A 72,089-nucleotide genomic window follows, 5' to 3' on the forward strand; every position below is an offset into this window, starting at 1 on the left:
TATGCATGAACATTTACCGCATGCGTAAAATTTTACGCATTAATTACCCGCATGCGTAAAAAATGCAGTAAAAGTCCGCAAAAGTCGGTAGTTTCAATCAAAATTCACGGTACTTATCCGTTAGCCGGGCGCATCCGGCGGGTGGTGCTAATTACTATTCCCCCTCCAGGCTGCCATTTATAGTAGGGAAAGATGTAACTCTGGTGGAGATTTGTCGCCACCTACAGGATGTGCCCGGCTAACGGAAAATAACCAAATTCGGTGCTTATCCGTTAGCCGGGCGCATCCGGCAGGTGGCGCTAATTACTATTCCCCCTCCAGGCCGACATGGATAGTAGGGAAAGATGTAACTCTGGTGGAGTTTTGTCGCCACCTAGAGGATGCGCCCGGCTAACAGATAAGTACCCCAAATTCACAAAAAAAGAGGCGCCTTATTTCTGACTTAACTACCGAATTTTTATCACCTACTAGTACTTGGTGATAAATTTCGCTTCCCCTTGACTTAGAGTCTGGAGCCTTGAGTGCCGTGTTTGCTGAACTTTAATTTTTTTTTGGTTCTTTTCCGTTAGCCGGGCGCATCCTGTAGGTGGCGACAAATCTCCACCAGAAATATATGCAGCTGTTGGGGGGGTTCACATATAGCATACCGTGAAAATGCAGCGTTTTCCACTGGTGTGTTTGCGGTTTTGTATTGCGTTGCAGCTCAGATGCGTTTTTCAAGCGTTTTGTATGCGTTTGTGGTTTGCTAATAGAAAACGCGTTTACTATGCATTTTTTTTATGCGTTTTTACATGTAAATATATGCAAATAATTAGAAAGACTTAAGGCTAGGTTCACAGATAGCGTGAAAATCCAGCATTGTCCACAGGTGCGTTTGCTTTTGTATTGTGTTTTCGGTGCGTTTGTATTTTTTAGTAGCGCAGCTGCGTTTTTTCAAGTGTTTTGCGTGCATCTGTGGTTTGCTAATAGAAAACTATGCAATTTTATGCGTTTTTACATTTAAATATATGCAAATAATAAGGAAGACAACAGGAAGCGGAAATATGTCAGAGAACTTTAACTTTTAAAGAAAAATGCATCAAAAAACGCATTTACAATGCAATGCATATGCGTTTCCATAGACTTTCCTTATGTGTGACTTGGCAGCCAGCCTGCATATTATGCAACTCTGCAAGCGTCTGCAAAATGCTTACTGTAAATCGCAGGTGAAACGCTGGTCCTTCTGCGTCACACAGACTAACATCGCTGCATAAAACGCATTGTTTGATTGTTGATTCTGATTGTGGCTGGTGGGCTGATAATGGATAGCCTCTCTGTCACGGCAGGGAACGCGCCCTCATGCATGCACGCATTTCTTGCTGATCCCGGTCTCCAGGACCTGAAGCCAATCGGAGTTAGGCAGTCCTGGGGAAGTCACTCTGCGACAGCTCATCAGCGTTAGGCAGTCGCAGAGCAGTTAATGTGCACCGCAGTGTGTGGGTCCTAATTTTTTTGTTAATCTGTAAACCACAATCACCCAGTGAACAACACCTTCAGGTTTGTAAAAGCGCATCTTGCAAATTGTAAAAATAGTGAACAGTTTTTGTTTCTCAGCCCGGTTAGGTCTTTGTTTGGCCTCGTTCAGACTATACGCGCTGCCGTGCGCATTTTGGCAGCGCGTATAGTGTGCGACACGCAAGAACGGTAGAAGGGCATAGACAGCCCTTCTACCGTTCCCATCATATGCGCTGCGTGGCAGCGCGATTGCGCTATCGCGTACTGCACACATTTTTGGGAATCGCAGCGCAGATCCCATTCATTGTAATGAGTGGGATCTGCAGCGCATAGGAGCGCAGATGGCGTGCGATTGGACGCGTTGCGTTCCGATCGCACAGCCATCTGCGCTAAATGAGGCCTTTGTTGTTTTGTCCAGCAACTTTTTCTAACCTTGACCCTCAGTGACTCAATGACCAAGTTTATAAGCTTTTGAGTTTCTCGACATCAATAATTTAAATTTTTCCATAGAAATGAAACAAATCTGATGGGCTGTTTGTGGCTCTGCCCCTTATTCTGAATCTGAAGACACTCAATGAACGACTGTACAAAGTTTGAAGCCTCTGCTATTAACAGTGTAAGAATGGCAACAATTGCAATATACCCCTTGAAATTCAAGAGGTGAATTTTGATTGGCTGTTGTATTCTCCACCCACTTTATTGAATATTAATCCTAGTCATGCAGTGACTATCTGTGCAAAGTTTATGAACCCTGCCATTAAAAGTGTGAGAATGGCTGCAGTTTACATTTTCCCAGTGAAATGTGTTTTGGCTCCGCCTACTTTTTGTAACTTTGATACACAGTCACTCAATGACCAAGTTTGTGAGCTTTCAGGTTCCTGGCATCACAAATGTGTGAATGGAAGCAGTTTATCCACCAAGGAAATCTGATTGGCTGTTTGTGGCCCGCCACTTTAGTGAATGTGAACCCCAGTTACCCAATGAACGACTGTAGCAGGTTTCAGGCCAAGAATGGCATCAGTTTAAATAATCCCCTTGAAAATTAATAGGTGAATCTTGATTGACTGTTGTAAGCTCCACCCACTTTCCAGAATATTAATCCCAGTCACCAAGTGACCAAGTGTGCAAAGTTTAAAAACCCTGCGATTTACAGTCTAAGAATGGCTGCAGTTTACATTTTCCCATTTAAAATGAACGGCTGAAATTTGATTGGCTGTTTTATGCTCCGCCCACTTTTCCTGGATTTGTAACCTCGGTCACCAAGCGACCAACTGTGCCAAGTGTGGGGACTCTGGCTTGATTACTGTGAGAATGGCAGCCTTTTACATTTTTCCCATTGACTTGAATGGGTGAAATCTGATTTGCTGTCTGTAGCTCCGCCCACATGTGCAGGGGGGGCACGAGACCCCCAGAACATATCATCCCAAGTAGTAAGGGATCTGTATACCAAGTTTAGTACAAAACGGTCAATGCGTTTTCGCGTGATCGCGGCACATCCACACACGCATACAGTGGCTTGCAAAAGTATTCGGCCCCCTTGAAGTTTTCCACATTTTGTCATTACTGCCACAAACATGAATCAATTTTATTGGAATTCCATGTGAAATACCAATACAAAGTGGTGTACACATGAGAAGTGGAATGAAAATCATACATGATTCCAAACATTTGTTTACAAATAAATAATTGCAAAGTGGGGTGTGCATAATTATTCAGCCCCCTTCGGTCTGAGTGCAGTCAGTTGTCCATAGACATTGCCTGATGAGTGCTAATGACTAAATAGAGTGCACCTGTGTGTAATCTAATGTCAGTACAAATACAGCTGCTCTGTGACGGCCTCAGAGGTTGTCTAAGGGAATATTGGGAGCAACAACACCGTGAAGTGCAAAGAACACACCAGACAGGTCAGGGACAAAGTTATTGAGAAATTTAAAGCAGGCTTAGGCTACACAAAGATTTCCAAAACCTTGAACATCCCACGGAGCACTGTTCAAGCGATCAATCAGAAATGGAAGGCGTATGGCACAACTGTAAACCTACCAAGACAAGGCCGTCCACCTAAACTCACAGGCCAAACAAGGAAAGCGCTGATCAGAAATGCAATCAAGAGGCCCATGGTGACTCTGGACGAGCTGTAGAGATCTACAGCTCAAGTGGGGGAATCTGTCCATAGGATAACAATTAGTCGTGCACTGTACAAAGTTGGCCTTTATGGCAGAGTAGCAAGAAGAAAGCAATTGTGAACAGAAAGCATAAGAAGTCCCGTTTGCAGTTTGCCACAAGCCATGTGGGGGACACAGCAAACATGCGGAAGAAGGTGCTCTGGTCAGATGAGACCAAAATGGAACTTTTTGCCAAAATGCAAAACGCTATGTGTGGCAGAAAACTAACACTGCACATCACTCTGAACACACCATCCCCACTGTCAAATATGGTGGTGGCAGCATCATGCTCTGGGGGTGCTTCTCTTCAGCAGGGACAGGGAAGCTGGTCAGAGTTGATGGGAAGATGGATGGAGCCAAATACAGGGCAATCTTGGAAGAAAACCACTTGGAGTCTTCAAAAGACGAGACTGGGGCGGAGGTTCACCTTCCAGCTGGACAATGACCCTAAACATAAAGCCAGGGCAACAATGGAATGGGTTAAAACAAAACATATCTGTGTTAGAATGGCCCAGTCAAAGTCCAGATCTAAATCCAATCGAGAATCTGTGGCAAGATCTGAAAACTGCTGTTCACAAACGCTGCCCATCTAATCTGACTGAGCTGTTTTGCAAAGAAGAATGGGCAAGGATTTCAGTCTGTAGATGTGCAAAGCTGGTAGAGACATACCCTAAAAGACTGGCAGCTGTAATTGCAGCAAAAGGTGGTTCTACAAAGTATTGACTAGGGGCCGAATAATTATGCACACCCCACTTTGCAGTTATTTATTTGTAAAAAATGTTTGGAATGATGTATGATTTTCGTTCCACTTCTCTCATGTACACCACTTTGTATTGGTCTTTCATGTGGAATTCCAATAAAATTGATGCATGTTTGTGGCAGTAATGTGACAAAATGTGGGAAACTTCAAGGGGGCCGAATAGTTTTGCAAGCCACTGTACCAACATACATCTGATTATTTATTTATATATTATTTTTGATGACTATTATCTGAGAATTGGAACATTTTATATTTTCTATTTTAATAACAGTTTAAATTCATTAGGAGTCGGAGTCCGTGCATTTACTCCCGCCTCTGACTCCAGGTACCCAAAAGTTACTGCGACTCCATAGCCCTGCTTGTGATCCCATTCATTTATAATGAATGGAATTGCAGCTCTAATTGCATGCAACCATACATTGTGAATCCGCAGTGAATTGCTACGCATGCATGTAAACATCTGACCATGCAGAGTATGCACTGTCTAATGTCCCTGCAATCATTTATTGCCAAGGGCAAGCTGCTATGGAGCCCTCAGCCCTGGAGCATAGGGGCCCAGGAGGTAGTTAATGTACAGGTCCTTCTCAAAAAATTAGCATATTGTTATAAAGTTCATTATTTTCTGTAATGTACTGATAAACATTAGACTTTCATATATTTTAGATTCATTACACACAGCTGAAGTAGTTCAAGCCTTTTATTGTTTTAACCATTTCAGCCGCCCAGACGTTTAGCTTACGTCCAGTCGGCTGCTCACTTGCGCTCCCGCGCTTCGGCGCTATCGCGGGCACGCCCCCGTGGTATCCCCTGGTAGCCATGGGGTCAGTGAAAGGGAACATGGTTCCCGATCACCGATCCCTGTCTCCTGCAGAAAAACCGAAACGCTTCAGTTCTTCTGCCCGGAAAAATTTCCGCATCCCCCTTGTACTTCCGCTTAGCGAGAAGTACAAGGAGGGAAAACAAAAACTAAGGTGGCCATCTTGTGGCCAAATAGTAAAACTACATCTACATATTTTTTACCTTACACTCTACACATTTAACAACATTAAAAATTAACTGTTTATGTCCCACACCAAAATATTACCCAAATAAAATGTTTAATGGTAAAAAAAAAAAATTACAATTAAAAAAAAAAGAAAAAAAGACATAAATAGTTACCTAAGGGTCTGAACTTTTTAAATATGCATTTGAAGGGGGTATACTACAAACATTTTTTAAATTATAAGCTTGTAAATAGTGATGGACGCAAAACGGAAAAAATACACCTTTATTTCCAAATAAAATATTGGTGCCATACATTGTGATAGGGACAAAATTTAAATGGTATAATAATCGAGACATACGGGCAAATAAAATACATAGGTTTTAATTATGGTAGCGTGGATTATTTTAAAGCTATAATGGCCGAAAACTGAGAAATAATGATTTCTTATTAATCCTGTTAAAATGCATTTATAAATAAATAATTCTTAGCAAAATGTACCACCCAAAGAAAGCCTAATTAGTGGAGGAAAAAACAAGATATAGATCAATAAAATGTGATAAGTAGTGATAAAGTTATTAGCGAATGAATGGGAGGTGAAAATTGCTCTGATGCATAAGGTGAAAAATCCCCGTGGGCTGAAATGGGTAATATTGATGATTTTGGCAAACAGCTCATGAAAACCCAAAATTCCTATCTCAAAAAATTAGCATATTTCATCTGACCAATAAAATAAAAGTGTTTTAAATCAAAAAAAGTCAACCTTCAAATAATTATGTTCAGTTATGCACTCAATACTTGGTCGGGAATCCTTTTGCAGAAATGACTGCTTCAATGCGGCGTGGCATGGAGGCAATCAGCCTGTGGCACTGCTTGGGTGTTATGGAGGGCCAGGATGCTTCAATAGCAGCCTTAACCTCATCCAGAGTGTTGGGTCTTGCGTCTCTCAACTTTCTCTTCACAATATCCCACAGATTCTCTATGGGGTTCAGGTCAGGAGAGTTGACAGGCCAATTGAGCACAGTAATACCATGGTCAGTAAACCATTTACCAGTGGTTTTGGCACTGTGAGCAGGTGCCAGGTCATGCTGAAAAATGAAATCTTCATCTCCATAAAGCTTTTCAGCAGATGGAAGCATGAAGTGCTCCAAAATCTCCTGATAGCTAGCTGCATTGACCCTGCCCTTGATAAAACACAGTGTACCAACACCAGCAGCTGACATGGCACCCCAGACCATTACTGACTGTGGGTACTTAACACTGGACTTCAGGCATTTTGGCATTTCCCTCTCCCCAGTCTTCCTACAGACTCTGGCACCTTGATTTCCGAATGACATGCAAAAGATGCTTTCATCCGAAAAAAAGTACTTTGGACCACTGAGCAACAGTCCAGTGCTGCTTCTCTGTAGCCCAGGTCAGGCGCTTCTGTCGCTGTTTCTGGTTCAAAAGTGGCTTGACCTGGGGAATGCGGCACCTGTAGCCCATTTCCTGCACACGCCTGTACATGGAGGCTCTGGATGTTTCTACTCCAGACTCAGTCCACTTCTTCCGCAGGTCCCCCAAGGTCTGGAATCGGTCCTTCTCCACAATCTTCCTCAGGGTCCGGTCACCTCTTCTCGTGCAGCGTTTTCTACCACACTTTTTCCTTCCCACAGACTTACCACTGAGGTGCCTTGATACAGCACTCTGGGAACAGCCTATTCGTTCAGAAATGTCTTTCTGTATCTTACCCTCTTGCTTGAGGGTGTCAATGATGGCCTTCTGGACAGCAGTCAGGTCGTCAGTCTTACCCATAATCGAGGTTTTGAGTAATGAACCAGGCTGGGAGTTTTTAAAAGCCTCAGGAATCTTTTGCAGGTGTTTAGAGTTAATTCATTGATTCAGATGATTAGGTTAATAGCTCGTTTAGAGAACCTTTTCATGATATACTAATTTTTTAAGATAGGAATTTGGGGTTTTCATGAGCTGTATGCCAAAATCATCAATATTAAAACAATAAACGGCTTGAAGTACTTCAGTTGTGTGTAATGAATCTAAAATATATGTAAGTCTAATGTTTATCAGTACATTACAGAAAATAACGAACTTTATCACAATATGCTAATTTTTTTAGAAAGACCTGTATTTCCCATTAACTTTCTTGAGTTTCTCCACCCTCTAACTTTGGCTATCATTCATAAAAGTGTTTTCAGTAAAAAAAAAATCTGTGCGGGAAAATACAGCATTCGGTATTTTAGACTTCTGTGTGCTCATTCATAAAAATGTTTACAGTTGCGATGCGGATAGCAGTGATCTCCCGAACTGGGCTGGCGGAACGAGAGAAGCTGCCTGAGTTGTTACATTTTCTCCGTGCAGAGACAGCCTTACAATAAAAGAGGCATCACCAGCTTCCCTTTAGATGTGCATTTTTTTTTAAATTGCCTCTGTTTGCGCTGAATCTGTCTATTAGTCTTTCTAAACAATCTATTTAATTGCCACAGCTTAGAAGAATTTCAAGAAATGTTACACATGCAGACTTTCTGATGTGAAATATATCTGAAAACAGGTACCCAAGAGGTTAAAAAACACAGCCTGGGGTATTCTGGAAAGCCTTTTTTGTTCTGCTCTAACTGCTGCCTGGGAGGTCTGTCTCCATTAACTTTGCTCTTATCAGAACCTTTATCATCTCTTCCAAGGGAGCGGTATTCTCTGTCCTGATACCGCCTGCTCTAATCTTTATGAATTGACATTTAGTGACATGTGTTGAGATAATCACCACACAAGACGGTAATTTATTGCTCTGCTCGGGAATGTCATCTTTTCGGTAACAACTTTTATGAATGAACATTTTGTTAAATGCTCGGTAAAGTCAGCTGTTTTCAGCGTTACCGCATGCGGTTATGAATGATAGCCTTTGTCTCAGTGCCCATGTACTACACTCACCTAAAGGATTATTAGGAACACCTGTTCAATTTCTCATTAATGCAGTTATCTAATCAACCAATCACTTGGCAGGTGCTTCAATGCATTTAGGGGTGTGGTCTAACCAATCTCCTGAACTCCAAACTGAATGTCAGAATGGGAAAGAAAGGTGATTTAAGCAATTTTGAGCGTGGCATGGTTGTTGGTGCCAGACGGGCCAGTCTGAGTAGTTCACAATCTGCTCAGTTACTGGGATTTTCACGCACAACCATTTCTAGGGTTTACAAAGAATGGTGTGAAAAGGGAAAAACATCCAGTATGCGGCAGTCCTGTGGGCAAAAATGCCTTGTTGATGCTAGAGGTCAGAGGAGAATAGGCCGACTGATTCAAGCTGACTGAAATAACCACTCGTTACAACCAAGGTATGCAGCAAAGCATTTGTGAAGCCACAACACGCACAACCTTGAGGTGGATGGGCTACAACAGCAGAAGACCCCACCGGGTACCACTCATCTCCACTACAAATAGGAAAAAGAGGCTACAATTTGCACAAGCTCACAAAAATTGGAAAGTTGAAGACTGGAAAAATGTTGTCTGGTCTGATGAGTCTCGATAGAGTCAGAATTAGTCATAAACAGAATGAGAACATGGATCCATTATTCATTGTTACCATTGTGCAGGCTAGTGGTGTATTGGTGTGCTGGATGTTTTCTTGGCACACTTTAGGCCGTGCCAATTGGGCATTGTTTAAATGCCATGGGCTACCTGAGCATTGTTTCTGACCATGTCCTTCCCTTTATGACCACTATGTACCCATCCTCTGATGGCTACTTCCAGCAGGATAATGCACCATGTCACAAAGATCCAAACATTTCAAATTGGTTTCTTGAACATGACAATGAGTTCACTGTACTAAAATGGCCCCCACAGTCCTCAGATCTCAACCCAATAGAGCATCTTTGGGATGTGATGGAACGGGAGCTTCGTGCCCTGGATGTGCATCCCACAAATCTCCATCAACTGCAAGATGCTATCCTATCAATATGGGCCAACATTTCTAAAGAATGCTTTCAGCACCTTGTTGAATCAATGCCACGTAGAATAAAGGCAGTTCTGAAGGCGAAAGGGGGTCAAACACCGTATTAGTATGGTTTTCCTAATAAACCTGTAGGTGAGTGTACATGCAGTGTTAATTGCATGCGAATGTAAATTGCCCAAATAACTCATAAGGTAGATAATGGCATTGCTTAACCCTCCTGGCGGTTTATTAAAATCCGCCAGGGGGCAGCAAAGCCATTTAAAAAAAAAAAAGAATTTATGTAGCGAGACAAGGTCTCGCTACATGATAGCCGCTGCTCAGCGGCATCCCCCCAGCCCCTCCGATCGCCTCAGAGATCAGGAGATCCCGTTCAAAGAACGGGATCTCCTGGAGGGCTTCCCCCGTTGCAATGGCGACGGGCGGGATGACGTCACCGACGTCAAAGGGGACTCCTAACCAACCCCACAGCGCTGCCTGCCACTGATTGGCCAGGCAGCGCACGGGGTCTGGGGGGGCGGCTGCGGCGCGATGGATGGCGGCGATCGGATTGCACACGCAGCTAGCAAAGTTCTAGCTGCGTATAGCAAAAAAAAAATTATGCAAATCAGCCCAGCGGGGCCTGAGCGGTGCCTTCCGGCGGCATAGCCCGTGCCTACATCTGAGTGCCCCATTAAAGTTTTGCTATGGGGCCCATGATCTCTAGCTGCGCCACTGTTTATTGCATGGCTAAAATCATGCACATAAAAACAAGCCACTTTCTTTTTTTCATCTTCGATTCCCGTTAACATTGCACAGGCTATAGTTTCATAGCTCCCAACTGTCCCTCTTTTAGAGGGAAGTCCCTCTTTGGGAGCTCTGTCCCTCTTTCCTCCTCAATTGTCCCTCTTTTAGGGCTTTGTCCCTCTTTCTATGTAAAAAAATATATATATATATATATATATATATATATATATATATATATATATATATATATATATATATATATATATATATATATATATATATATATATATATATATATATATATATATTTTTTTTTTTCTCTACTAAAAAATGGGTTTGATTGACTCTTTTCACACCCTTTAAATGTATATATTACTAATTTTATAATGTTAATGTGAAGGAAAATGAACCAGGATAGAAAGGACCAGTGTGTTTTGAATTATAAAACAACACATTTTTCTTATGAAATCTTTATGGTATGCCTGACCAGTGGTGTGGCTTAACCTCCCTAGCGTTCTGGACAAGCTGAGCTCGTCCAGACACACTGGAGGTAACCGCTCAGGCCCCACTGGGTCGATTTGAATCATTTTTTTTTTAACCACTTCAGCCTTCAGTCGTTTTCACTTTATGCATCTGAGCAATTTTCACCTCCCATTCATTAGCCTATAACTTTATCACTACTTATCTCAATGAACTGATCTATATCTTATTTTTTCCGCCACCAATTAGGCTTTCTTTGGGGGGTACATTTTGCTAAGAGCCACTTTACTGTAAATGCATTTTAACTGGAAGAATAAGAAAAAAACGGAAAAAATTCATTATTTCTCAGTTTTCAGCCTTTATAGTTTTAAAATAATACATGCCTCCATAATTAAAACTCACGTATTGTATTTGCCCATATGTCCCCGTTATTACACCGTTAAAATTATGTCCCTATCACAATGTATGGCAACAATATTTTATTTGGAAATAAAGGTGCATTTTTTCTGTTTTGCATCTATCACTATTTACAAGTTTAAAATAAAAGAAAAATATAAATATTTCATCTTTACATTGATATTTAAAAAGTTTAGACCCTTAGGTAAATATTTACATTTTATGTTTTTTATTGTAATGTTTTTTGTTTTTTTGTATTAAAGGAATACTATCGATGTATACATTTATTTTTAAATGCTGTATGTTGTAGCACACATTAGGACAAGTACTAGGAGCAATTTGATTCTTCACACAGCTGTTCCTGTCAGCTGTAAAATCCTTCTCAGTTTTGGATACAAAATGTATCTAAATACTGACGCTCCCAGAGATCTAGACCACGGGCTCGATTCACAAAGCGGTGCTAACCCAGTTAGAGACTTTAGGCATGATAACCATTGCACCACGCTGGTGAAAAGCCGGTTTAGGCGTGATAAGTTTAGGTGTGATAAGTTTAGGCGTGATAAGTTTAGATAAGTTTAGATCGCTTGCAAAGTCCCGCACGCAAAGCAGCGCCATTAAACTTTATGCAAAGTGCACCAGACTTTGCTAGCGCAAAACTTTTGATCAGCGAAACCGGAAGTGGTCGCCGGCGAGGACGGGAGGATCTCCGAGACACGGTGAGGGCACCGATCAGCTGCAGGGGGCTGAGGGAAGCCCCCGGTGAGTAAATCTCATTTTTTTTGGCTGACTTAAGTTCCTCTTTAACCACTTAAGGACTGCAGTCATAAAATCCCTTAAGGACCAGAGCCTTTTTTTCCATTCAGACCACTGCAGCTTTAACGGTTTATTGCTCGCTCATACAACCTACCACCTAAATGAATTTTACCTCCTTTTCTTGTCACTAATACAGCTTTCTTTTGGTGCTATTTGATTGCTGCTGCGATTTTTAGTTTTTATTATATTCATCAAAAATGACATGAATTTTGTCAAAAAAATGACTAACTTTCTGCGCTGACATTTTTCAAATAAAGTAAAATTTACTATACATTTGAGCGCGAAAGTTATTCTGCTACATGTCTTTGATTAAAAAAAAAAAAACATTCAGTGTATATTTATTGGTTTGGGTAAAAGTTATAGCGTTTACAAACTATGGTGCAAAAAGTGAATTTTTCCCATTTTGAAGCATCTCTGACTTTTCTGAGCACCTGTCATGTTTCATGAGGTGCTAAAATTCCAGGATAGTATAAATACCCCCCAAATGACCCCATTTTGGAAAGAATACATCCCCCAGTATTCACTGAGAGGCATAGTGAGTTCATAGAAGATTTTATTTTTTGTCACAAGTTAGCGGAAAATGACACTTTGAGGCTAAGTTCACAGTGGGACGTTAAAGTCGCGCGTTAAAACAGCATTTAACGCAGAATAACTCACTGCAATGAAAAATCAATGCCCCGTTTACAGTGCACACGTTACGTTAGTGACTAACGCTGCACGTTAAGTAAAAGTACTGCATGCAGTGCGTTATACACGTTATTAGCTGCGTTGGACTGTTTGCACATGCTCAGTAATGACTTGGATGCATACTTTTCATTGCCTGTATTTTTTACTGTATCTGCTGTATGCGACGGTAACGCTGCGTTGCCACTTTTTGGGCGCGTTGCGTTGTAAGCTTGCGGTGCGACTTTAACGTGGCATCAAAACGCAACGTCCCACTGTGAATCTAGCCTGAGACAAAAAAAAAAAAGTTTCCATTTCTGCTAACTTGTGACAAAAAAAATGAAATCTGCCACGGACTCACCATGCCCCTCTTTGAATACCTTGAAGAGTCTACTTTCCAAAATGGGGTCATTTGTGGGATGTGTTTACTGTCCTGGCATTTTGGGGGGTGCTAAATTGTAAGCACCCCTGTAAAGCCTAAAGGTGCTCATTGGACTTAGGGCCCATTAGCGCACCTAGACTGCAAAAAAGTGCCACACATGTGGTATTGCCGTACTCAGGAGAAGTAGTATAATGTGTTTTGGGGTGTATTTTTACACATACCCATGCTGGGTGGGATAAATATCACTGTAAATGACAATTGTTTGATTTTTTTTTTACACACAATTGTCCATTTACAGAGAGATTTCTCCCACCCAGCATGGGTATGTGTAAAAATACACCCCAAAACACATTATACTACTTCTCCTGAGTACAGCGATACCACATGTGTGGCACTTTTTTGCACCCTAACTGCGCTAAGGGGCCCAAAGTCCAATGAGTACCTTTAGGATTTCACAGGTCATTTTGAGACATTCGGTTTCAAGACTACGCCTCACGGTTTAGGGCCCCTAAAATGCCAAATGCCATCTGTGGTGAATCAGAGGGGGGGGGGGGTGATCAGGAGCCCCCAGGGTGCAGTTAGGGACCTAATTAAAAAAATAGCGTTGACAGATAGTGACAGGGATTGATTAATTAGTGATTAGGGGAGTGATTGGGTGCAAACAATGGTCTGGGAGGTGGGCAGGGGGGGGGGTCTGAGGGGTGCTGTGGGCGATCAGAGGGAAGGGGGGGGGGAGATCAGTGTGCTTGGGTGCAAACTAGGGTGGCTGCAGCCTGCCCTGGTGGTCCCTCGGACACTGGGACCACCAGGGCTGGAGGCAGCCTGTATAATACGCTTTGTATACAATACAAAGCGTATTATACGCATTGTATGCGGCAGATCGAGGGTTAACATCCCGCCGGCACTTCCGTATGGCCGGCGGGATGTCGTCACGGGTGGGCGGAGCCTAATGCCGACGGATGCGCGCGCATCAATGCGTGCTATCCCCGGCCCGGAAGAGTCCCAGGACCCGACACCAATGTGCGTTACGTGGTCCTGGGACTGCCACTTTGCCGCCGCCAATCTACAGTGGACGGTCGGCAAGTGGTTAAAGGGGGTATCAGCTACTGATTGGGATAAAGTTCAATTCTTGGTCGGAGTTTCTCTTTAAGTGTCCCTCTTTCTCATCTCCAAAAGTTGGGAGGTATGTAAGGGCTTATTTCCACTATGCGGCTACATAGCCGCATTGCACCACGGCCGAACTGAAACCAAAGCATGGCAATGGAACAGTTTCCATTGCGTGCTTGTTTTCCGTAGCGGTGCGATCTGAGAATCTGCAGCATGCTGCAGTTTCTCACACGCTCGCATTCCACCCACACCCGCCCCCATCTCCTCCGTTTGGGGGATAGGGAAGTGACGCGAATGGGAGCGGAAGTGATGCATAGCCACATTGCATTCCCTTCGGCTCCCTTTCGGAAATGGGTCCTAAATTGCCCAAATAACTTACATTCACAGTGTAGAGAGGTGGCATCACTTAAGAGTGCCTACATACATCTGAGGGCCCCAGGAAAGTTTTGCTATGGGGCCCCATGATCACTGTTTATTGCACTGTATTTTCAAAAGCCTGGCTAAAATTGTGCAGATGGAATCAAGTCACTTTTTTATCATTTCACCTTAGGTTCCCGTTAACTTTACATAGGCTACAGTTTTCTTTACCAAGGAGGCAACAGGTGCTTCCGCGGGGCACATAAATGACCAGAAATAGCCTGAATCAGCTGATTTCGGCTGGCGGCTCCGAGAGCCGAGCACCGATACTGGGCGCCCCATAGCAGCAATGCTATGATGCGCGCCCCGCGTATCGGTAATTCAGGGCTCTGGCGGCTGCCTGATCCCAAATTACATCTCTCTCCGAGTTGCGACCACTCGGCGGGGGCATAGTAGCCCTCATTCGTCTCTCACCGCGCCGAACTAATATGCACCCGAAATAGCCCTCCCCTGTAGTCTAACTTCTCCTGCAGGTTTATGAACTCTTGCAATGAATATACATTAAAAAAAAAAAAAATCTGACTGTGGCTTATTTTCTGCTAGTCTTCAAACAACTTTTCACATAGATTTTAGCAGGATTTGATCACCAGCAGTCTACAATACATTACATGAATGCTGTACCACCTCCTGTCATGTCACTACTGTAAAGTAGTGTTGTCCGGATCATGAACGATTCGGATCTTTGATCCGAATCTATTTAATGAGTCGATCATCCGAATCATCAAAATGAACGATTCGGATCGCAAAAGGGGCGGGGCCAGGAGCGACACGCCCCCTCTCAGCGGGCAGCGGGGTCCTGGAAGCAGAGCTGAGATGGATCGCTCTGTTGGATGGGAGGCAGCCTTGCAGGGACAGCAGGTAGATAAGAGAGAGGGGACATCGGTGCCACTGCCAGATATGTGTAGAGCACACATACTGGCTGCAATGTGCTGCCCATTATAGGCTGGCTGTTCCGTAGTGCTGCACAGTGATCACATTGGAAGCTTTTGGCTCAGCACAGCTCAGTAACTTTGCAGGCACTGTGATTGCAGGGCAAAATGATCCTCCTCCACTCGGCACTAAACAGCTGCACTTATCTTCTGGGAATGCTTTCCTTCACTGTGTGACGTTTGCATGGAAAGTACACAGATGAGCATATAGGTGAAATAAATACATGTAAAGCATATGATTGCAGCATGTGGGTATTGTGTGCACAAACATTTCTGCTCTCTGCTCGTCCCTACTCCCATCTCTGTCCACTCCCTGCCCTCTGTCCATCTTCTCCCCTTCTCTCTGTGTGTCCACCCCCCTCCCCTTCTCCTGTCCACAGCAGGGAAAGACCTGTCCTGCTAGTCATCTCACCCCGAATGCTTCGGTAGTAAAATGATCCGAGATTCGGATCAAAGATCCGGATCTTTTCAATGATCCGATTCGAATCATCCGGATCATTGAAAAGATCCGAACTTCCCATCTGTACTGTAAAGTGCCTCCAGCAGCCACGCCCCTCATGTTTCCCGCCCAGCGCGCGCGCGTTATCTCTCAGTCACCACACAGCGGCAGCAGCCACGCCCCCACTGGCAGTCGCAGCGAGATCACCCCTATTCAATCCCCAGCGGAAGCGGCTGTGTGTGTAATAAGGCGCGCGCGCTGGGCGGGGATCCCTTTCCGCGTCTCAGTCACCGGAAGTGCTGTGCGGCTACAGGCCGGGCGAAGACGAGGCGTGTGTGAGAGATTCCGAGGGTCACGTGACCTCGGGAGGGCGGCGAAGCAATGAAGAGAACCTACCCAGGTGACCAGCACACGCCTCCTTAGTGAAATGCTGCTGTGTGACTGCTCAAGCGCTGCGCCTGTCATCGTGTAATGTCCTAACGAGCTGTCCTGAGGCGTCAGTGGGAGGAGCATAGCCTGCAGTGTGGTGGAGCTGCTGTCATGTACATCCATCTGACCCTATCATAGTGTGTCAGGGCTGTGGCTGCTGAGGCACATCAAATACTTCAGAAGTTCCCTACTGTACTGTGTCACCTCACCTATTACCTATCCTCATCCCTTCTCTTTGTCTCCACCTGACCTCCTTATTCCATAAACTAAGTTGTGCTGAACCGTATCCCCTTCTCTGTGTTGTGTTTAAACTTTTCTCTGCCTTCCACCTCAGGTCTATCTTCCTCCCTGCCCCCACCTGGTTCCTGGACGTACTTTCCTCTGCCCCTGGTGCTTAACCATTACCTTCTTCCACCTTTTGCCTATTCCTATCCCCTCTTCTTGGTACCCATTCTTATCCCTTCCCTCACCTTTAGCCTATTCGTATCCCCTCTTCTTGGTACCCATCCTTATCCCTTCCCTCACCTTTAGCCTATTCGTATCCCCTCTTCTTGGTACCCATCCTTATCCCTTCCCTCACCTTTAGCCTATTCGTATCCCCTCTTCTTGGTACCCATCCTTATCTCTTCCCTCACCTTTAGCCTATTCGTATCCCCTCTTCTTGGTACCCATCCTTATCCCTTCCCCCACCTTTAGCCTATTCGTATCCCCTCTTCTTGGTACCCATCCTTATCCCTTCCCTCACCTTTAGCCTATTCGTATCCCCTCTTCTTGGTACCTATCCTTATGCGTTCCCTCACCTTTTGCCTATTTTTGTCAGCTTCCTGGTGCATATCCTTATCCCTTCCCAGACTTTGTGCCTCTTATTATTTCCGCCTGATGCTTAACCTTATCCCTACCACCACTTTGTGCCTATTATATTATATCCAGGTGCCTAACCTTATCCTTTCCCCTACCTTGTGCTTATTATTATTCCCTCCTGATGTCTAACCTTATCCCTTCCACCCGTCTGGTGCTTATTCTTGACCCCTCCCAGTGCCTAACCTTTTCCTTCCCCTACCTTACGCCTTTTGTTATCCCCTCCTTGTGCCTAAACGTATCCCCTTCGCCCACCTTCTGCCTATTTTTCTCTCCCGGAAACGTATCCCTCCCCCCCCCCCCCCCCCTTTGTGCCTATTATTTCCTCCAGGTGCCTAACCTTATTCCTTTCCCCACCTTGTGCCTATTATTATTCCATCCCGATTCCTACCCTTATCCCTTCCCCCAACTTTTGCCTATTATCCTCTTCCTGGTGCCTATCCCTATTACTTTCTCCAACCAGGTGCTTATTCTTATCCCCTCCCAATGCCTAACCATATGTTTTCCCCTAATCTGGTGCATATTCTTATCTCCTTTCGGTGCCTAACTATCCATTCCCTTAACCTGGTGCCTATTCTTATCGCCTCCCGGTGCCTAACTATCCATTCCCTTAACCTGGTGCCTATTCTTATCACCTCCCGGTGCCTAACTATCCATTCTGGTGCCTATTATTATCGCCTCCCGGTGCATAACTATCCCTTACCCATCTGGTGTCTATTCTTACCGCCAACCAGTGCCTAACTTTATCCCCCCAACCTGGTGCCTATTCTTATCGCCTCCCGGTGCATAACTATCCCTTACCCATCTGGTGTCTATTCTTACCGCCCCTGGGTGCCTAACTTTATCCCCCCAACCTGGTGCCTATTTTTATCCCCTCTCAGTGCCTATCTTTAACCCTCTCCTCCACTTTGTGACTATTCTTATCCCCTCCCAGTACATAACCTTATCCATTCACCCAACTGGTGCCTGTTCTTATGCCTTCTCTGTGCCTAACCTTATCCCTTCCCCCAATGTGGTGTTTATTCTTCTGCCCAACCTGGTGCCTATCATTATCCCCCTCCCACATCATAGTTGTCACTAAAGGTGGCCACACACCATACCATTTTTTAAATATCTGTTCAATTCAAGAATTGCAATAATTACCACACACACATGTTCAATTTTTCCCCAATAAAAAAAATTATTGGAAACTGAGAAAATTGCTACGGTGTGTATATTAAAGTGAACCTCCGGACTAAAAATCGACTCAGCAGCACTGAAAAGGCTTTGTGTTTCTTTAAGTTTCACAGCATCAAAACTTTGTTTCTCTTATACAAGCCTCATTTTTAGCTGCACAGAAGAAAACTGCCCGGGCTTTTTTCCCCTGTTGCTGTGCAAAGCATGATGGGATTTCTGATTTTGTTGTTCTCGTTCTGCTGTTTTGGTGCAAAATTTTTTTTTTTTTACATTTTGAATTTGACATTTGAAGCCTAGCGTGTGCAGCTGGGAGGGGACATCAGGACACAGGACAGTTGGAACTGTGTCTCCTGCTCCTTGTCACCTCCTTTCAACCAAAAAGATGGCTGCCCCCATGACAAAGATGGCAGCCCCCATGAATCACAAACATTTGCTTGTTATTTTAAAACAGTGTGGGTAAGAGATTATATTACCTATCTATTCTAATTAACATAACTAATGTAACTTGATGACAGTATGTTTGTTTAGGCTGAAGTTCCCCTTTAATAAATTGACAATCTAACACACACCATACAATCTTTAGAAAAATTGAAATATTTCCAGCATTCCGGATCAATAAAAATTGAAAAAAGGGAAATCTGATCAGATTTTTCAGTCTAATAAAAAAAAAGCATTCAATTTTTTCAGGAGATCCGATCATATTTATCGAAGTGCCGTAAAATCGGATCATTTTATTGTATTGTGTGTGGCCACCTTATCAGTTCAGTGTTGAACTCTTTTATGATAGAACCAAGGTTCTTGTGTTGTGTCAGTTATTATTGCCCACAAAAGTTCTTAAATTGCAAAAAGGTGTCCGTTCTTAAAGAGGAACGGTAATAAAAAAATAAATTAACTTGAATAAAATTCCTTTTTATTTTTTTGCAATATTCATTTATACATTTTTGCCTTTTGTAAAATCTTTCCTCTCCCTGATTTACATTCTGAAATCTATCACAGGGGAGTGGCATCTTGGGTCCTGTCAGGTGATCTGTACAGAATGTTTACTGAGAGTTCTACAGTGGTTTGCAAAAGTATTTGGCCCCCTTGAAGTTTTCCACATTTTAAAAACTAAATAAGGAGCGCAAGATATAGGTTAAAAGTTTCCTATTTTATGATCAGTAAAAAAGTATATATATATACCAATATATTCGCCGTTACATATGCTCCCACAGGTCTGCAAGCAAATAAACATATGCGTTACACACATATATAACATTCCACCATGCATTCATTGGGACTCATACACATCTATTACACACTCTCTGGTGACCCTTTTGGGGGAAAAAAAGGTGCATATATAAGTATAAAAAATCTCCTTAAAAAACCTTAAAAAAGGAATTGGTTGTATTGTGGTTCTTGTTTTGGAAGTGCAACTACAAATCTATGCATTTATCCTTTTTTAAGGTTTTTTAAGGAGATTTTTTATACTTATATATGCACCTTTTTTCCCCCCCAAAAGGGTCACCAGAGAGTGTGTAATAGATGTGTATGAGTCCCAATGAATGCATGGTGGAATGTTATATATGTGTGTAACGCATATGTTTATTTGCTTGCAGACCTGTGGGAGCATATGTAACGGCGAATATATTGGTATATATATATACTTTTTTACTGATAATAAAATAGGAAACTTTTAACCTATATCTTGCGCTCCTTATTTAGTTTTTAGATTGATTCATTTTGTTTAGTGGGGGAAGGAGGTACCCCCACAATATAAGGCAGCAGCAGGAAATAATCTGTATCTCTCTATCCCGCTACTTGGGTATTTTTTCACATATAGCGCCCCTTAATCTGTTTTTTTCCACATTTTGTCATATTACTGCCACAAACATGAATCTTTTTTTATTGGATTTCCACGTGATAGACCAATACAAAGTGGTGTACATATGAGAAGTGGAACGAAAATCATACATGATTCCAAACATTTTTTACAAATAAATAACTGCAAAGTAGGGTGTGCGTAATTATTCAGTCAGTCAGTTGCCCATAGACATTGCCTGATGAGTGCTAATGACTAAATAGAGTGCACCTGTGTGTAATCTAATGTCAGTACAAATACAGCTGCTCTGTGAAGGCCTCCGAGGTTGTCTTAAGAGAATATTGGGAGCAACAACACCATGAAGTCCAAAGAACACACCAGACAGGTCAGGGAAAAAAGTTATTGATAAATTTAAAGCAGGCTTAGGCTACAAAAAGATTTCCAAAGCCTTGACATCCCACGGAGCACTAGTTAAGCGATCATTTAGAAATGGAAGGAGTATGGCACAACTGTAAACCTACCAAGACAAGGCCGTCCACCTAAACTCAGGCCGAACAAGGAGAGCTCTGATCAGAAATGCAGTCAAGAAGCCAATGGTGACTCTGGACGAGCTGCAGAGATCTACAGCTCGGGTGGGAGAGACTGTCCATAGGACAACTATTAGCCGTGCACTGCACAAAGTTGGTCTTTATGGAAGAGTGGCAAGAAGAAAGCCATTGTTAACAGAAAAGCATAAGAAGTCCCGTTTGCAGTTTGCCACAAGCCATGTCGGGGACACAGCAACCATGTGGAAGAAGGTGCTCTGTTCAGATGGGACCAAAATGGAACTTTTTGGCCAAAATGCAAAACGCTATGTGTGGCGGAAAACTAACACTGCACATCACTCTGAACACACTATCCCCACTGTCAAGTGTGGTGGTAGCATCATGCTCTTGGGGTGCTTCTCTTCAGCAGGGACAGGGAAGCTGGTCAGAGTTGATGGGAAGATGGATGGAGCCAAATACAGGGCAATCTTGGAAGAAAACCTCTTGGAGTCTGCAAAAGACTTGAGACTGGGGCGGAGGTTCACCTTCCAGCAGGACAATGACCCTAAACATAAAGCCAGGGCAACAATGGAATGGTTTAAAACAAAACATATCCATATGTTAGAATGGCCCAGTCAAAGTCCAGATCTAAATCCAATTAAGAATCTGTGGCAAGATCTGAAAACTGCTGTTCACAAACGCTGTCCATCTAATCTGACTGAGCTGGAGCTGTTTTTCAAAAAGAATGGGCAAGGATTTCAGTCTCTAGATGTGCAAAGCTGGTAGAGACATACCCTAAAAGACTGGCAGCTGTAATTGCAGCAAAAGGTGGTTCTACAAAGTATTGACTCAGGGGCTGAATACGCACACCCTACATTGCAGTTTTTTTTTTTTAATGTTTGGAATCATGTATGATTTTCGTTCCAGTTCTCATGTGTACACCACTTTGTATTGGTCATTCACGTGGAATTCCAAGAAAATTCATGTTTGTAGCAGTAATGTGACAAAATGTGGAAAACTTCACGGGCGCCGAATACTTTTGTAAACCACTGTATGCTCAGGGGGAGAAACTGGTTGCTTGGCAGTTTGAATCAGCTGTTTACCACAATGCAGCAAATTTCACAGACAGCAAACTGTCAGGACCATGGACATGACATCACTCTGTGGGAGCAGTTTCAACACAATATCAGCCATACAGACGTCCCTGATTATCTGTTTGAGACAGTAAAGATTCCTGGTGGGAAAGGGGGTATCAGCTACTGATTGGAGTGAAGTTCAATCCTGGGTTAAAGTTCCTCTTAAAGTGAAGGTTCAGGGAGGGTGGGTAAAAAATAAAAATCAATTTCCACTTACCCGGGGCTTCCTCCAGCCCGTGGCAGGCAGGAGGTGCCCTCGCCGCCGCTCCGCAGGCTCCCGGTGGCCGACCCGACCTGGCATGCGCAGTAGAGCCCGGAGGACGTCCGATGACGTCAGAGCGCCGGCGTGGGACGCAGAAGTTCCGGGCCTTGGAGCGCAGAAGAGCCCGACCTGGCAGCTGGCCAGGTCGGGTCGGCCACCGGAGACCACCGGGAGCCTGCGGAGCGGCGGCGAGGGCACCTCCTGCCTGCCACGGGCTGGAGGAAGCCCCAGGTAAGTGGAAATTGATTTTTATTTTTTACCCACCCTCCCTGAACCTTCCCTTTAAGAAAGAGCGGTCCAATCCGTAGGTCTGGATGGGCCCCAGACCTATTATGTGCTTGGACAGCCGTGCAAAATCAGCTACGATTAAAGGGATACTTAAGTGATCTAAAAAAAAGGCTGTTTTACTTACCTGGGGCTTCTACCGGCCCCCTGCAGTTACCCTGCCTTTCTTTTTTTTAGATCACTTATGGGAAACCTGAGGTGAGAGGGATATTGAAGCTGCCATATTTATTTCCTTTCAAACAATACCAGTTGCTGGCAGTCCTCCTGATCCTGTGTCTCTAATGGCCCGTACTCACGGGCAACTTTTTGGGCCTGTCACCAGCACACGTGGGCGACAGGCCGGCGACAGCTCCTCGGCAGGTCCCTCCGCGTACACGCGGAAGAGGGACCAGCGGCGCGCCGACGTTCCTCCTCCCGCCGCGGAAGCTCCGTATACCTCAATGGAGGTTGCTGTCGCTAGTCCGCGTACTCACGCGGACTAGCGACAGTTGCGGCGGAGTTGAGCAGTTCAATCGCCTGGCGACATCAGCGACGGGCGACAGTTCGGGGTGCGCGCCCGTGCAACGGCGCATACTCACGGGCGACCTGTCCCACAACATGCGCGCGCCGCGTGTTGCGGCGACAATTGTAGCCCGTGAGTATGGGCCATAATATTTTTAGCCATAGACCCTGAACAAGCATGCAGCAGATCAGCACTCTGACTCAGCTGACTCAGGTTTTTCTGGATTAGCCACATGCTTGTTCAAGGGCTTTGACTTAGACTCTACTTATTCCAGAAGATCAACAGGACTGCCAGGCAACTAGCATTGTTTACAAGGAAATAAATATGGCAGCCTCCATATCACTCTCACCATCCCTTTAAAGCTAATGGGAACCCGATATAAAAAAAAAAGTCAGATACTCACCTAAGGAGAGGGAAGGCTCGGTCCTAATGAGCCTTTCCTCTCCCGGTGCCCAGTCCCGCGCAGGATCCCCCGTAGCAGTATTTGACCGTTTCGGTCAAATACTGCCACTTCCGCCGCAGAAGGGAGGTTTGGGAAGTCTTCGGGAGCACTTGGGTTCCCGAAGATGGGCCGCTGCATACTGCGCATGCTCGAGTGCCCTCTATGACGTACTCGGCCGCATCTCTGACGCACTCGCGCGTGCGCAGTATGGAGCCGCCGGCCTTCGGGAGCCCAAGTGCTCCCAAAGACTTCCGAAGTCCCCGCGGCGGATTTGCACGGAGGATTCACCGGGAGAGGAGAGGGTAGGCTCATTAGGACTCAGAGCCTTCCCTCTCCTTAGGTGAGTATCTGTCTTTTTTTTGTTTGACATGGGGTTACATTCGCTTTAAGGACTAGACTGTCCGAAACATGTCAGCTGTGTGACTCGTGTGACTCATGTGGATACGTCCAGAAATAAACGAGTCTTTGTGGACACGTGCAACCACTCTTTCTAATGTCCCTGAGTAGCTCTAAAAACAAGCGCATACACCCTGCCCATGCATGAGCCAAGACTTGCTCATCTTTGCAACTATTTTGGACATGAGTAGTTCCGAAGGCTTTCCCAGGAGTACTAAAGAGCTACAGTGGTTTGCAAAAGTATTCGGCCCCCTTGAAGTTTTCCACATTTTGTCACATTACTGCCACAAACATGAATCAATTTTATTGGAATTCCACGTGAAAGACTAAAACAAAGTGGTGTACACGTGAGAAGTGGAACGAAAATCATACAGGATTCCAAACATTTAAAAAAAAAAAAAATAACTGCAAAGTGGGGTGTGCGTAATTATTCAGCCCCCTGAGTCAATACTTTGTGGAACCACCTTTTGCTGCAATTACAGCTGCCAGTCTTTTAGGGTATGTCTCTACCAGCTTTGCACATCTAGAGACTGAAATCCTTGCCCGTTCTTCTTTGCAAAACAGCTCCAGCTCAGTCAGATTAGATGGACAGCGTTTGTGAACAGCAGTTTTCAGATCTTGCCACAGATTCTTGATAGGATTTAGATCTGGACTTTGACTGGGCCATTCTAACACATGGATATGTTTTGTTTTAATCCATTCCATTGTTGCCCTGGCTTTATGTTTAGGGTCTTTGTCCTGCTGGAAGGTGAACCTCTGCCCCAGTCTCTTGTGTTTTGCAGACTCCAAGAGGTTTTCTTCCAAGATTGCCCTGTATTTGGCTCCATCCATCTTCCCATCAACTCTGACCAGCTTCCCTGTCCCTGCTGAAGAGAAGTGCCCCCAGAGCATGATGCTGCCACCACCATATTTGACAGTGGGGATGGTGTGTTCAGAGTGATGTGCAGTGTTAGTTTTCCGCCACACATAGCGTTTTGCATTTTGGCCAAAAAGTTCAATTTTGGTCTCATCTGATCAGAGCACCTTCTTCCACGTTTGCTGTGTCCCCCACATGGCTTGTGGCAAACTGCAAACGGGACATTGTTTTCTGTTAACAATGGCTTTCTTCTTGCCACTCTTCCATAAAGGCCAACTTTGTGCAGTGCATGAGTAATAGTTTCCTATGGACAGATTCCCCCACCTGAGCTGTAGATCTCTGCAGCTCGTCCAGAGTCACCATGGGCCTCTTGACTGCATTTCTGATCAGAGCTCTCCTTGTGAGTTTAGGTGGATGGCCTTGTCTTGGTAGGTTTACAGTTGTGCCATACTCCTTCCATTTCTGAATGATCGCTTGAACAGTGCTCCGTGGGATGTTCAAGGCTTTGGAAATCTTTTTGTAGCCTAGGCCTGTTTTATATTTCTTAATAACTTTATCCCTGACCTGTCTGGTGTGTTCTTTGGACTTCATGGTGGTGTTGCTCCCAATATTGTCTTAGACAACCTCTGAGGCCGTCACAGAACAGCTGTATTTGTACTGACATTAGATTACACACAGGTGCACTCTAATTAGTCATTAGCACTCATCAGGCAATGTCTATGGGCAACTGACTGCACTCAGACCAAAGGGGGCTGAATAATTACGCACACCCCACTTTGCAGTTATTTTTTTACTTTTGCAAACCACTGTATTTGAATTTTCAGGACCAAGAAGAGTCTATGGTATCCAGAGCTTTCCCTCTACTTGAGTATGCATGAAACCTGACATGAGTTTCCTCACTTCAGATTCCATTTAACCCCTTGCATACTAGCAGTATCTGACCCCTTAAGGATCAGAGACTGCTGGTACAACAAAACAGAGCTTATTGACAAATCGCTGCACATACCTGTAGCTCTCGCCGGTCACGACACTTTCCCATCGTCACAAGCCCTTCTCTTTGCTGTTGCTATGATGGTAGAGCTCTGTGCACCGGTCAGGAGCCGCTTTAATTGGCTCCTGACCCTGTCCATCAATGTGAGCCAATGTCATTGGCTCACAGTGATCACGCGGTCAGGAACCAATGAAGGCGGCTCCTGACCCGCTCACAGAGCTCTGCCATCATATAGACAGCACAGCAGGACGGGTGCAGAACGTCAAGATCAGCAGGAGTGCGCGGTGGGGAAGGTGAAATCTACATTCTGTCAGAGCCGCACAGCCAACTGCAGGTCGTAGATTTCAACCGACGTGGTCTGGAAGCGGTTAACATGGCAGCTTGTTTTTGGGTCCATTTTGACACACATCATGTGATGATTTCTTAGCATGGACCTATAAATAATATTTCATTTTCTTCATTAGTCCCTTTTCAAACTGACACTGTTTTGCTTAACAGCCTATCTTCCAGTACCCATCTTCAACCAGAAGAAAATAAATCGGCAGCCCTTAACCTCAGCTCCTCAAACAGAAGAAGGTGCCGGATTTGTTTCTCAAAAATATACATTTTCTCCAATATCTACTAGGAATTCAGGTTTGTAAAAAAAAAAAAACATTTTTTGGGATATATTTGTGGTTTTGTGTCAGGGACATAGCTGCAACTCGCTGGGCCTCATAGTAAACTTTTTGGCCGGGCTCCTTCCCCAGCCCAAACTAACCCCTCCCTGCCAGTGGTTACCCTGCGCCCTATAGCATTCTCCCTGGCCCTGCAGCGGTAATGGTAACCTAGTGCAACCTCTGTTTGGCATTGTAGTTCATCCCTCCCAACTTTTGCATTAAGAAAGGAAGACGGTGGGAGGGAGGTATGGGGGTGTCACTGGGGGCAGAGCTTCTTGGGGAGGGGTTGAAGCTACTTGTGACTGGAGACAGAGCTTACTGTGCACAGCGAAGGGGCAATTCTACCAAAAATAAAAAGGTTGGTGCCTGATTACCTAGAGCTCCCCTGTCAGCAATTGCCTGAGGTAATAGCAGGCTGATAACAGCGGCCTACCCCCCAACACCCACCCGACCCCCATCATACTTACCGACAAGACAGCTTGCAGACACTAAAATCACATGACAGCACAGCTGTCACTCCTCCTAGACTGCTGACCTAGTCCTTCTGGCTGTGAAGGAGGGAGTGTCGGAAAGATGAAGAGCAGCACCCATTGCCTAGAGGCGGCGATATAGGTAAGTTAACCCTCTATGCCGCCATATATGCCTACCACGGTTTCACTGTTTGAAAAATCTCATTCCTAACAGTCAGCAATGGCAACTTTTACAGTATCTCAGAAATGTCCAGTTTAAATGCAGAAGAGCTGTAATCGTGTGATGAGATAGATAATTGATTATTGTAAGTGTCTGTCTGCTTTATTACAAGGGGAATGTGTTGCTTTAGAAAAAGGATCAGTTAGAGCTTGTCGCACGAGGGGCGTTTTTGGCCTTTTTTCAAGCGCGGGTGATTTTTAAAATCGCCCACAAAAGGCTTGTGCAATGAATCTCTATGAGAAGGTTTATATCAGCGCGGTTTGTGCTCTGTACGTTCAGCAAAGCGGTGCCTGGACCATTTTTGGGGCGTTTTTGCTATAATGGAAGGTATAGGAAGAGTGCTAAATGCTCACAAAAGCACTTTATGCAGCAATTGCGTTCGCGTTTTTTAAAATAAATACATTGGCCTCGATTCATAAAGCATTACCTCATGCGGTAATGCTGAAAACAGCAGACTTTACCGACCACTTAGCAAAATGTCAATTCATAAAGGCTGTTACCGCATGAAAAGCTGACATTACCGACGAGGGAGCTAAATTACCGACTTGGCTGCACTTACCGACAACACATGTCAGTAAATTGTCAGCAAATGTCAATTCATAAAGCCTGCAACATGCGGTAAGCCTGGCGGTAGTTACCGACACCTCTGGTGAGGTCTTAACAAGTTACTGACAGCTCTGACAGCTCTGATTAATGCAAAGTGCAGAGATCCGAAAGTCTGTTTGATTCATCTGTGGAGAGAGCCGGAGAGACGTCTGTGTGAATCATTTCAGCAGGCAGGGAAAGACTGTGTGACTCATCTGTCTGAGTCATCAGTGGAAAGAGTCGGCTGTGTGAGTAATTTCTGCAGGCAGGGAAAGACTGTGTGACTCATCTGTCTGAGTCATCAGTGGGAGAGCCAGAGAGAGCCGTCTGTGTGATTCATTTCTGCAGGGCAAAGAGGGAATCGGGACACTGCTCTACTCTACCGCTCAATGGGCTGCGGTAATTTACCGACCTCCAAGGGCAGCTGGGGAAATGTTTATGAATTAGCACACAGACCGGGAAAATACCGAGTGCGGTATTTTCCCGACAAGATTTTTGTTATCGCACTGCTGTTTATGAATCGAGGCCATAGGGGTTGATTCACTAAACCGTGCTAACTCATAGCATGGCCGTGCTAGCGTTATAACACACGTAACTGTTTTCACGTTTGCGCGCAGAAACCGTTACGCGCGTTATAACGTGCAAATCGCTATGAGTTACCATGGTTTAGTGAGTCAACCCCATTGTATTTATTCTTTTCCGGGTAAAGAGTTCACTTCCTGACTTGCATCAGGGAGTGAATTACAAAAGCGCTTAGAAAAGTGCTTTTACCAGAAACGCAGCGCGCAGTGGAGTGACGGAAGTGGGGAAAAAAAGCCTATAAAAACGCAAACCGCTTGCGTTTTCGATTTTAGGTGTGAATGAGGCCTTAAGGTTCATTAACCTATTTTGGTTCCTGGACGTAGTTTCTACGTCCAGGAACCATGCGCGCTACCGCGCGCCCCCGCGGCCGATCGTGCGCGTGCACGCGCACTCCCGGCCGCGGATTCGGTAGCCAAGGAATCAATGTATCGGGCTATGAAGCCCGATCACTGATTCCTCTCCTCCGCTGAAAAAGCGACAGCTTCTCTCGGAAGTTGAGCTTTTTCTGGCCGTCTCCTTCCCGATGCGTCACTCTAAGCGCGTGCTACGCTTAGAGTGACGTCATGTAAACAAACTCATGGCCGCCATCTTGTGGCCAAAAAGTAATACTACACCTGAAAAAAAAAAAAAAAAGAATTAACACATATTTACATTATAAATCTATTGTTTACCTCCCACCCTCCCAAAAGTACCCAAATAAAATGTTTAGTATTAAAAAAAAAAAAACATTACAATAAAAAAAAAAAAACATGCAAATATTTACCTAAGGGTCTAAACTTTTTAAATATCAATGTAAAGATGAAATATTTTTATATTTTTTTTATTTTAAACTTGTAAATAGTGATAGATGCAAAATGGAAAAAATGCACCTTTATTTCCAAATAAAATATTGTCGCCATACATTGTGATAGGGACATAATTTTAACGGTGTAATAACTGGGACATATGGACAAATACAATACGCGAGTTTTAATTATGGAGGCATGTATTATTTTAAAACTATAATGGCTGAAAACTGAGAAATAATGAATTTTTCCATTTTTTTCTTATTCTTCCTGTTAAAATGCATTTACAGTAAAGTGGCTCTTAGCAAAATGTACCCCCCAAAGAACGCCTAATTGGTGGCGGAAAAAACAAGATATAGATCAGTGCATTGTGATAAGTAGTGATAAAGTTATAGGCTAATGAATGGGAGGTGAACATTTCTCACGTGAAAACGACGGAACCTGAATGGGTTAACGTGTTCCTCTTACTTGCCTGGGTTTGGGCATTTAGTTATGGAGATTGATGACCACCACAAATAAATTGTTATCTAAAACAACCCTACAACCCAAGGAAATTTGGCCTTGGAGCGGTAAGTGCATAAATCCGGTCTTGATGTGTGGCTGAATGTTTATTACAGAACACTGCCTATTCAACTCATATCGTATATTCTGATTAAAGTTTTTTTTTTTTTTTACATCCTGTTTCTGTCAGATTCAATGTGGACAAGCGGATCCCCTGCAATAACTAATTTTACGAGAAAACCAGACTGTAGGTAAGAAAGTGAGGTGTATTATGTTTTGTGCCACAAAGTGAAATATGGGTAGTGTGTGTGAATTGAATTGGTGAGCCGGAAGTCCAGCGTACATCATATATTAAAGAAAAAACATCACTAGGCTCCAATTGGTATATAGTGACAACCGCTGCTGAGTAAGAACAATGTCCAAAGTTAAAAATCACATACATAAAGCAATCAGTGCAGAATCTTATTTTTAAAGAGAACCCGAGGTGGGTTCTGAGAATCCTATTAGCACACAGAGGCTGGATCTGCATATAATACTCAGCCTCTGTTGCTATACTGTCTCCCCCCTGCACTCTGCTGTCCCCCATAAATCCAAAGCCGTGCTAGCAACATCGACGAAATCGGCACTGTCACTCTCGTCGCTCCTCCGCCTCCTCTATGTTGCCGCTCCCAGCCTGCGTCCTTTCCCTCCCCGCTGATTGGAGGGAAGGGACGCAGGCGGGGAGTGGAGATATAGAGGAGGCGGGGGAGCGGCGAGAGTGACAGTGCAGAGGTAAACAGCCGGCTGGTGACACGCTGCACGGCATTTGATTTATGGGGGACAGTGCAGGGAGGGCCTGGATGGAAACAGTATAGCAACAGAGGCTGGGCATAGACTCTCCACTGTGTTTAATTTTTAGGCTTTATATATCTTGTGTCCACCATCACCATTTAAAGGGGCACTACAGCGAAAACCTGTAAAATTTAAAGTACTTGCAAACATATACAAATAAGAAGTACATTTCTTTCAGAGTAAAATGAGCCATAAATTACTTTTCTCTTATTTTGCTGTCACTTACAGTAGGTTATAGAAATCTGACAGAAGTGACAGGTTTTGGACTAGACCAGGCATGGGCAAACTCGGCCCTCCAACTGTTACGGAACTACAAGTCCCACAATGGATTTGCCTTTATGAGTCATGACTATGGCTGTCAGAGTCCTACAATGCATTGTGGGATTTGTAGTTCCGTAACAGCTGGAGGGCAGAGTTTGCCCATGCCTGGACTAGACCATCTCTTCATAGGGGATTCTCATGGATATATTTATTTTCAAAAGCACTTAGTGAATGGCAGTTGCTCTGTCCAACTGCCAAACAACTGTGTAGTGAGCAGGGAAGCTGGCCAGCATCATTGTTTAAATCCTTTTTAGGGAATATCTTTATAAAGAATAAAAGCATTGCTGAGAATCCCCTATGAAGAGATGGACTAGTCCAAAACCTGTCACTTCTGTCAGATTTCAACTGCCTACTGTAAGTGACAGCATTATGGGAGAAAATTAATTTATGGCTCATTTTACTCTGGAAAAAAACGTACTTCTTATTTGTTTATGTTTGCACATATTTTAAATTTTACAGTTTTTCGCCATAGTACCCCTTTAAGGGAAAAAAAGTAGGCTTACCAGCCACACACATTCATGTTATAAGGTTGTGAGTATAGCTATAGCAACCAGGGAAGTTGGATCGACCCTCCTGAATCCGAATTGTTCTCCGGTCCTCCAATCGGTTGGTGTGAGGGGTGTGCCCTGACACTGTAGAGTTGGATGTCTTATCCCTCAGCTCTCTCCCTAGCCTTTGTTTAAAGGCCCTCTTCTGGGATGTTGAAGCACTTTTTTCAAGAGGGACCTACTACTACACTTTGTTCGAGAGGGACCTTGTCCTGCAGCTCCCCCTGACCCTCCATAATAGCCAAAACGCTCCGGTTTTCCCCGCAGATCACCCCCTGCCGTACACCGTGCTGACCAGCATGATTTTTGGCCTGCGGATCTATGTGAGACCACTGCTTCACTGGCGCAACTAGGCCTCAAAATTTACAAATGTCTAGAACTGCCTCCTGGTGGTGCTGGACATCTTTGAGGGACCCTGGGAGGCTTTGAAGGCATCCAGGATTGCAAGATGTGACCCTGCTTACCCTACATCTGCATTATTGAAGGTGCTGAACTTTACCTCCAGACCCTGTTACTCTGCATGCCCTGTACTTACACTAGGTCTCCCTGACACTACAACAACAGCTTCTCACTTCACTGCTCTCTCTGCCTTCAATTGATACCTTACTGCATTTGAGATCGCCATCACGCTTTAACACAAACGTCGCCACACGTGCACCTATTATTGGTGAATCCTCTAGCGATTTCTTCCAATCACGGTTGGTGTGCCATCCGAGAATATGAATGAATAAAACTGAAAAAACAAACAACAGCTTTAAGTGCAAACTGCTTTATTGTGTAAAAAAAACCAAAATACTGTACCAAATAAGTAAAAACATAAAAAAGCGCTTACATATGGGGCCGAGAACATGGGAACCCTGGTATAAGTTTGCGCGTGTGTCTCTTCCTCACTGGTTTTGCAATCTTGCGTCATCAGGGATTCGCCTAAGTGATAGATACAGTAAATTGTTTTGGGGCAACATCTAGGCTTTTTTGGGGATATATTTGTTTCCAAGAATGTTTTCATTTTATAAGCATTTTACAGGGTGGAGGGAAAGGCATAAATGCAGAAAATACAATTTTTGTTTTCCTCATGTTTTACCCTTCTTAATTTTCATATGACTAGTGCCACAATAATAAAACACATCAATTAAAATGTTGCCACATGTACCGTATTTCATCACTAGTCTTTCACGTAGCGCACCATTCTGGCCAATTTGTGTGTCTGTAGCAACTGGAGGCGATTGCTATGATGCACAGTTTGTGGACCCCCAATGCTGTACAGATACACTGATAGGCAACAGCAAACCATTACAGGTGTACCTGAATCTTAGGGCCCTTTTCCACCAGCGCGTTTGCGCTGGCTGAATCGCAAAACCGCAAACCGCTAGCGATTTTACAATCGCTACGGTTTGCTTTTTAACATAGGAATCGCGGTAGGTCATTCCCACTACCGCGATTCGCTTTTGTCGGGAACGCGAACGCGCGGCGGAGCGATAATTGCCGCGATTTTGCTATGCAGTGCATAGCATAGCAAAATCGCGGCCGCAAACGTCGGGGGAATCGCCGGTTTTGCGATTCAGCAATCGCTAGCGTTCAGCGTGAACGCTAGCGATTGCAGGTGTAAAAGGGCCCTGTTAAAGAGACTCTGTAACAACAAAAACCTCCCCTGGGGGGTACTCGCCTCGGGTGGGGAAAGTCTCCGGATCCTAATGAGGCTTCCCACGCCGTCCTCTGTCCCACGGGGGTCTCGCTGCAGCCCTCCGAACAGCCGGCGACAGAGCCGACTGTAGCTTCAATATTTACCTTTGCTGGCTCCAGCGGGGGCGCTGTGGCGACTTTCGGCACGGAAATAGACGGAAATACCCGATCTCCGTCGGGTCCGCTCTACTGCGCAGGCGCCGGAAACTTGCGCCTGCGCAGTAGAGCAGACCCAACGGCGATCAGGTATTTCCGCCTACTTTGGCGCCGACAGCCATCAGAGCGCCTGCGCAGGAGCCAGGAAGGTAAATATTGCGTCACGGCTGTACGGAGGGCTACAGCGAGACCCCCGAGGGACGCAGGACGGCGTGGGAAGCCTCATTAGGATCCTGAGGCTTCCCCCACCCGAGGTGAGTACCCCCCAGGGGCCGTTTTGTCGTTACAGTTCCTCTTTAAAGTAAACCAGAGCTTGTAAATAATCAAGAATCAATACTTACCCAGGGCTTCCTCCAGCCCCATAAGCACTTGTGAGTCCCACGCCGTGCTTCCGCTGTCTGCCGTTCAGCCGCGATCAGCCCCGGTAACCCCTTCAGTTGGGTCTTCTGTGCATGCTCAGACCTTCCACACATGCTCAGACTGACGCAACTGAAAGAGTTACCGGGGCTGATCGCAGCTGAATAGCAGACAGCGGGAGCATGGCAAGGAACTCAGACCTGCTTCTGGGGCTGGAGGAAGCCCAAGGTAAGTATTGATTCTTGATTATTCACCAGCTCTGGATTACTTTAAGGCCAAGTATAGGTGGAATAAGGGGGTTAATTAGTTGGGTAACCACAACTGGGGGAAAAAAAACACTTTATTGATTAATGTAGCACTGTCACTTTAAACTTTTTTTTTTTTTTTTTTTTTTTTTTATAGCAGCAATCACTTGTGCACACACTTGCATGTGCATGAGCGAGAATAACATCGGTGCACACATGCACAGGTGGGAACATGCACACGAGTGCAAGTGCATGACGAGACTTTCATGTCCTAGAATCGTTAGTTGGAAAAATTAGGATGTGAGAGTCATGCTGAAGAATCTAGACTGGTAAATTAGCATTAATTTGCATAAATGACACAAGGATTGCTTTTACTGTCATTTTTCATTTCACATAGGGCCTGAGCCCACTGCTGCGTTTTAAAAAACCGCATAGGGCCCTTTTCCATTGGCGAAAGAGATGCGTTGCAGCTACGCATCACTTTCGGCGGCGCCCGCGTCACTTCCGCATCTCCTGATGCGGAAGTCAGTTGAAGGGATGGGACGCGGCTGCGGTCGGATGTGGGCGTGCGAGAATCCGTAGCATGCTGCAGATTCTCGGATCGTTCCGCACCACATGCATACAGTGGAAACTCTTCCATTGCCATGCATGTGTTTCAGCACTCTAGTGGAAATGGGCCCATAGAAACGCATGCGTTTTTAAAGCGTTTTGAAATGCATTTTAATGCGTTTTAAAACGCTTAAAAAAAGCATGCATTTCTAAAAATGCAGCAGTGGGCTCAGGCCCTTAATAATGATTGCAGGACCACTGTAATATGTTTATATGCAGCCCACAGGTTGCCCCTTCTACTCCTTGGCCTTATGCCTCTTCTGCCCAACAGCTTGAGCCCAATACAGCTGGCAAGTAAGTATAGCCGACTGTTTTATTAATTTAATATTTTATTTATTTATTTTAGTATTTATATAGCGCCAACATCTTACGCAGCACTGTACAGAGTATATTGTCTTGCCACTAACTGTCCCTCAGAGGGGCTCACAATGTAGTCCCTACCATAGTTAGTGTGGCTGGATGGTGTAATGGTTAAGGGCTCTGCCTCTGACACAGGAGACCAGGGTTCGAATCTCGGCTCTGTCTGTTCAGTAAGCCAGCACCTATTCAGTAGGAGACCTTAGGCAAGTCTCCCCAACACTGCTACTGCCTATAGAGCGCGTCCTAGTGGCTGCAGCTCTGGCGCTTTGAGTCCGCCAGGAGAAAAGCGCGATATAAATGTTATTTGTCTTGTCATAGTCGTATGTCGTGTTGTGTGTGTATCGTAGTCTAGGGCCAATTTAGGGGGAAAGCCAATTATCTTATCTGTATATTTTTGGGATGTGGAAGGAAACCGGAGTGCCTGGAGGAAACCCATGCAGACACAGGGAGAACATACAAACACCTTGCAGATGTTTACCTGGCTGGGATTCGAGCTGGGGACCCAGCGCTGCAAGGCAAGAGCACTAACTACTACACCACCGTATATTTAAAGGATTCCAGAGCCTAAAGGCTGTAGTAAAAAGGGAAGCTGTACTGGGTAGGGGGGGGGGGCATAATCAAATACTCACCATACCTCCCATCCCACACCCTTCTCCTCTGCAAATTGGGCGACTCCAAACCGAACATACTGCGCCGCACATGTGCAGTATGTCCATTCTGCTCCCCTGTGGCTGCGCAGAGTGATGTCACTGGACCCCGCATCTCCAATCAGCACACACAAAGGGACGCAGAAGCGAGTGCGCTTCTGTCCTGTGACATCACTGTGCGGCCACAGTGGAGCAGAACAGACATACAGTGCATGCACGGTGCAGTATGTCCAGGTTTGGAAACTGTGGACTGAGCAGAGTAGAACGACAAGTGACGGAGGGGAAACGGGAGGTGCGGTAAGTATTTGATTATGCCGCACTACACCTTCACTTTTTACCAGAGTGTTCCGGCTCTGGTATCCTTTAATTAAAACAGTTCCCCAACCCTGTCTTCAAGGCCCACCCACAGTACATGTTTTGCAGGAAAGCACAAACATTCACAGGTGAGGTAATTAGTGTCTCAGCAGAGATGACTAACTACCTCTGTGGGTTTCCATAAAACATGCACTGTTGGTGGGAATTGAGGACACGGTTGGGGAACACTGCTAAAATATGCAATTGATACGACCTGTGGTACATGGGTAGCGAGAGCATAGTCATGTTTATGTGAATCATACTGCAGGTCGCACTTATTGTGTAAGGCACGGTACACTGCTGGCAGTAGAAACTGCAATATTGCCATGCACTGCCTGTGCACAACAATATTCCTGGTAGTTTGTGCATCAGCTCCTTTGTTAAAGAGAAACTCAGACCAAAAATTGAACTTTATCCCAATCAGTAGCTGATACCCCCTTTTACATGAGAAATCTATTCCGTTTCACAAACAGACCATCAGGGGGCGCTGTATGACTGATATTGTGGTGAAACCCCTCCCACAAGTAATCCCTCCCACAAGAAAAGTTCGAACTTTTGTGGGAAATAGCTGTTTACAGCTGTTTCCAACTGCCAAAAACCATGCAGCAGCTACATCACCTGCCAACAGTAAAATGTTCACTGGAGTTCCTCTTTAACTAATATAGCATTCGATTTCACCTATGGAAAGATAATTGCAGGTAAATAAGGTTTCTCAAAAGTAGGCCTTATACTGTGGCTGGGTAGTGTACTGGGCTCTGCCTCTGACACAGGAGACCAGTATTTGAATCTCAGCTTTTCCTGTTCAGTAAACCAGCACCTCTTCAGAAATAGACCTTGGGCAAGACGCTGCTACAACCTAAAGAGCGTGTCCCCTAGTGGCTGCAGCTCTGGCGCTTTGAGTCCGCCAGGAGAAAAGCGCAATATAAATGTTCTGTGTCTGTCTTATATGTAGGTGGTGATCCCCAGTCAAACTTTTTAGCAATCTGACTGCTCTGGTCAATTTTCTGATTGATAATCAATTGTACAGAATTACAATTTGAAGCATGTGTGTTGTACAGTGACTCTTACATGGGATATTTTGTTACTAATGACCTCTGACAGGTTACATGCTTGTGTCATATTATTTCAGTTGGTCATTTGCATATGTACACAGCCACAGGTGATCAATGTTTATTTGTTGCCACATAGTAGCGGCCGCACTAGTGAAGTATCGCGGTGGTGATACATATCACTACCGCGTGGCTTCTGTAAGCAGCGGCCGTTGCTTAGTTACGCACCTTACACTGCTACTAGTGCTCGTAGTGTGCAGGGGTATAAAATTAAGTCGTGCTGATTTATTAGCGCAAGCAACAGGAGGTTGCTCTATATACTTTGATATATCAAGTTCAGTGAGCGATGCCCAAAATATGGACAAGTAATGCATTCAAGAACAATTTTTCCGCTCTGGAAATTGGAAACTAAAAGTCTCCCAGTCTTTATCACAGGGGCAGACTCTGAGTACCGCCCTCAAAGCAGTGTTGAGTAAAAGAAAGGGGCTGAAAATCCAGCCTCAGCTCTCAATTTTATAACGTCACTTATGGAACCTGAAGCTAGCAGAGAGCCCAAGGCTGCCTTCCATTATGAATGGACTTCTACAAACAAGGAAATCAGACTTCTTCCAAAATCTTAAAGAGAACCTGAGACGAGAAGGGTCTCAGGTTAATACTTACCTGGGGTTTCCTTAAAGCGGAACTGAAAAAAGTGTTTTTTTCAATTAACTGTTAAGGTAGGTGTGACAATAGGTGATTGGATTAGGACTGCAGACTCTAATGTACAGTACTGTATTTGTTGTCCCATAGAAAACTCACCTTCCCCCCAAGCTCTGGAGACATCAGAGATACACCTTATCAGCCTCAGGCCATTCACTATTTAGGCTGCTGAGTGGTTGGCTCTCCACAGGAGGCAGACAGCTAGGCACCTGAGAGCAGAGCTGGTTTCATGTTTGTACCTCATGGAAAGCAGTTGGATTGTGTCTGGGGAAGGGAGAGCAGCTCACTGGATCTGTTGTGAGCCAGGAGAATTCCCCATGCGGCCAGGACACAGATAGGATGTGCTGAACTAAGTGTCCTGAGGCCCTGGACTGTGGACTGGTGTATCTCACCTGCATCTGGTCGTGTAGACTTGTCGGATGTCTACTGGATATTGGGACTGATGAGAACTGCATCTATTGGGACTGTTGGGATCTGTTGTGCACCTCTTGGACACCTTCTATTGGTGGAGTTACTAGAACTTTGGGACTTATGTTGCTTTGCCTGCGAAGCTGGGAATTGTGACTGCTTGGTAGGGGAATCTGGGACACTCCCTTGTGGATTATATAGTAATATTGTGAACTTTTTGTGTGAACTGTGTGACCAATAAATGCCCCGCCAGTCGGGTTTCGTTTAATCTGCCGCTATACACTGTGTCTCTGGGCTCTGTGGTCTCGGAACCGTCACAACTGGTCGGCAGTGGTGGGGTCAGAGCACAGTAGTTGGCAGACGAAGACTTGACCATCATGGAGGATAATTGCTTATCTGAATACCAAAACTGGACAGTCGCCAGTCTACAAGAGCGAGCCAGAGAGCTGGGACTGAGCTATAGAGGACTCCCTAAGGGCCAGCTGATGGCCAGTCTGGAGAAAGCTGAACAGCAGAGATGTGAGGCTACAGAGACATCCCTAGCAGCACCATCGATCAGCAGGTCAGAGGCACCTCCACAGACTGGAAAAAGTCAGTGGGTCATATGGTATGAGGAGGAGATGGCAATTCTAGGAGATGATGCAACGCTAGAAATGAAAACTGCTGCTATCCGTAAGGCCCAACAGAGACAGGAGCTCGAGGCTACTCGGAACCATGAGCGAGCCACTGTGTCCACCCCAGCTCTCCGAGATACCCCAAAAATCTCTCGCAAAGACTTTAAGCCATTTGTTGAGGTATCAGGAGATGTTGATGGGTTTTTTCAGGACTTTGAATTGCAATGTGAGCTACTGGATGTCCCCGCTATGGACTGGCCCCGTCATGTTGTGGGGTTGCTGGAGGGGGGTGCTGCAGAGGCATACCGAATGTTGGATCAAGGAGACAAGCGCAATTATGGGGCTATCAAACAGGCAGTATTGGACTATTATGCTATAACACCTGATGCTCACAGGAGCCAATTTCGGCGCACCCCCTGCAACATGGAGAACTCTTTTAAAGTTTTTGCTCATAAGATCTCCCAAGCATGCCGCCGTTGGCTGGAAGGAGAGCAAGCCTTTACTGCAGAGCAGATAATCCAAGTGTTTCTCATGGAGCAATTCTTCATCAAGTGCCCAGCTGAAGTGCGTGAGTGGGTGCGAGAGAGGAAACCAGCTACCCTAGATGAGGCTGCAGCACTAGCGGATGAGGCCCTGACTATCAAGCCACACTGGAGAAAGACTGCAGCAGAGCTGCCCAGAACGGGTAACCCACCTTCTCAGGGAGCCCAAGTGTATTGCCCACCCCATCGTCGATCACAGCCTTCTTCAGCTTTAAACCCTGTGGCCGCTCCACCTCATTTGCCATATATGCCACGACCCAGATCTACCCAGAACCCTCCACAGCGGCACTGCTTTGGCTGCGGACAGCTAGGGCACTTCCAGGCCAAATGTCCCCTGGGAAGGAGAAATGCACCATCTAGAGCCCCAAGGACTATTCATTATGTGGACATACAGCAGAATTCAGAGGATCTGCCACCACCCCCAGCTGAATGGCTCCCGGACTCAACCCCTGGACTTTATGGGGTGCAACCTCTTGTCCCTCAGTCTACTGCAGTTCACCAAAAGTACCTTCAGGAAGTCTTTGTGGATGGTAATAGAGCTGTTGGCTTTCGAGATTCTGGGGCATTTCTTACAATTGTGGATCCTAAACTAGTGCAGCCTGAGGCCATCCAGGCTGGGAAGAACTTGGTGATTCAACTGGCTGGAGGCGCACAACAATCTATACCAAGGGCTCGGGTCACTTTGGACTATGGCTTTGGGCCCCAAAATTGTAGTGTGGGTGTGATGAGTGGCCTGCCTGCAGATGTGCTCCTGGGAAATGATATTGGTGATCTCCAATGCCACTTTGTGGGTGCAGTTACAAGAAATCAGATTATCAGCAATACAGCAAATGGAGAAGATGAGCTGGATGCGGAACAAGCCCCACTTGCGATGCAGCAGCCAACGGTGAGTGACCCTTCCGTTTCTGAGAACTATGCAGTATCATGGGATAGGGATGAGTTCAGAAGGGAATTAGAAGTGGACCCTACGCTCACAAGCTTCTGGGCACGTGCAGAATCACAAGAGGTTGGGAGGATAGGGGAGCACATAATCAAAGAAAATGGTTTGCTGTATAGAGTTGTTGATGCTAGGTCCCCTGAGCAACCCTGGACAGGTAGCCGACAGCTCATTGTCCCTCAGAGGTACAGGGCCACTTTATTGCATCTTGCACACAATATTCCCATGTCTGGTCATCAAGGAAAGAAGCGAACAGAGAAGCGGTTAGAACAAGCATTCTACTGGCCAGGGATCTCCCAGTCAGTTGCTTACTTTTGTCGTACCTGTGACACCTGCCAACGCAAAGCTAAACCCGGTGATCACCCCAAGGCACCCCTGCAACCCCTTCCTATTATCGAGGAACCCTTCCAGCGAGTAGCCATAGACATTATTGGACCCTTAGCACGCCCTAGCAAGTCTGGGAAGCGCTATATATTAACTGCTGTGGACTATGCTACGCGATACCCTGAAGCAGTCGCTTTACCCAGTATTACAGCTTCCCGTGTGGCAGAGGCCCTAGTTACCATATTCACAAGAGTTGGATTCCCAGCTGAGATTCTTTCAGACCAGGGCACACAGTTCATGTCAGACCTGGTACAATCCCTCTGGCGTTCTTGTGGGGTGAGAGCCATTAGAACCACCCCTTATCACCCTCAGACAAATGGACTGTGTGAGAGATTCAATGGGACTCTGAAAACCATGCTACGTGCCTTTGCTGACACTGAACCTGATTGGGAACGATATCTACCCCACCTTCTTTTTGCTTACCGGGAGGTACCCCAGGAGTCCACTGGATTCTCTCCTTTCGAGCTACTGTATGGTCGGAAGGTGAGGGGCCCCCTTACCCTTATAAAGGAACACTGGGAGGGATGTCTAGAAGACACTGGAACTCCTGTAGTCCCCTATGTTCTTGAGTTGCGAGAAAGAATGAGCCAGCTAGCTGGCTTTGCAAAATCACATCTCAAGGCTGCCCAAACTCGCCAAAAGACTTGGTATGATCGTAAAGCCCGCCTCCGTGACTTCGTGGAAGGGCAGCGGGTGCTTATGATCATGCCTCATCCCCAAAATAAACTGCAAACTATTTGGGAAGGGCCATTTCGAGTTTTAAAGAGACTTAATGAAACCAATTACATTATTTCCCTGGATGACCAGGGGCAAAGACAAAAGACAGTGCATGTGAACATGCTAAAGGAATATCATGATCGTTCTATCCCTATCCTTGCCCTGTGTCACCTTTCCCCTGAGGAAACTGGGGAAGACCCCTTAATTGACTTACTGGACAGCACCCGAATCCAGATGACTGCAGAACAAGTTTCCCTGGGGGATCACCTAAATTGTAAACAACAAAGAGAAATGCGTGCTGTGATTCAGTGCTATGCCTCTACCTTTTCCTCCCAGCCTGGGAGAACCACACACGGTACTCACCATGTAGAAACCCTAGGGGCACACCCCATACAACAGCCACCCTATCGAGTCCCTGAGTCTGTCCGTGACACTATGCGGAGGGAAATACAAGAAATGCTGCAGCTGGGGGTAATTCAACCCTCCAACAGCCCCTGGGCATCCCCTGTTGTACTTGTCCTTAAAAAAGATGGCAGCACCCGATTTTGTGTGGACTACAGACGTATTAATGACCAAACAGTCAATGATGCCTACCCCATGCCACACATTGATGAGCTGCTAGACCGCCTGGCAGGGGCTCGATATGTCACTACAGTAGACCTTAGCAAGGGATATTGGCAAATTCCCCTAACAACCCAAGCTCAAGAACGATCAGCCTTCATTACTCCTTTTGGCCTATATGAGTTCCTTAACATGCCCTTTGGAATGAAAAACGCTCCTGCCACCTTCCAGCGCACTGTGGACAAGCTGTTACAGAACTGTCATGACTTTGCCTGTGCCTATCTAGATGACATAGCTATATTTAGTAAAACCTGGGAGGAACATCTGCACCACATAAGCACTGTTTTAGAAAGGATTGCTAAGGCTGGACTTACCATTCGGCCAGACAAATGTCAGATGGGCATGGCTGAAGTGCAATACCTGGGACACAGAGTGGGAGGGGGAAAACTGAGACCAGAACCTGCTAAAGTAGAAGCTATCCAAAACTGGCCGCGTCCTCAAACCAAGAAACAAGTAATGGCATTTTTAGGCACTGCAAACTATTATCGCAAATTTGTTCTTCATTTCAGCACCACTGACAGATCTCACCAAGAAGAATATGCCACGTTTAGTGAATTGGACTTCATCCTGCCAACAAGCGTTTGAACAGTTAAAAGCAGCCCTCAGCAGCAACCCAGTATTGGCAGCACCAGACTACAAACGGCGGTTCATTGTCCAGACTGATGCATCTACCTATGGACTTGGAGCTGTTCTGAGCCAGGTAAACCAGGATGGGGAAGAACACCCTGTTGCATTTCTCAGCAGAAAACTGATGGATCAGGAAGTGGCATATGCCACAATAGAAAAGGAATGTCTAGCCATTGTTTGGGCCCTAAAAAAGCTCCAGCCCTACTTGTATGGACGTGAGTTTACTGTAGTAACTGATCACAATCCTTTAATCTGGCTGAACAGGATGGCAGGAGACAATGGCCGTCTACTACGCTGGAGTCTTGTCCTCCAACCTTTTAATTTTTCTATACAATACAGAAGAGGTAGACAACACCAAAATGCAGATGGGCTATCCCGTCAGGGGGACCCATAAACATTTACATATCAGGAGGGACATGTACCAGCATTAAGACCTGTGAAGGTCTTACCTGGTACATGCCTATGTGGGGAGGGGGAGAAGTTGTGACAATAGGTGATTGGATTAGGACTGCAGACTCTAATGTACAGTACTGTATTTGTTGTCCCATAGAAAACTCACCTTCCCCCCAAGCTCTGGAGACATCAGAGATACACCTTATCAGCCTCAGGCCATTCACTATTTAGGCTGCTGAGTGGTTGGCTCTCCACAGGAGGCAGACAGCTAGGCACCTGAGAGCAGAGCTGGTTTCATGTTTGTACCTCATGGAAAGCAGTTGGATTGTGTCTGGGGAAGGGAGAGCAGCTCACTGGATCTGTTGTGAGCCAGGAGAATTCCCCATGCGGCCAGGACACAGATAGGATGTGCTGAACTAAGTGTCCTGAGGCCCTGGACTGTGGACTGGTGTATCTCACCTGCATCTGGTCGTGTAGACTTGTCGGATGTCTACTGGATATTGGGACTGATGAGAACTGCATCTATTGGGACTGTTGGGATCTGTTGTGCACCTCTTGGACACCTTCTATTGGTGGAGTTACTAGAACTTTGGGACTTATGTTGCTTTGCCTGCGAAGCTGGGAATTGTGACTGCTTGGTAGGGGAATCTGGGACACTCCCTTGTGGATTATATAGTAATATTGTGAACTTTTTGTGTGAACTGTGTGACCAATAAATGCCCTGCCAGTCGGGTTTCGTTTAATCTGCCGCTATACACTGTGTCTCTGGGCTCTGTGGTCTCGGAACCGTCACAGTAGGTATGTGCCTTTAATGCTGACATACCTCAGCGCTGTGTAGTTCAGATGATGCAGGCTCTACCGGTCCCTGATTTGTCCCGTTAAAATCATAGACTTAGAAGTTGATGAGGAATAGACAGTGCTCTTCTGTCTGTCTGACTTCCGTCCCCTGCATCTTTCTCTTTTCTCCGCCCCTCTGCGTCCTCTCTGTGTTCGTTCTTTCTCTTGTTCATCAGCCTGGACAGAGCAGGAGCCGGCTCTCTGATCCTGGACGCGCAGGAGCTGGCATCGTCCGTCACTCCTGCGGTTCCTTGAGTCGGCACCGTGCAAGCAGGCTAACATTTCTGAGTGGAGAGGAGAAACTAGTGCTGGAGTCCTCTCCCGCAGGACGAAAGTGCACGTGCGCTGGTTACCAGCAATGCCCCGGAAGTACTTCTGGGCCGCGGTCATATTACAGGAGGGCGGAAGCATGAAAAAGTTAAAAAATCCGCTGATCACGGCAGCGGGGAGTGGCCAAAAACCGATGAGTGTCATCAGAGAGACATTTGGGTAATATGTTTTTTTATTATTTTAATTGAACACATTTCAGTTCCGCTTTAAGCCCCCTTGAGGCTGCTCGTCGCTCACCATCTCCCCGGGTGGCTCCTGACACCAGCAATACTGCCTGAAAGCCTGGCTGAGTTGCACTTCATCGCACATGCACGGCACATCTAGTTGCGCTACCCCGTCACGCTACTGTCCCTGGGAGTGTTCTGCACCTGCGCAATAAAACGTGCCTGGACGGGCCGCACATGTGCAACTAAATGCAACTTGGCCAGGCTTTCAGGCAATATTGCAGGTGACCGGAGCCACCCAGGGAGACAGAGAGGGACTGAGTGCCCTCAAGGGGGCTTAAGGAAGCCCCAGGTAAAAATGGTACCTGAGAGACACAGGTACACTTTAAGTATTCATTTATTAATTTTCCACTTTTTATGCTAATACTGTGGCTACCATTCTCAGAATTGCTATCTATAATACATTTTTGTAAACATTAGTAATTATATTGCATATTTTTAATAAAAGTACAAAGGCCTCAATTCACTAAGCTTATCTCCTGTCTTTAATAACTCTTCTAGAGTTGTTACCATGGTGATAAGGCATGTAGTATTCATGAAACATTTTACCTCAGGCAAACCTAAAGTTAACTCTTCTGTCTTTAAGTTAACTCTTTAATCCTTAAAATAACTCCAGAGTTAAAGACAGGCTGTTCATTAACTGCGTGTGAAAATAACTACAGAGGAGGTAACTTAACTACAGAGGAGGTAACTTAACTACAGAGGAGGTAACTTAACTACAGAAGAGGTAACGTAAGGAATGAAGAGATAAGATAACTCTCTTACTGTGTGGAAGTTTTCTCTTGCCTTATTATCTCCAGCATGATCTTAGTGAATTGAGACCATTGTCATTTATACGGCTATTCGCCTGGTTTGAGTACCGCAGAATATACCCTTGCCACCCCGGAGAGACGCTACCCAGAAAACTGTATTGTGTTAGAAAGAATAGATTGTGTTTACCCTTTCTCTCTTAGCTCAGATTGGATAGCGGGTTCCTCTCATTTCCTGAACAAAGGAGGTGGTAGCAGCCTTTTTACTGTAAAATTGTGCATGGTTGATTGTTGGTGTTTTCATGTGTTCCCTCCTGGCCTGTCTGTTTGCCCAATTCCAGCTACTCCTGCACATCAATTGCATCCATGAGATTGGGTGGTCTGTGGGCTGAAGGTAGGCACTAAGGGACGTTTTACACTTAAAGGAAACCAGAGCTCAAAAAAAGAAAAAGTTTTATTCATACCCAGGGCTTCCTCCAGCCCCATAAGCTCCCACGCCGACGTCCTCAGTCTTTTGCAGCTTTAGTACCGGGTCCTGTCGCTTCTGTCAATCGCGGCCAGTCTGACGTAAGAGAAGTGCGCTCTTTGCATATCTCTCCAGCAGCAGCTGGAGAGATACAGAGATGGCGCACTTCTCCTGCGTAGACGGGACCCGACTGGCTGAAGTGACGGGACCAGATGCCGAAGCTGCAGGCAACGGAGGACGGCGACATGGGAGCGATCAGAGCGGATGGGGCTGGAGGAAGCCCCAGGTATGTTTAAAACTTTTTCTTTTCTTGAGCTCTGGTGCACTTCAAAGAATTTTGTTGCATTGCGGTTTAATTTGGTTTTTTTTTTTTTCCTCCATAGCAGTGCATTGTGAAAAAGCTTCAGTTTTTCAGTGTATAGTGCGAAAAAGGCCATAGGGAAACATATACAGTGGACTAGACATCAGTTGGCCTTTCAGTTACAACTGACAGCAACGGAAATAGTCTAAAAGGACCCTAGGCGGTCTGGTCAGTAGGGGGCATGTGACAGTCACTTTTTGTTTTGTTTTTTCTGTTTAAAGAATAAATTAAATATCTTCGTGATTATAAGAGAGCTGGCATTGTGAATATTAGATTAAATAGTTTGGACATCTCCGATGACAAGGTCATGTCCTTTTGGTGCACGCTGAATGTATATATGTTTGTGATTGACAAGAGAATTTGTGTATTTTGATGCTATAGCTACAACACAGTTTCCTGTGGTGCACATTAAAAAAAATGGTCTGTTTGGTTGATAGATGTCGGTATGTACCGTAAATAATATGTACCACACTTACAGGTCCACAGACAAGAAAAACAGAGTGCGATTTGGAGATACAAATGTTTTACACTCCTATGCTGAAAATTCGAGCTCTACAAGCTACTACAGCCCGATGCAGAAGTCAGGCAATGTAAAAGGGCAGGCCGTTCATCAAATCTACTCTCCACAAGTTCATTCTTCACAACATCCTACAAAGCAAACACCCGGGTCATCTAATAGGTGGTACACCGTCGCTGCACCATCAGGATCAAAGACCGCTACAACACCCTATGCCTATAAAACCGCTAAAATGAGCAAAGATGATGCGTTTGCTGACATGCCAGAGGAGGAATTGGTGCAGGTACTATGATTGTGTATTTCTATAGAACTGGTAGCTTCCACAGCGCTTTACCTACCAATCTTCTGCCTAAGTTTGCACTATCGGCATGATCTAGTATGGAAAGCTTACAAATTACACCAAAGTTAGCTTTATTAGCATGACCAAGATTCATAAAGGCATTGCCAAAGCAGGGGGGTGGGGGTGTTCATGGGGTAGGGGTAAAGTGGGTTAGCAGTTTGTGGACATTTTTAGGTTTACAGTTCATTTATGCTCCTTTCAGTATGTGGCACACTGTGACATAGTGTGCAACGATTGTCACTGTGGGAGTAACTGAAAATGATTATACATTCCACATACAGTAATATGCATAAAACACACCATAATCCAGAGCTAGGGCTTTAAAGTATTGTGATGTAGTAATGCTTTCTTTCCTTCATTTTTAAGGCTGTATCCCGTAGTCAGGTTAAAGTAAAAGAGACACTTAAAAAACGCAAAACCTTGCGCATCATAACTGCGTCCATTGAAAGCATGAAGCATTGGAGTCAGCACAGCGACAAAGTCCCCCTGTTATTTGAACTAATAGGTATGCAATTTGGTAGAGTATGCTTGCAAACTATACTTGGAAAATTAAAGAAATGAAAGCCTAAAGTACACATGAGAGGGATATGGAGGCTGACATATTTACTGTATTTACTGTATTTCCTTTTAAAGTGAACCAGAGACGGGATAATGAAAAAGATTTATACATACCTGCTGGGGCTTCCTCCAGCCCCATGCGCCTGGATCACTCCCACACCGCCATCCTCCGATGTCTGCAACTACGGGAACCGGATACCCGCACTGCCGCCAGTCTAAGCATAAGTGAAGTGCGCTGTTTACGTATCTCTCCGGTAGCTGGCTCCGATGACTTCAGTGACGGGAGCCGGTTCTCGTAGTTGCAGACATCGGAGGATGGCGGAGTGGGAGTGATCCAGGCGCATGGGGCTGAAGGAAGCCCCAGGTATGTATAAATATTTTTCATTATCCCGTCTCTGGTTTCCTTTAAAGGAATTGTAACAAGGGATATGGAGGCTGACATGTATTTCCTTTTAAACAATACCAGTTGCCTGGCTGTCGTGCTTATCCTCTGCCTCTTGTACTTCCAACCATAGACCCTGAACAAGCATTTGCATGGTCATTTACATGGCAGTGACTGCAAGCCAGATAGCTAGAGATTAAGGTGTTGGGGCCCTGTGCCGCTTCTTAAGCTAAATGTCCCCCGTTGCATGTGTGCACGTGAACAGGGAGCGAAAGCTCCCTGCCAGCGACAGCTGTCCACACGTCTCGCCAGAAAGGCAGAGACGCGGCGTAAGCTGTTTGTGAATGGAGCATCCCCCGGCCGGATGCTCCATTCACTTGCGTAGGTCTCCTGTCGCTATCCCGCGTACACATGCGGGAGTAGCGACAATTCCGGCGAGGTTGCGGCGACAGCTGTAGCCGGCGATTGAACATGTCAATCACCTGGCGACAGCTCCGACGGGCGACGGTTCGGGGCGCGCGCGTAATACACACGGAACTGTCGCCGCAACACGCGCGTGCCACGTGGTTGCGGCGACGGCCGTCCCCCGTGAGTATGGACCTTTAGTCTAATAGCAATCAGTGTGTGATGGTGGGGTGGGAGGGAGGGGCGCACTTTGGTGTCTCAGCCTTGGGTGCTGGAGGACATTGTCCATGTGTACCATTACCATAAATGTCCAAAGAACAACATTACTCACCACTGTTGTAAGAAACGTACCACTCTTCTTGTGTGCAATGCAATCTTCAGGATCACAACATACAAAAGAGCTGGTAAAATATGTAAAATAAAGCGGATGATCACCACAATAGTGCATTGGTATTTGCTGATGGCAGAGGATTTAAAGGACAATGGAAGTTAGAAGAGACTGCCATATTCATTTCTATTTAAACAATGCCCTGCTGATCTGTTTGGCTGCAGTAGTGTTTGAATAACACCAGAAACAAGCATGCAGCTAATCTTGTCAGATCTGCCAGTAATGGAAATACAGTAAATATGGCAGCCTCCATATCTCTCTCTCTCGCTTCAGTTTTCCTTTAAAAGATGCTGCTGCTAACATTTTGGTATTAAAGGACACCTTAGTGGGTCAGATATTTTGGTGGCAAAATTGGGACTTATGCATCCTCAGTAAGAATGCAAGCAAGTTAACCACTCTGCGACCGCCTAACGCCGATGGCGGCCACAGATTGGCTCCCACAGGACCGCCTAATGCCTCCTGGCCGCAATAGCAGCATAGGGGGCGATATACAGACTGGGAACGCGAACAATCACTCGCGTTCCCATGCCTGTCGGCCGTTGACAGCCAAACCGGAAGTGTTCGCCGGCGGGTCCTGGACCATTGGAGCGGGGCTGCGAGGGCACCGATCGGCTGCAGGGGGCTGAGGGAAGCCCCAGGTGAGTTAATCTCATTTTTTTACTTGCCTTTAGGTTCACTTTAAGTCTCCTAAAAAAATGAGTTTTACTCACCTGGGGCTTCCCTCAGTCCCTGCAGCCGATCGGTGCCCTCGCCGTGTCTCTGCGATGCTCCCGTCCCCGCCGGCGACCACTTCCGGTTTCGCTGTCGGGACCCGACAGGCATGGGAACGCGAGTGATTCTTCGCGTTCACAGCCACAATATCGCCCCCTATGCTGCTATTGCGGCCTCCTAGCCGCAATAGCAGCATGGTTTTTAATATGTATTGTACTGTACATACACATGTTTATGTCATCATATCACATGAGGCCTTGGGTACACTTTAAATTACATTCAGTAAAGTTCCTGTTTAACCACTTAAGTACCAGCAGCCTCTGCCCCCTCAAGGACCAGAGACTGCTGGTACAATACCGACGGAATCCAGACGAATCGCTGCGCATACCCGCCACAACCGCCGCACGCTGGGATCCTCCTCACATAGACTCTGTCGTCTCTATGACGGCAGTCATGTGAGCTGGTCAGGAGCCGCTTTCATTGGCTCCTGGCCGTGTCTATCAATGTAAGCCAATGGGAGCGGCTGACTGACTCACATGGCTCTGCCGTCATAGAGACAGACAGAGCTAGTAAACTGCAGCGAGACGTCAGGTTTGAGCGGCACGATTGACGGGGAGAGACGGAAACGGCGGATGCGCTCTGCAGCGGTGATTGAAAACTACGCCCTGCCAGCAAGGAGCCCACCAAACCAGGGCGTAGATTTCAATCACCGCGGTCCTAAAGTAGTTAAGAAGGTTGGCTGCCTCCACTTCTTTATGCAAAAAAACAAAACAAAAGGGTTGGAGCACATCAGCAAACACAAGCAAATATAGCGGAACATTTGAGCAATCCCTGCCCTATGTCGAGACTCGAGCTGAAACGTTGCTCAGGCTACATTTTGTTCTGAAGCTGAGTTCTTTATATCCCTTTATAGATGCAGCATCAATAACAGTATAAATGCATCATTGACCACTGGCTACTTGTAAAGCCTTCTGTGCGGAGAGGTTTCAGAGTACAGATATTCCTTAATTAGTGCTCAATGCTTGGTGAGAATAGACATCATTAGGCACGGCTGTACCATGCTTAGTGACGCCCGAGACATTCAAATGAACAAGGGTTCATCTCATAATGGCCGTACACATACTTGTGTCCATCTTACTAGCAAATAAAAGCCTGTTGAGCATGGTACAGCTCTTATGTAAGCAATATGGGGGAAGATAGCTGTATGAATGATGTTTGGGGAGGGGGTGGGGAGTTTGCAGTGACAGTGGTGACATCCTATGGAAGACCCAAAAGGGCAAGGAGGGCTGGAACAGAGATGTGGTTCATAATGTTGGTGTACCTGTGCAGATGGATGCAGTGCAGCGGGTATAGACAGCCACGTAATGAGAGAAGTATAGCAATAGCGGTGGCCTCATTCTGTTGAGGTATTAGGGTCCATGGCTTCAATTCACCAAGCATCTCCGCATGCGGTAAAGCAAAAAACAACTGAATGTTCTGTAAAATGTCAATTCACTAATGCTGCCTGGATAACTGTAATTACCGACTAGTGAGGTAAATTACGCACTAAATTCTTCATAAATGTAAATTTACAAAGAATAGAGCAAGGCCTCCATTCACTAAGGGACATTCAGTCAATCAAATCCATTCAAGAAAATACTGCATTCGGTATTTCTGATTCTTGTTTTTTTATTTTGCTTAAGATTTTACAAATGGGGGGGTGATGTTTGGTAAAATAGGTCTAAATCCATTAGGTAAGGTAGTAACTCTAAAGTATTCTGTAAATACTGATCCATGTGGTATTTGTTCCTAGATTCGGCTGCGTGTTGCATAAACCTGCAGCATGCCGTCCAGGTTCACACCGAAGTACGATCTTGACGGCAGTCCATGAAATAGATAGGCAGCGTTTCCCCGCCCCTCTTGGTTGCCTGGAAACACTGCAGATTCAGGCATAGTGGAAATAGGCCCTTATGTGCAAAAATGTGCTCACTATGCACATTTCTAGAATCCTCTGGAACTAGAAATGCTCTCTGTGGATAATCAGCATTGGGAATTGCCAGTTAGTTGATCTGTATTTCCGAAACCCGATTCCTGCACATTAGTGGTTCCACTGGGAAAATATTTATTTTAATTAAGGGCCGGTTCACTGCAACGGGTGAAAAACTGATCCGTCAAACAGATCCATTTCTATTGGGCGCAAGGTTTTCATCCGTGACCTTCCATTACGTTACCGATCGGTCAATGTGATGCATCCGTCCATTTGTAAAAATTGCTTCCTCCACCAAACTTGCCGTCCATTTGGCAGAACGGGCCAAATGGATCCTATTCAGGGGCGTAACTAGAAGTCAATAGGCCCCCCCGCAAGAATTTGAGTGCCCACTCAGGGCTGTTTTGGGGGGGGGGGGCAGGTAGGGGCGCAAGATGAGGAGAGCTTTGCACATCGGCGGGGTGGGGGGACAGTCCTCCCCCCCCCCCCCCCCCCTCACCTCGGGCTCTCCCCTCTGCGCTCCCCTCCTGCATCTCTTACTAGCATTATGAAGGTAAAAAGAGAAAGAAGAGGTGCTGGCACAGCAAGCCGTCTACCATCCAGGGAGGAGGGGGGTATGAGAAGGGTATGAGTCAAGCGCCATGCATTCTTAGCGTGCTCAGGCCAAAGTGATTTGCAAACATGGAGGAAGGAGGAAACAAAGCGCCGGCACTGCTGTCAAACACATTTATTCATGGCAAGATGGATAAAAACGCATATGTCCATGCAAGGATTTGTATAAAAAACACATACCGTTAGTATCAATTGGAAGGAGCGGTGGGTGCAAAAGGTGGTGGTGGTGCAGTGCCTGACGGCCGTTTCGCGCTATTTGCGCTTCTACGGAGGCTGCATATAGGTGCTGGCGCGGGCAGGCTTATATAATAACCTTAAGTCTGCCTGCGGTGATTCGCCGCCATTCGCGCCGCCCCCCTGAGCATCACTACAAGCCTCCGCATTGGCTGCATTAGCCGCTCATGTAAGCGGAAGCAGCTGGAGGCTTAGTGACGTCGGATATTCTCCTGCTACGGTGGCCTGCATGGGAGACACTCTATTAGGTCTCCCAGGCAACGTTTGCGAAGCCAGGCCAATAATGTAGTCAAGGAGATTATACTGCCATCTTGTGGCCAAAATAAGTAATGCAGCTGAAAGACGTCGAGAGTCTCTACAGCCGCATCCCCCATGAATTGGGGGTACAGGCTGTGAGAGCTTTCCTTGACAGAACAAATAAAAGTGAGGATTGTAAAAACTTCATATGCAACTGCTTGATGTTTGTCCTTTCCCATAATGCTTTTTTATTCGACGGGTCGTGGTATTGGCAGGTGTCTGGGACCGCCATGGGCACTGCGGTCTCATGCACCTATGCCAATATTTTTCTTGCATGGTTTGAGGAACAATATGTTCATTCTAAAACCAACCCGTTTCGCGGCCAGCTCAGGATGTGGTCCAGGTATGTGGACGACGTCCTTATTTTCTGGTCTGGGACTTGTGCAACCTTTGATGAATTTTTAGTGTACCTTAACAACAATACCATGAATATGGCTTTCACTGCCACAATTAACCAGAGTAGGGTTGCCTTCCTAGACCTGGAGCTGGTGATACAAGGTAACAACTTGATTCCTAGGGGCTTCCGGAAACCAACTGCCTCCAATGCACTTTTGCACAGATCGAGTTTCCACCCTGACCATGTCACCTTATCAATCCCCTATAGCCAGTTTCTCAGGCTACGTAGGAATAATGCAGATGATGCAAGCTTCATATCCCAATCTGAAGAACTGGGCAACAGACTCATGAGTAGAGGATATGAACAAGAAGTTATCCAGAAGGCTTTTAGAAAAGCTTATAGAACAGATAGGAAACAGCTTCTGGAGAGACGGCATCGGGACAAAGCTAAAAATTTAAAAAGAGGGCAGGTCCCATTTACTTTTGAATTTACCCCTATGTCTGGCAAGATCAAGGAGATCACCAAGAAGCATTGGGATCTCCTTTTGAGGGACCCCGTCTTGAAGCCACTGGTGGAAAATGGACCTTTGTTTTCTTTTAAGAGGGCTCCAACCATTGGCTCTAAGATAAGCAGAAGCGAGTTTGTATCGCAGAGTAGTGGCAGTAATTGGTTGAGTGGCCATTTACCACAGGGGAACCACAGATGTGGACGGTGCGTATCGTGTGAACTCATGGCTATTGGCTCACAGTATCAGGTGGGCCCATTGCGCCGTAGTGTGCGAGACTTTTTTACTTGCCAGACGTCTTTTTCCGTATATGCATTGTGGTGCCCCTGCGGTAGGTTTTACATAGGGGAAACAACCAGATCTCTCAATAGGAGGTTCCGTGAACATTTTCACTCGATTGAGTCAGGTAAAGGCTCTACTCGGGTGATTGCGCACATGAGAGAGGCCCATCAGGCAGACCCCACGAAGTTAACCTTTGCTGGATTGTTACAAGTACCACCTTCAAGACGTGGAGGAAACAGGGAGAGAAAGTTGAAAAGAGAAGAGGCCCGCATGATATTGAGGACTGATGCCATGGGCCCACTTGGAATGAACGACCACACAGACCTCTCATGTTTCTTGGATCCCTGATCATTTGTGCTGCTTCTTTCCTTTTCAAGGGCATGAGATACATACATAAAGTGTATTAGATGATTATTTATTCCTCTGTATACATGCAACAAGGCAATTCCTCCTTCCGTCCATCCCCTTTCCCCTTCCCGTTCCATCCGCCATGTTAGGTGGTTGGCTCTTTTCCTCCCCCTTCCCTCCCTTTCCCCAGTCCCGTCACCTTCCCATCCCTTCCCACCCTATTTTCCTAACCTCCCCCTTCCCCTGTGTTTCCGTCCCTCCCCCCTTTTTCCCTCCCGTCCCTGTCTTCCCCCTCACCCTATACCCAGTCCCTGAGGAATCCATGTTGCATTAAGGTCCCCTATTTATGCCAATTTCCTTGATGTGCCCTGCTGCTGCCTTTATAATGCTTTTGGCAGCATTGGCACCTAGGTTATCCACTTGGTTTGTGCCCTTCAACGACTGGCCCTCATGCTCCTTAGAGCCACTTATTAGCAATGTGTAATATATAAGTACCGAGATATATTGCCTCCTTTTTCCTCGGTATGGCCTTTCCAAGAGGGGTGAACATGTAGCAATACGCACATTGCTCCCCCTTGATTTTCTGTTTTTAATAGTTTCCCATACCCCTTCCATCACTTAAGTCGGTACCAATGTAATAGAGCATATTTGCACTAAGAACAGGGTCCCTGTTTGATGCACTATATTATATATGATGACGCTGTTATCACTAATTTTGTCACATCCACCCAATTTTTCTAATTTTTGATTCTGAGGTCCAATTTCAGATTTTGATACCTAATTTTTTTAACACAAATCAGGTTCACAAAAAATGCACTTTGCACTTTATCAAGGGACACTAGTGTTTGCACTTTAATAATTAGCATAAGTTGTTTTTGCAACTCCAATATGACTCTGTAGTCTCTTAATTGGCTTTATTTTTGCACAAATATGCACTTTGCAGCTTTCAGCTGCATTACTTATTTTGGCCACAAGATGGCAGAATAATCTCCTTGACTACATTATTGGCCTGGCTTCGCAAACGTTGCCTGGGAGACCTAATAGAGTGTCTCCCATGCAGGCCACCGTAGCAGGAGAATATCCGACGTCACTAAGCCTCCAGCTGCTTCCGCTTACATGAGCGGCTAATGCAGCCAATGCGGAGGCTTGTAGTGATGCTCAGGGGGGCGGCGCGAATGGCGGCGAATCACCGCAGGCAGACTTAAGGTTATTATATAAGCCTGCCCGCGCCAGCACCTATATGCAGCCTACGTAGAAGCGCAAATAGCGCGAAACGGCCGTCAGGCACTGCACCACCACCACCTTTTGCACCCACCGCTCCTTCCAATTGATACTAACGGTATGTGTTTTTTATACAAATCCTTGCATGGACATATGCGTTTTTATCCATCTTGCCATGAATAAATGTGTTTGACAGCAGTGCCGGCGCTTTGTTTCCTCCTTCCTCCATCTCTTACTAGCAGCAGCGGCAACAGCTCTACATGCCTCCATTCACCGCCCTAGGTCCCGATCTGCGAGGGCTGCTTCCTCTATTGCCACTGATCCTATTGAATGACATATGATACGTTCACATCCGTTAGGATCCAGTATAGCGGACCGTATATAATGCCAACGTGAACCAGTCCTAATCCAGTTCCATCAAAACAGGAAGTGATGTTTGTTTTCTCTGCCTCGTTTTTGTGCAATGCAGTATTAATATGGGTAATGTATGGAGTCGATTCTGCTTCATTTTGGTATTACACACACCAACTTGCAGTTCTGCAACGTTCTCTGAATATTGAACATATAAAGTAAACTATTGATGCTTTGCTAGTAATATGCTTTTGTTTTGGCCAGCTACGCTTGATTCTGCCGTTTGCACTGGTAGCCATGGATCAAAAGTATTCATCTTGCGGGATGGCAAAATCCAAGTTGAATGTGTATTCTATGAAATTGTGAGTAACTTTTCCTAATTACTTCTTTCTGTTAGAATGAATATGAATTTTATATTGGTGCCTAGTTAATCTGGGGTCAAAACCTCTCATATCACTAGGACACAACTTTACTGTGTAATGGCCTAAGGCCGTGTTTCCATTTGAAAAGTGATGCGAGTGTGGCTACGCAGCCGCATCGCATCACTTCCGTCGCCGGCCGCATCACTTCCGTATCTCCGATGCGAAGTGTATCCAGCAGATGGGACTCGGCTGCGGGCGGATGCGGCCGTGCGAAAATCTGCAGCATGCTGCAGATTATCGGATCGCACCGCTCCGCACACTATGCACGCAGTAGAAACTGTTCCACTGGCGTGCATGTGTTTCAGGACACCTGCGGTGCGATGCGGCTATGTAGCCGCATCGCACCGCTCCTAGTGGAAACGAGCCCTTAAAGAGACACTGAAGCGAGAATAAAACTCGCTTCAGAGCTCATAGTTAGCAGGGGCACGTGTGCCCCTGCTAAAGCGTCGCTATCCCGCGGCTAAACGGGGGTCCCTTACCCCCAAACCCCCCCGCAAAATCTACGACCAACTTGGTCGTAGATTTTGCTGCTGTTGAGGCAGAGCTAACGGCTGCAGCCCTGCCTCTCAGCGCCGTCTGTCAGCGGCGCATCGTCGTCTCTCCCCCGCCCCTCTCAGCGAAGGAAGACTGAGAGGGGCGGGGGAGAGGCGGAGATACGCGCTGACAGACGCGCGTGAGGCAGGGCTGCGGCGGTTAGCCCTGCCTCAATCCGGAAGAGATCCCCGGCTGCACGGAGGGGATTTCGGGGGGTAAGGGACCCCCGTTTAGCCGCGGGATAGCGGCGTTTTTGCAGGGGCACACATGCCCCTGCTAACTATGAGCTCTGAAGTGAGATTTATTCTCGCTTCAGAGTCTCTTTAAGGATACCTGAAGTGACATGTGACATGATGAGATAGACATGTGTATGTACAGTGCCTAGCACACAAATAACTATGCTGTGTTCCTTTTTTTCTTTCTCTGCCTGAAAGAGTTATATATCAGGTATGTAAGTGGCTGATTCAGTCCTGACTCAGACAGGAAGTGACTAGAGTGTGACCCTCACTGATAAGAAATTCCAACTATAAAACACTTTCCTAGCAGAAAATGGCTTCTGAGAGCAAGAAAAAGATAAAAAGAGGAAGTTCGTATCAGTGAGGGTCACACTGTAGTCACTTCCTGTCTGAGTCAGGACTGAGTCAGCCACTTACATACCTGTTATATAACTCTTTCAGGCAGAGAAAGAAAAAAGGAACACAGCATAGTTATTTGTGTGCTAGGCACTGTACATACCCATGTCTATCTCATCATGTCACATGTCACTTTGGGTATCCTTTAAAGAGTATCTGTAAGGGGGAAAAAAGTGCCCCTATGGGGTACTTACCTCAGGAGGGGGAAGCCTCTGGAATCTAATGAGGCTTCCCTGTCTTCCTGTGTAGCCTTAATCTAGCACTGGTCCCCATCGCAAAGGTGCACACAGGCACAGTAGCACCTGCAGCATGTGCCAATCAGGCTCAGCTATTTCCTCCGGAGCCCAAAAGGGAAGATGGTACTGTGCATGTGCTGGATCCCAAAGGTAAATATTGCCATCTGCTGGTGTCTGGGGGTCCCAGTGCTGGATCAGTGCTGCACAGGAGGAAGCCTCATTAGAATCCAGAGGCTTCACCCTCCTGAGGTAAGTACCCCCCAGGGGTTCTTTGTCTCTTGCAGGTTCTCTTTAAGTCACAAAATAGTAAGTAAGGACCCTATCACACTATGGGGCATATACACAAAAGTATGATACAGTTGCCATTTGCAGAGAGCACACATAGCAAATGTTGCACAATTACCACAGCCCACTTAAGGCCCCATTCACATGACAGAATTCATATGCAGATTGCGTTTTTTTAAATTTGCGTTCACAGCTCATCTAACACAAGTCAATAGTAATGCACTTGTTTCTTGTTTGTTTTTTTAAGTGAAAATGCATTTTGATGCAACAAAAGTAGAAACACAATTGTGCCCTCATTTGAGAGTGTGAAAGGGGCCTTTATACATGAAGATGACTAGCAGCACCAAACATCTTTTAAAAACTGCAGAATGTATATTTATCTGTTATAATCTTTTTCAGACAGCGGTATAGCAGGATTATGCTAAATATTCAGTACACATAGTACTGATATTTCATGATTTGTGATATGATGTAAACTGAATCATTAGCCAAAATGATCTCTTGGGAACCATAATTGTGAGATCTGTTTGCTGCATTTTTTGGGTCTGGCTCCTTTCTTTAGGCCCCTTATTGCGGTGCCTTGTGGTGCGCCAGAAGTATCCGAGCCGATGCAAGGAAGTGCTTAAAGGAATACTTAAGTCAAAATAAAAAAATGATTTTTACTCACCTGGGGCATCCCTCAGCCCCCTGAAGCTGTATGGTGCCCTCGCAGCCTGGCTCCGATCCCCCTGTCCCCGCTGGCGGCTACTTCTGGGTTCGGCGACAGCCGCCGACAGGCTGGGAATGCGAGTGATTCTCTACGTTCCCAGCCGCTATATCACCCTCTATGCTGCTATAGCGTATATGTTATACGCTATAGCAGCATAGAGGGTGATATAGCGGCTGGAAACGCGGATAATCACTCGGGTTCCTAGCCTGTCGGCGGCTGTCGCCGAACCCGGAAGTAGCCGCCGGCGGGGACAGGGGGATCGGAGCCAGGCTGCGAGGGCACCATACAGCTTCAGGGGGCTGAGGGATGCCCCAGGTGAGTAAAAATCATTTTTTTATTTTGACTTAAGTATTCCTTTAACACACGTGCTTGGGGTAACGTAGGTCTAAGGGTGACGCACCTTGTGTAAACTACAGTGTGGTGCGTGACAGCGCACATGAGCGGAGCAAAGGAAATCCCAAGAAATCCCAGTGTTGTACTTCCTGCCCAGCAGGAAGTATGTCACTGAGCAGGGGCGGTGCTATGCATATGACCCTATTGGTGCACTCTGCCGCAGGGTCATATGTTTTGCAGCAGGAGCATCGCTTTCCCACCGCAACAAAAAAAATAAGTATTAAAAAAAACAGCCTTAAAGAGTCACATTCTGTTTTACTGTGTATGGATTAAAAGTTACGATTCAGCCCATTACCTCATAACTCAGTTTCGGTCCATTAGCAAGCTGCCCCCCCCTCGGTTTGTGTAATTTAGATGTTTTTGCATCGACTCGGATCTTCTCATAACGTCTTATTCTTCAATGTGTTTCTTAGGACCGAGACTTACCAAGACTGATCAGAGGACGGCTTCATCGGGTCATGGGAAACTATGACAAAAAGAAGGACCAGCTGAAGTGTTATTCTGTGAGACCGGCCTCCCCTGCAGAGCAGCAAACCTTCATGGATCTGGTCAGAGCCTCCAGTCATGAGTTAGAGCAGTACCTCAAGACAATGAATGAAATATAGACTTTGGACAGGCTAGAGTTAGCATGAAATATGTCCATTAATAAGGATAATTTATTTATAGAAAAAGTTTGACTTTTTGCTTTTTTTTTTTTTCCGCTCTTTGTTTGTATGTCACACTTTAATGTTCGTTTTAGTGACCCAAGAACAGGCATCCATGTCAGGCTTTAACCGCTTACAGACCGCGGTAATTGAAATCTATGCCCTGTTTGCGGCTTCTTAGTCCTTCCAGGGTGCAGATTTCAATTACCACGCCCACATGGACCCGCCGTAACTGCTAATTATGCCGTTCTCCTGTCACTATGACGGCAGAGCTCTGTGAGCTGATCAGGAGCCGATTTCTTTGGCTCCTGACCTCGTGATCACTGTGAGCCAATCTTATTGGCTCACATTGATCACAAGGTCAGGAGCCAATGAAATCGGCTCCTGCCCGGCTCACAGACCTCTACTGTCATAGTAACGGCAGAGCGAGGGGCCTGCGGTGGCGGGTCCTTGCGGCGACGTGACTTTTGGAGCCATTTTTTGGTACCAGCAGTCTCTGGTCCTTAAGGAGCCAAAGACCGCTGGCATGCAAGCGGTTAACAAATGTCACTCTTCCACGTGATCACCACTTGTGAACACGGCTAAAGGTGGCCACTAACGGTCCAATTTCTAGCGAAAAATCGTTTGAGCGATCAGAAATTCTGATCGGACGAAAAATTGTTCACTACACCATCAACTAACCAATCATTGCTTCCTATCTATCACGACCACCAAAAAAATCCAAATTTTCGTTTGACGAAAATTCATTTGGGCGACATTTTTTTCACTCGTTCATAATCGATTGTGTTCACCAATGGAGATTATTTACAACCAATCCGATCAGAATTTCTGATCGCTCGAACGATTTTTCGCTAGAAATTGGACTGTTAGTGGGCAGCTTAAGTCTTTATTAAGACCCTCCTACCTCCTAATAAAGACTTATTGACAAGTGATAACGTGGAATAGTAAAAAACGTTAAAGCCCAGCATGGATGCCTGTTTTTTAATTTGATTTGCTGTTATCCATGGCGGCATTCATTTTGATTTTCTTGTTCTTTTTTGAGAATTAAGTTTTAATGTTATGCAGATGCTAGTAGAATATATTTACGGTTTTCACTAAATAAATGTTCGATTTGGAGAATTCAGAGCTATCCCCAGAGAGACAGTAATGCATTGGACCTCAGCTGTAATTTTGCTTTTGTGTTATACATAAAATGTACTAAATATACACTTACCTACGTTTAGCAGCTACTTTGAACACATGAATTTTCTTGGAGTATCTGGAATCACCCGGCTTGGGTACACTTTAAAAATGGGCTATGCAAAAAACACCACCCAAACTTTTATATGAGGGGTTAGACCAGGCATGGGCAAACTTGGCCCTTCAGCTGTTAAAGAACTACAAATCCCACAATGCATTTGCCTTTATGAGTCATGACTGCGGCTGTTAGACTCCTGCAATGCATTGTGGGACTTGTAGTTCCTCAACAGCTGGAGGGCCAAGTTTGCCCATGCCTGGGTTAGACTAACAGTAGTATTGCATTGTTATAAAGTCATCTTGCCAATTTGTCGTTTACAGCAAAAATGTGTCTATACATTGGTTGGTCAGTGGTTATTCCCCTAACGTGGGGGTCTGATGGCCTATCACCTTTCTACTAACTAGTCAATTTTTTGCAGTAATTGACAGGACGACTTTATAACAATGCAATACTATATAGTTAGTGTATCCCTCATATAAGTTTGGGGGGTGGTTTTTGTAAAGCCGAACAGTACAGTAAATTATACAGTAAATTATAGTTATATTTTACGTACCATAGTACTATTGTGAAGGGCCAATAGGGATTGCTGTCTCAATCCCAGTGTTTATTCATGTTATACCCAATTCTCCTAATTAGTTGATGTGTTTGTGTCAGTATGGGAAAGAGACGAGCCTCCATCAGGTTTTTGTTACATTGAGCTTCTACTTTGGAGTAATTACCTCACTTCCTGTTGCATGACAGGAAGTGAGAGAAACTTCTCTTTTGGGAGCATACCCATCAATTAAACTTCACTGGTTTTGGTTTTTGCTGGTGTAAAACATACCTTCTAGCTAGAATTATTTAATTTCATCTGTATAAAGAATAAGCTACAGGAAGTCATGCAAGAAGCACATCAGTCCAGGGGCGTATCTGGGTAATATAGCGCCTGTGGCAAACACTGAAATTGTGCTAACCCCCCCCCCCCCCCCCCACCCCACCCCACCCTTTCTTCAGTCAGAGTCCCCTTCCGCTCTAAAAACAGCATATTTTCTTGCTTTGTACATGCGTTATGGTGGCCTGTATTTTTTTGGCTCGGAATTTTGCTGAGGTTTTTTGGGGGGAAATGGCTCTTCTTATTCCCTCTCTGTCCTCTTTTCTAACACTAACACGGTCTGAATGACAGGGAGGCATGAAGGCAGGCATGGCGGCACAGCACAGTGGGCAGGCTTGGCGGGGCAGCACAAGGGTAGAAATGGTGCCCATGGTGCTGTGGCGCCCATGGCACAAGCCATGCCTGCACCCCTCTAGATACGCCTCTGCATCAGTCATAACGAAAAAAAAAAAAAAAGACAGAAAAAAAAAAAAAAAAAATTAAGTCAATTTGATTAAAAAGTACTTTATTAGTGTGACAAAATCAATGAAAAATATATTTTAGTTAACAGTTTTTAACATCATCATCATCATCATCATCTAAACATTTGGATATAAATAAAAGGAAAAAACAAATAATAATAATAATAGACATTTTGTTTGAAGGACACTAAAAAGGAACATGACTAATTTTTTCTTTTACAAATATCCACTGGACTGCTGCGAACAGACAAATACATAATCAAAACAGTATCATACAGAATGTACAGCATCTCGCGGTTAATAAACATCCCTGGTACATAATAATAGTTTTTGTTCTATTGATCTTTTAATAAAGGCACAGGATGGTTAGGTGGCAACTCCTCCTCCTTGATAGATGACAAACTCTTCATCTGTTTATCACGGTTATCAGCTGCTATAATCTCATACCGTATAACATAACACAGCAAATCAAGAAAAGCATTTTCCTAAAGGACTATAGCATCCCTTGTAAATATATATCGTAAGGACTCTCCAGTGTGTAACGGCTTGTTATGATGCGTAGAAACAGCCCCAAAATCATGAGTGATTCTCTTAGACTTTCCACTTGTTCCCTACTGTAAGGTAAAGTGGACCTGAACTCTTGCACAGGACAGAAGGAAAACAGAGAGAAATGCACCCTGGATGTATTCAGAGTTTAGCCTAATTCCCCCCCATAGGTGACTAATCACTAGTGTAATTTGATCTCTCAGCTATGTCAGCTGGCTGCCTCCACAGAGCAGCTAATTTGTAAACACAGGACGTTAACCCTATGCCTGCTTCCATTAAAGGAGGAAGTAGACACACTGCAGATTTTTGGCAGGATTGGTATCAGCTGTAAGAAATAAATGTTTATCTTTAAAGGTTATCATGTTGTTGCTTACTTTTTATAGCAGAGAGGGAGTTCTGAGTTCTGAACTCAGAACTTCCTCTCTGCTCTAAAAGATAAGCAACAGCATGATAACCTTAAAGCGGAATGAAACCCAGCATTTCTTATTTGTGCTAAAAGATTATTTACAGCATATTACCGTATATACTACCACCATTTTTATTTTTACTAGAACAGCATTCAATTAGTTAAACACAGGACTTGCAAGTTCCCTGCAGAGAAAGCTGGACACATCCGAACTGGAGATAATGTTATCTTGTGTTTACATTCCTCAGTTGATACAATTAAGTAAACACTTCTCTGACTGTGCAGACTCTCCTGAACACAGACAGACACTCAGAAAGCATTTCTGCTTATATTACAAGATGAATAAACCCGTTATGAATAAAATTCAAAGGCAGCTCTCAGAGAAAAAAAAAATGTTCTTTAGGAACTTGTAATTTCTAAATGAATAATAATACTTATGCACAAAAGCAAATATGATAACCGTATGGCATATAAAAAGTAGGAAAACATGTTTTTATTGAATATTATGTCAGGGTTTTATACCGCTTTAACAGAAAAAAAATTTATTTGTTGCAGCCCACGGAATTCCTGCAATAAATCTGCAGTGTCTACTTACTGCTTTCATGAAAGCAGACAATGGGTTAACATCCCGTGTTTACAAATTAGCTGGGGCTGCCGAGATTCCTGTGCTGATACATCTGAGAGATCAAATTACACTTGTGATGACTTGCAGCTGAGGGGGAATTAAACAGGCTCTTCACTCTAAACACAAACCGGGTGGATTAATCTGTTTTCCTTGTGTCCTGTGCATGAGGTCAGGTCCACTTTAATTGGCTGCTGTATAGTGAAGTGTTGTGAATATGGATTCCTGCAAGTGTTATGCTAGGTAGGTACACACCGTACAATTGTCTGGCAGATTTAGCTGCCAGATTGATTATTTCCAACATGTCCGATCTGAATTTCCCTCCATTTTAAATTTTCCGATCGTTTTTCTGATCAATTTCCATTTACTTCTATAAAAACACAAAACGAAAACCGATCGAAATTCAGATTAGACATGTTGGAAATAATTGATCGGGCAAGTAAATCTGCCAGAAAATTGTATGGCGTGTACCTTGCATCAGAGAGAATGATTACTACCTCTAGCAGATCATGCTGTCAGAAGCTTGAGAGCAGTGCTCGGAATGTGCATGCAGTGCCATCTGCTGGATACTTTGACATTGCACCCTATCTAAACCGACAAGCTAGCACACTGTTACTTGTTTTGCAAAATATGCTGAGCAAAGGCGGTCTACAGTTTTTTACAAGGTGGTTTGGGTTTACAAATCCCCTTTCAAATGTTTAGGGTCCTTTCACACTTCTGCCGCTGATAAAGAAGCAATGATAGTCCTATGGGGTGTGATAGTGGGTTCTGTCCAGATAACACAAGGGATACCCTTGTGTTATGCCCATTTACAGTGGCAGTGAGGCATGCTTTCATCATACTGTATGCCTCACTGTAAAGTCTCAGTGCACTTTTACCATTTGGTGCAACCTTTCAGGAACATTGCGGTGCAAATGAAGAACAATCGCAACGTCATGTTTAAAGTGTGAGAGGAGTCCCTAAAGTCCCAAGTCGATATTTTAAAACTAGCAGACTTAAAAAGACCACTATCGCAAAAAATTAAATACCTGTGTATGCATATACGTATAAAATGTACCGTACAGAGTAAAATACACTATTAATTACTTTTTTTCCTATGTTGCTGTCGCTTAGAGTAGGCAAGACAAACAACATTTATATTGCGCTTTTCTCCTCAAAGCACCAGAGCTGCAGCCACTAGGGCGCACTAAATAGTCAGTAGCAGTGTTAGGGAGTCTAGCCCAAGGACTCCTTACTGAACAGGGGCTGGCTTATTTAAAGCGAATCAGAGATGAAAAACTAACTATAACAAGTAACTTGTCTATATATCTTATCTAAAGTTTAGATAGTTTACACAGCATATCTAGCTGCAAACAGCTTCAACAGTATATGATTATTTATTCCTGTGATACAACGCGAGCAGCCATGTTCTGTTTGTCACATTGTCACAGGCTGAGGGCTGGAGATGCTATCAGCTTGCCTGTGTGTAAATTCAGTCCCCTCTCCTCCTCCCCCCTCCCCTCTGCCTCTGAAAATCTCTGGCTAGGAACCTCTTCCTCCTCCTGCCCAGACTGAGCTCCCATAAGCCCTTGCTACAGTGCCAAGGCACTATGGAGAAGCTGTGGGCGAGGCTTGCTTAGTTTATAGGGAATTAGAGTATTAAAACAAAACAAAAAAAGTATTAGGCTTGAGGAATGTCCTATAAACTATATGAAAGGAACACAATTATGCAATGAGTAAAAGTTTATCTCGGATCCACTTTAAAAGCCAAGATTTGAATTCAGGTCTCCGGCATCAGAGGCAGAGCCCTTAACCATTACACTATCCAGAGTAGGTAGTAAAAATTGTACAGATTGGACAGGAATGAGCTTCAAATTGATTTTGAGTAGCTACCTACTCAAAATCAACATTAATTAGAGCGCCTGAGTGGGCGGGTGAGGGGGGGTTAACTTACCCATGCTGCCGTCAGCTGTAATATGCTTCAGTTGTGTCCCACGTCGTGTTCCAAGTCGTGTTACGTCACTACCACGCTGCCTCCTTCAACCCGGAAGAAGGAATCGCGGTAGTAATGCGAACGCGACGTGGGACACAATTGAAGCGCATTAGAGCTGGCGGCAGCATTGGTAAATTCACCCTTCCCCCCGCCCCCTCAAGTGCTCTAATTAATGTTTCAAATCCGAGTGATTTCAAGTAGGTAGTTACTCGAAATCAATTCAAAGCTCATCCCTGGTTTTGGATTAATCCACCTCCTCATGGGGGATTCTCAGGTATTTCTTTATTTTCAATAGCACTTACTGAACGGCAGTTGCTCAGTCCAACTGCCAAAATAGTGTGCAAGTGAGTAGTGTGGCTGGCATCTTTGTATAGACCCTTTCCAGGGAGCCCTTTTGTAAAAAAAATAAAAGAAATACTGAGTATCCCTCATGAGGAGATGGATTAGTCCAGAACCTGACAGATCTATCAGATTGTTACTGCCGACTGTAAGCGTCAGTAATTTAGTGTGCATTTTAATCTCTGAGGAATATACTCCTTATATGTATGTGTACACGTATTGTATACGTTTTAACATTTTTCAGGATTGTGGTCCTTACATTTTATACATACCTGGTGCTTCCTTTAGCCCCCTTCACACTGTTTAGTCCCTCACCCTCCTCTGCTGCCTGCATCTTCCGCAATCAGGGTCGGTAACTTCAGGAGTCAGGGGCTTACTGCGCATGCGTGGCCCGGCCAGCTGCGCACGCCTCATCTTGCTCCCATCGCTGGGAGAGTTCTGGGTCTTCGCAGTGCTACTGCAGCGGGAGCGCGCACGGCCAGACTGCGCCTGTGCCGACTGAACGCTGACTGGCTGAATTGCAGAGGACGGTGAGGGACTAAACAGTGTGAAGGGGGCTGAAAGAAGCACCAGGTATGTATAAAAAGATTTTTGTTCTTCCTCTCGGGTTCACTTTAAATCTAACATTCCTACTATTGTTAACATGGCTTCGTTAGTGCAGCCTGTAACGCTCCCCCAACGCACAGCAATGTAACACAAGTGGGCTGTTCACACTGCCCACGTTGCGTTACATGTAACGCTGCACGTTCTTCCGAAAGTGCAGCATGCTACGGCGTTACAACGGCTTAAGCCGCGTTAGACTGTTTGCACATGCTCAGTCATGTTGGAGAGGAGCGGAGAGCGGCCAGGCACATGGCTAATTAATATTCACTGCACGTTGTGACGTGCAGTGTTTACTTCCTGGTGCGGCCGCTCTGTGTGGCGATTGGCCGGCGGGACCACGTGATGCCGCATGTATCCAAGAGTACGGACATCACGGACGCCAGAGTGAGATGCACAATGCGGCTCACTCTGACGTCCACATCGAAGAGCACCAGGCCTTGTGTTAGGTGCACGTTATACGACCTTAACGTAGCACCTAACGCAACGTCTTGGTGTGCAAGTAGCCTAAACTATCTTCCCGTCACTAATCAACGATTGAATGAAGAGTTAATGTAACGTTATACAGCTAAAAAGACGACACTCAGATATGGCAAAGCTAATATTCTTATTGTACGTTTCAACAAATAAACGATATAAGTTATCAGGCACCCAAATGTTCATTTCGGCGCCCACTTGCCCCTACTTTATATTGATGTCAATGGCAGCGCCCAGTTTGTCCACTAACGTCTGGTGCCCAAATTGTCTGCTTTCCGCACATAGCTGAGCTGCCTGGAGCTTCTGTAAATACCCAGAGAAGTGGTGAAAGTTTGCAGCATGAGACACTGTGGTGTTTATGAAGCAGGAAATAAGGCTCTTCAGCAGGTACCGGCGTCTCAAGCTTCTGATTCCTGTTAAAATTTATGTTGTGTAAAGAGAGACATCAAGCTTTACTACGCGCTGCCTGTCTAGGTCAGATGCTCCCATCACAGGCTTGCCGCAGTTTGTGCATAAACAGGAGAATGCGAGTCTGCAGATTCCCGTGATGTTTCGAGGCTGGGCCAGGTTACTCAGCCTGCACCTCCAATGAACATGACTTTGTATAATGAGAGGTAAACAAATACCATGGTGGCTCCAGCAACCAATGAAAGGCTGGGGATTCATACAAGCTTCGTATAATCTGTGTGAACAATATAAGGCCTCCTATACATGCCACATGGAACTCGGCCAAAATTGCCATTTCAGGCGGTCTCCTTCCAAGACTACAGAATATGTAGAGGCAGTGGCGTAACTACAATTCATAAAGCCCCTCAGCAACTCTTTGATTAGCCTCCCCTCCGATGTTCACACTCCTTCCCTTGGTGACCCTCACAGGGGACCCATCTCACAAGGGTCATAAAACAAGTGAGGGCATCCTGATCTTCACACCCAGAAGAAGTAGAGCCACAAAAACACCCGATCTGAAGTATAGTCCCCTGTATCGAAGAACGGGAAGGTTAGCCGTGTGGGCCACTCCCTCCTAGTTACACCCCTGTGTAGAGGTGTCCCCTGAAATCGTTTAAAGGACACCTAAAGAGAAAAAATAAAAAAGATACCTCAGTAGCACGAAGCTTCTGAATGGTCCAGAGGCTTCCCAAATTTTTCTGCAGCCCACTGTTCCAGCGTAGGGTCTCTTCATCTTCTGTCTACACTCCCAGCTGTGGACAAGCACATCTGGACCGGGCATGTGCGAGCAAGATGTGAACATGCCCAGTAGAGCTAAGCCACTTGAACATGGACGGAAAAATCCACGCACAAGTGGCTCAGTTCTACTGGGCATGTGCGGATCTTACTTGTAGATGCCCAATCTGGATGCCCTGGTCCATGGCCAGGAGCTTGCCCAGAAGATAAGGAGAAACCCTCACACTAGAATGGTGCGTTCTACAAGTATCCAAGAAGCCTCTCGACTGTCCAGGCTTAGGGAGTGCAGTCATTGCAGCACGGTGGCGTAGTGGTTAGCTCTCTCGCCTTGCAGCGCTGGGTCCCTGGTTCGAATCCCAGCCAGGGCACTATCTGCAAAGAGTTTGCATGTTCTCTCCGTGTCTGTGTGGGTTTCCTCCGGGCACTCCGGTTTCCTCCCACATTCCAAAAACATACGGTTAAGTTAATTGTCTCCCCCTAAAAAATTGGCCCTAGACTACAGTACTTACACTACATAATATAGACATATGGCAATGGTAGGGATTAGATTGTGAGCTCCTTTGAGGGACAGTTAGTGACAAGATATATATATATATACACTGTACAGCGCTGCGTAATATGTTGGCGCTATATAAATACTAAATAATAAATAAAAAAATAATTGCTGACACCATGAGGCTCCGGGATCTGGGCAGAGTCTCGTGTCAGGAACAATCAGGTCGGTTCACACTTGTTTCAAAACCGCATCCGTGGGTCCGTTTTTTGTTTTGCCCTGGACAAAAAAGGAGCCATGGATACAAATGTTAAAAATAGCAGCCGTGTTCACACACTTCAAACAATGGATCCGTGGGGTCCATTTTAGGCCTCGTTTTAGGGGACGTAAGGTCGCATATCGAACCCCTAACGCAACGTATGGTGGTTTTGGAGGTGGATGCCAGAGTGAGTTGCATAGTGCGGCTGTTGGTGCGCCTTTTTGTCTGATACTCTGCAGGGACCATGTGATCGGAACACTCCACATCACGTGGTCCCGCCAGCCAACCAGCGGCTGCTCCAGGAAGTAAACACTGCAGTAGTGATGGGAAGTCCAGCTCTTTTCAATGAATCGATTCATTGAAAAAAGCCGGACTTCCTATCTCTACTGTTCAGAATCGATTCAGAGCAGCATGACTGAACGTAGTGATGGGAAGTCCAGCTCTTTTCAATGAATCGATTCAATGAATTGAGCCAAACTTCCCATCACTACACTGCAGTGCAGTGAATATTAATTAGCCATGTGGCCAGGCCCGGCCCTAGACTTTTTGCCGCCTGAGGCAAAATTCAAAAAAATCGCCGCCCCTCCCCCCCCCCCCAAGCCATGTGTGTGTGGGGGGCCGCCCGAGCTGGAGGGGATAGCGGGCAGGAAGGGGGTATTGGGCCTAGCGGCGGGGAGGGGGGTCGGACCCCCCCCTCCCTCGCCTGGGTCCCCCGTCCTCCGCTCCCCTCCAGCTTTAGAAGTGAGGTCGCTGGCTGCAGCTATATTGTAAGAGGCAACGGGCGGGGATCACTCACCTCTTCCTCGTTCCAGCCCGAGCCTGCGCTCGGGCTGGAACGAGAAAGAGGTGAGTCCAATACCAATACCCCCTTCCTGCCCGCTATCCCCTCCAGCTCGGGCGGCCCCCCACACACACAGACGGGCGGCTGCCGCCCCTCCAGAAGTGCCGCCTGAGGCAAAAGTTTCACCCCGCCTCATGGGCGGGCCGGCCCTGCATGTGGCTAACAATAGCAGACTCTACCCTCCTCCTCTCCTGCTCAAAAAAAAAAAACAATACTGAGCATGTGCACAGTGCAAACAGTCTTCGAACGCACAGCATGCTGCACTTTCAAATAAAGGTGGGCACTGTGAACAGCCCATTGATTTTTCATTACTGTGAGTTGGGCTGCGTTACAGGCTGCTCTAACGTGCGCCTCTAACGTCCCAATGTGAAAACAGCCTTAGAAAACTGAAAGGAGAGTCCAGATTTTCATGGAGCCCGGATAACCGCGGAGGCAATGAAAGGCAACACAAAACGGATCTTCCTCTATACAGAGAACTTTTGCACACATAATGGATGTCAAAGCAGATTGCCTACTGCTGCTTATGTCCTCAGCGTCATCTTTGTGGACCTCTTTATCCAATAGTAACAGGCAGGAAGGAAGGGCACGATTTTGACATATGTTAAAACGGACTGGAAACGTATTCTGCAAAAGAACAACATTTTGAAAAAACGGATCCATTTAAAATGCATTCCGATCTGCAACCTGACAAGTGTGGGCCGAGCCTTACAGAGGTGACGCGCAGGGGCAAAACTAGTGGGGGGGGGGGGGGCAGCCCCTGTGATCGCAGGGGGGCCTAAAGCTGTGGGCGGAGCCCAAATACCAACCTCCTTCCTCCAATGCAGGGGACCATACTTCAGATCAGGTGTTTTTGTGGCTACACTTGTTATGGATGTGAAGATGTTAATGACCACACTTGTTTTAAGAGCCTTGTGAGATGGGCCTCATAGTCATGAAGGGTGCCAAGGAGAGGAAAGGGAGGGGCATGCATTGTAGTTCCGCCACTAGTGACGCGGCACTGCACTGCACTACTAACTCTCAGCTACTGACTTCTGTAGCCTATAGAGGAGGTAGTAATCTTCGTCAATATGTGTTGTGTAGTAAAAAAAAATAGGAAAACTCGGGAAAACTAAGAAAATCAGCGTGACATAACGCTAATCGAAGGCTCATATTTGAATCATGCTTCAGGAAGACGATCAATGCAATTTCTGTAGTGGCCTATGTGTTAAGCTGCAAAGAAGTGCTATAATACCTTCTGTCCATCCTTCTTTAGACAGATTTCTTTTTTTTTTTGTAGATTTTTTTTTTTTTTAATTCCATTAGTAATAAAATACTATAAAATTGTAGGAATCGGGGTTGGGGACATGTGTTCTTTTGGTGCATATTTAGCAAAAAATGGCAAAAACACAGATAACATGACCCCGACAATGGCGAGCATGTAGCCCCATCCGATCTGACAGTCCCCTGCATAGTATATACTTGAGTTCTCACAGTATTTCTTCACAGTAGTAGAGTTGAGGCCGAAGGGATACACCAAGAGTCCGGAAGCCATGATGAATACTGTGTGGAGAAGAAAGAAAGGAAAATCAGTTGCAGAAACGTCATCACCGCTTTAAAGGGAACCTGAAGCGAGTAAAATTATTTAAAATAAACACATGACATAGTTGCAAATGAATATTACATACTAACCTCACCGTCAATACCTCTCAGAAGCTCACCATTTTCTTCATACAGTGATCCCTTCCAGTTCTGACAATATTTTGTCAGAACTGAAATATACCAGTTGCTGTCCGTTATATATCAGCAGCTGTCAGTTACAACTGAATGTGCAAGGTAATGTCCATGTTTCCCTATGGCTCAAGTGGGTGACATTACAGTTTAACAGTGTTCTGACCAGGAAGCTGTTATGGGGTAATGGCCATTTTTAAAATGGAGGACGGAGAATTCCATTGATCACAGTGGACAAACGGGATGCAGGAGAGGAGAAAGAGATGAAGGCGTTGACTACACGGGAGGTAAGTATGACCGATGTATGGTTATTTTGACTTTTTATTTTCAGTTCAGGTTCTCTTTAAAGAACTGACCTGAAAGGTATATGAAGGTTTAAACACAGATTAGCCTTGAAAGAGAAAAAACATAAATAAAACATAACGTTAAATAAAAGATCAGAGATAAAAACGTAGTAGCGCTGCTAACACGTACTAGTGTGGCGACAAAACAGTGGAAGTAATTTTCATGAAGGAGTCCGCACACAAACCGTAGAAGCAATAAACGTGAAGTATTTATTCTCCCATCACATACATGTGCAGACACGGTCTGACCTGCTTAGGTCGACGCACGTTTCGGGGCCACGCAGGGTCCCCTTTTGTCAAGACAGATAGCAGATAAGATATACACGTGGAAGGTGCTACTAATGAATGGTAATATCCTCAGCTTACATAGCAAGGGATAAATTCACTCTTCTCACTGCATTGATAAATACAACATACACCCCCTACATTAACAATCCAACATGTTTCAGTCCCTCTAAAAAGAAAAAAAATACTGTAATAATAAATAGCTGCACCATTAAAAGATTTCCACAGGATGGCAGCAGAGTTCAATTATAACAAACTAACCTCTAGGAGAGGAAATAGCATTCCATACGGTATATTTGTTTAGTATATTGCCATCAAATGACATGAAGAGAACACTGAAAAGTCAAAAATGTAAAATATACTACATGTATGCAGTTGAGGAGAGAAGTTAAAAAGACACCTGAAGTGGATGTGGAGGCTGCCATTTTTATTTCCTATTAAACCATGCAAGTTGCCTGGCTGTCCTGGCGATCCTCTGCCTCTAATATTCTTAGCCATAGACCCTGAACAAGCATGCAGCAGATCAGAAGTTTCTGACCTACCGTAAGTCTGACTGGATTAGCTGCGTGTGTGTTTCATTCCGGTGTGTGATTCAGATACTGCTTCAGCCAATCAGGAAACACCTAAACAATCACTGGTTATGGTGTTATGGTTCCACATGCAATCCAAAAGAAAAAGAAAGTTTTTGGTTCCACTTTAAAGGGAACTGAGATTGGCAGTAAGGTTGTCAGTTTAAGGGACCTCTGTCGTGAAAATCTTAAAATGTAAAATATATGTAAACATATACAAATAAGAAGTGCATTTCTCCCAGAGTAAAATGGGCCATACATTTTTTTTTCTCCTACGTTGCTGTCACTTACAGTAAATGAGTAGTAGAAATCTGACAGAACCGACAGGTTTTGAACTAGCCCATCTCGTCATGGTGGGTTCT

The 72,089-nt window shown here is 45.4% G+C and overlaps 2 protein-coding genes across 4 annotated transcripts in view; one reads left to right on the forward strand and one right to left on the reverse strand.

Annotated features, from left to right (window-relative positions):
* Window positions 1-15,074: 15,074 nt before the first annotated feature.
* SPATA22 (spermatogenesis associated 22) lies at window positions 15,075-59,722 on the forward strand. Of its 3 annotated transcripts, none has more exons than XM_068270763.1 (8): window positions 15,075-15,177; window positions 25,841-25,975; window positions 29,332-29,392; window positions 34,108-34,182; window positions 45,686-46,007; window positions 46,431-46,569; window positions 54,926-55,023; window positions 58,286-59,722. In XM_068270763.1, exons 1-8 carry the CDS (start codon window positions 15,150-15,152, stop codon window positions 58,475-58,477), a joined length of 1,050 nt encoding a protein of 349 aa, XP_068126864.1. In that variant the 5' UTR covers window positions 15,075-15,149; the 3' UTR covers window positions 58,478-59,722. The 3 variants fall into 3 exon arrangements, with proteins under 3 accessions (XP_068126864.1, XP_068126866.1, XP_068126865.1); XM_068270764.1 differs by lacking the exon at window positions 15,075-15,177 and adding an exon at window positions 15,863-16,087; XM_068270765.1 differs by lacking the exon at window positions 34,108-34,182.
* Window positions 59,723-68,914: 9,192 nt separating this feature from the next.
* LOC137545098 (LHFPL tetraspan subfamily member 7 protein-like) overlaps window positions 68,915-72,089 on the reverse strand; it is a 292,100-nt gene continuing 288,925 nt past the window's right edge. The window contains exon 3 of the mRNA XM_068266208.1: window positions 68,915-70,361. Within this exon, the coding sequence (XP_068122309.1) occupies window positions 70,135-70,361 (227 nt within the window). The 3' untranslated portion in view covers window positions 68,915-70,134. The remainder of the gene's footprint in view (window positions 70,362-72,089) is intronic.

This window comes from Hyperolius riggenbachi, chromosome 2 (assembly GCF_040937935.1).
Source record: "Hyperolius riggenbachi isolate aHypRig1 chromosome 2, aHypRig1.pri, whole genome shotgun sequence".
In the NCBI taxonomy this organism is placed as follows: domain Eukaryota; kingdom Metazoa; phylum Chordata; class Amphibia; order Anura; family Hyperoliidae; genus Hyperolius; species Hyperolius riggenbachi.

What these genes read in the sequence shown, in the direction of transcription:
- SPATA22 (XM_068270763.1), top strand. Translation starts at nt 15,150, where the DNA reads ATGGGAGGCAGCCTTGCAGGGACAGCAG. An exon ending in CAGCCTTGCAGGGACAGCAG is followed by an intron (nt 15,178 to 25,840) that starts GTAGATAAGAGA and finishes TTTGCTTAACAG; the next exon opens with CCTATCTTCCAGTACCCATC. An exon ending in CCTGTTATTTGAACTAATAG is followed by an intron (nt 46,570 to 54,925) that starts GTATGCAATTTG and finishes TGTTTTGGCCAG; the next exon opens with CTACGCTTGATTCTGCCGTT.